General features: G+C 47.0%; 2 protein-coding genes and 1 long non-coding RNA gene across 9 annotated transcripts; 1 reads left to right on the top strand and 2 right to left on the bottom strand.

Moving 5' to 3' along the window:
* Positions 1-22,445: 22,445 nt before the first annotated feature.
* Positions 22,446-25,563, bottom strand: LOC308515686. Of its 6 annotated transcripts, XR_013995658.1 has the most exons (6): positions 25,393-25,519; positions 24,309-24,424; positions 24,042-24,134; positions 23,649-23,753; positions 23,346-23,517; positions 22,446-23,023 (listed from the first exon to the last, which is right to left on the bottom strand). It is a non-coding gene; the product is annotated as an uncharacterized lncRNA (long non-coding RNA). The 6 variants fall into 6 exon arrangements; XR_013995654.1 differs by lacking the exon at positions 24,042-24,134 and having other exon boundaries at positions 25,393-25,563; XR_013995655.1 differs by lacking the exons at positions 23,346-23,517; positions 24,042-24,134 and having other exon boundaries at positions 25,393-25,548.
* On the top strand, positions 25,125-30,669 carry LOC308515684 (tubulin beta-2B chain-like). The gene is made up of 4 exons (XM_081086215.1): positions 25,125-25,770; positions 27,182-27,290; positions 27,633-27,743; positions 29,421-30,669. Exons 1-4 carry the CDS (start codon positions 25,714-25,716, stop codon positions 30,479-30,481), a joined length of 1,338 nt encoding a protein of 445 aa, XP_080942341.1. The 5' UTR covers positions 25,125-25,713; the 3' UTR covers positions 30,482-30,669.
* Positions 30,670-31,068: 399 nt separating this feature from the next.
* Positions 31,069-70,460, bottom strand: BPHL (biphenyl hydrolase like). 2 transcript variants are annotated; one of them, XM_081086216.1, is made up of 7 exons: positions 70,276-70,460; positions 64,057-64,169; positions 61,984-62,150; positions 59,941-60,094; positions 42,340-42,471; positions 39,192-39,315; positions 31,069-31,369 (listed from the first exon to the last, which is right to left on the bottom strand). In XM_081086216.1, exons 1-7 carry the CDS (start codon positions 70,380-70,382, stop codon positions 31,282-31,284), a joined length of 885 nt encoding a protein of 294 aa, XP_080942342.1. In that variant the 5' UTR covers positions 70,383-70,460; the 3' UTR covers positions 31,069-31,281. The 2 variants fall into 2 exon arrangements, with proteins under 2 accessions (XP_080942342.1, XP_080942343.1); XM_081086217.1 differs by having other exon boundaries at positions 64,066-64,169; positions 70,276-70,458.
* Between the last annotated feature and the right edge of the window lie 443 nt (positions 70,461-70,903).

Raw genomic sequence — 70,903 nt, 5'->3', positions numbered from 1 at the left:
TCTCCAGACAGCACTCCCTTCTACTTCCTGCCACAGGACTGGCAGTCAGATAAAATGTTCTTTTGAATGAGAAAAACAATTAAGCATTGAAAATGTGAGAATAAGAAAGCGCAAGATAAAAACAGAACTCACCAGCCTGCTTTATAAAATGTATTTTTAACTGGTGGGTTTAATGGTAGCATTTTTGCCATCCTCCATACTTTCTGAACTATGCCACATTTGTAAGGAGGAAGACCGCAAAACATTAACCCTACCACTTAACTCTAGTTTTCAACTCTAGGCCATCATGAGGAAAGCTGTTTTGTGTTTGAAGCCCAGAATTAATCATTAACTCTTTAAAAAAAAATCACTTTAGAAAAAACTTACTTTAAAATATATTTTTTAAATTGATTTCAGAGAGGAAAGGAGAGGGAGAAAGAGATAGAAATATCAATGATGAATCATTGATCAGCTGCCTCCTGCACGCCCCCTACTGGAGATTGAGCCTGCCAGCTGGGCATGTGCCTTGACTGGAATGGTGATCTCCTCATTCAAAGGTCAATGCTCAACCACTGGACAAAAAAAACTTATATAAAAGTACAAATTAAGCCTGTCCAGTGTGGCTCAGTGGTTGAGTGTTGACCCATGAACCAAGAGGTCACCAGTTTGATTTGTGATCAGGGCACAAGTCCGGGTTTCGGGTTTGCTCCCCCATTGGAAGGGGGGGTGCAGGAAACAGCCGAGCGATGGTTCTCTCTCTCATCAATGTTTCTCTCTATCCTTCTCCCTTCCTCTCTCTCTAAAATCAATATAAACATGTTTTTAAAAATTCAATTTAAAGCCTATACTTGAAAGACCAGCACCATCAACCCTTGTGTACCCTTCCTCTGATTTCAACAGTTCTTTACTGTTTTGCCCATTTTGCTGTGTTTGCTTATATATATACTAGAGGCCCGGTGCACAAAAATTTGTGCACTCGGGGGGAGAGGGGGCCCCTCATCCCGGCCTGTGCCCTCTCGCAGTCTGGGACCCCTCGGGAGATAATGACCTGCTGGCTTAGGCCTGCTCCCGGGTGGCAGAGGGCAGGCCCAATGCCTAGGTGCAGCCCCTGGTCGGGCTCAGAGCAGGGCCGATTGGGGAGTTGGGGCACCGCCCCCTGTCATGCACAGAGCAGGGCAGATTGGGAGGTTGCAATGCCACCCTCAGTCACGCTCAGGGTAGGGCCGATTGGGGGGTTGGGGCACCGCCCCCTGTCACACTCAAGGCAGGGTCGATCAGGGGGTTGGGGAGCTCCCCCCTGTCACGCACAGAGCAGGGCCCATCAGGGGGTAGGGGAGCTCCCCCTGTCACCCACAGAGCAGGGCCCATCAGGGGGTTGGTGCACCGCCAGTGTCACACTCAGGGCAGGGCCAATAGGGAGGTTATGGCTCTACCCCATCACACACAGAGCAGGGCCTGTGGGGGGGGGGTGTTGGGGCGCCACCCTCTATCACCCACAGAGCAGAGCCGATCAGGGGGTTGGGGCACCGCCACTCTCACACTTAGGGGAGGGCCGATGGGGAGGTTATGGCTCTACCCCATCACACACAGAGCAGGGCCTGTGGGGTAGGGGGGGGGGAGGGGTTTGGGGTGCCACACCCTGTCACACACAGAGCCACAGGGTGATCAGGGTGTTGGGGAGCTCCCCCCTATCAGGCACAGAGCAGGGCCGATCAGGGGGTTGGGTACCTTCCCCTGTCACGAACAGAGCAGGGCCGATAGGGAGGTTGTGGCCCCGCTCCCTGTCACACACAGAGCCGCATGGAGATCAGGGGGTTTGGGCGCTGTCCCCTGTCATGCTGATCCCAGTGCCAGGAGGCCTCTTAGCTCCGGTGACCCCGGTGCTGGGAGGCATATTACCCTTTTACTATATAGGATAGAGGCCTGGTGCATGGGTGGGGGCTGGCTGGTTTCCCCTGAAGGGTATCCTGGATCAGGGTGGGGGACCCCACTGGGGTGCCTGGCCAGCCTGGATGAGGGGATGATGGCTGTTTGCAGCTGGTCACACACCCTTCAGGGTGGGGGTCCCCACTGGGGTGCCTGGTCAGTCTGGGTGAGGGGCTGAGGGCTGTTTTCAGGCTGGCGGGTGACTGAAGCTCCCAACTGCTCCTTTTTCTCTCTCTCTTTTTTTTTATTCTGGGCCAGCTTTAGCTCTGAGGCTTGGCTCCAGCTCTGAGGCCTCAGCTGCTGAAAACAGGTATCTGGTTTGTTTAGGTTCTATAATCGAAACTCTGTATCAACTCCAGCTCTGAGATCCCAACCGGCTGAAAGCTGGTTTCTGGGGTTTTGTTTAGCTTCTATATTTATTACAATGTTTCTTAAACTGCAAGCTCAGAGGCCGGCAAGGCAGGCGGGGAATGTTGGAGTCCTCCGTCACTGAAGCAAGCAAGCCTCATGTTCATTTTAAGCTGCCTGGCTGCCGGCCGCCATCTTGGCTGGCAGTTAATTTGCATATCGCCCTGATTAGCCAATGGGAAGGGTAGCGGTCATATGCCAATTACCATGTTTCTCTTTTATTAGATAGGACTAGAGGCCTGGTGCACAAAAATTAGTGCACTCAGGGGGGAGAGGGTTCCCTCAGCCCAGGCTGTGCCCTCTTGCAGTCAGGGACCCCTCGGGAGATAATGACCTGCTGGCTTAGGCCCGCTCCCGGGTGGCAGAGGGCAGACCCAATCCCTAGGTGCGGCCCCTGGTCGGGCTCAGAGCAGGGCTGATTGGGGAGTTACGCGACCCCCCCCCCCCCCGTCATGCACAGAGCAGGGCAGATCGGGAGGTTGCAATGCCACCCCTAGTCACGCTCAGGGTAGGGCCGATTGGGGGATTGGGGCACCGCCCCCTGTCACACTCAAGGCAGGGTCGATGGGGCGGTTGCGGCGCCACACCCTGTCACACACAGAGCAGGGCCCATCAGGGGGGTTGGGGCACTGCCCCCGGTCATGCACAGAGCAGGGCCAATTAGGGGGTTGGGGCGCTGCCCCCTGTCATGCACAGAGCAGGGCCCATCAGGGGGGTTGGGGCTCCGTACCTGTCAAGCACAGAGCAGGGCCCATCGGGGGTTGAGGAGCTCCCCCCGTCACTCACAGAGTAGGGCCGATAGGGGAGTTGGGGCCCCGTCCCCTGTCACATACAGAGCAGGGCGGATCAGGGGGTTGGGGCGCCGCCCTCTATCACCCACAGAGCAGGGCCGATCACGGGGTTGGGGCGCCGCCACTCTCACACTCAGGGCAGGGCCGACGGGGAGGTTATGGCTCTACCCCATCACACACAGAGCAGGGCCCGTGGTGTGTGTGTGTGTGGGGGGGGGGTTGGGGTGCCGCACCCTGTCACACACAGAGCCGCAGGGCGATCAGGGGGTTGGGGAGCTCCCCCCTATCAGGCACAGAGCAGGGCCGATCAGGGGGTTGGGGCGCCTTCCCCTGTCACGAACAGAGCAGGGCCGATAGGGAGGTTGTGGCCCCACCCCTGTCACACACAGAGCCGCAGGGCGACCAGGGGGTTTGGGCGCTGCCCCCTGTCATGCTGATCCCGGTGACGGGAGGCCTCGCTGCTCCGCTGACCCCAGTGCTGGGAGGCATATTACCCTTTTACTATATAGGATAGAGGCCTGGTTCATGGGTGGGGGCTGGCTGGTTTGCCCTGAAGGGTGTCCTGGATCAGGGTGGGGGTCCCCACTGGGGTGCCTGGCCAGCCTGTATGAGGGGATGATGGCTGTTTGCAGCTGGTCACACCTCCTTCAGGGTGGGGGTCCCCAATGGGGTGGCTGGCCAGCCTGGGTGAGGGGCTGAGGGCTGTTTTCAGGCTGTTGGGTGACTGAAGCTCCCAACCTGTCCTTTTTTTCTTTTTCTTTTATTCTGGGCCAGCTTTAGCTCTGAGGCTTGGCTCCAGCTCTGAGGTCTCAGCTGCTGAAAGCAGGTATCTGGTTTGTTCGGGTTCTATAACTATAACACTGTTGCGGTCCTGCTCACTCCAGCTCTGAGATCCCAGCTGGCTGAAAGCAGGGATCTGCGTTTGTTCTATAATTGAAACAATGTTGCCGTCCTGCTGGCTGAAGCCCGGCTGGCTGAAAGCAGGTTTCTGGGGTTTTGTTTAGCTTCTATATTTGTAACAATGTTTCTTAAACTGCAAGCTCAGAGGCCAGCAAGGCAGGCGGGGAACGTTGGCTACCTCTGTCACTGAAGCAAGCAAGCCTCCTGTTCGCTTCAAGCTGCCTGGCTGCCGGCCGCCATCTTGGTTGGCAGTTAATTTGCATATTGCCCTGATTAGCCAATGGGAAGGGTAGCGGAGGTATGGCTAATTACCATTTTTCTCTATTATTAGATAGGATACATTTTTGTTGAATTATTTGAAAGTAGATTATAGACATCACAACACTTCACCCCTAAAAGTTTCAGTATACACCTCCTAAGGACAAAGACATTCTCTTATAGAACTACAATGTCATTACTACACCCAAGAAATGTATCATTAATTTAATAGGATTACATAATAACCTGCTGCGGTATCTCAGGATTGTGTGGCCTTGGGATTGTGTGTCAAGTCAGCCCATCTCCCTGCTGGAACTAGCTGCCAGCTTAGCTGTCTGGGCATCGAGTCCTGTCCCCGCCCTGCCTGCTCCAGTTCATGACTAAAAGCCTGACTTGGGCACTGTCACTGTCCAGAGACTTCCAGGCACCTTCATCCACAGACCCCTGGATGCAGATGCCTTCCAGACCCCTATAATTGAGATTCTCCCCCCACCTTGTTCCCCATCCCTGTGGGCCAGCCCCGCAGCCAGGCCGATGACTCCTGACCTTGAGCTGTGGCCATGCTGTAGCTGCCCACTGTCATTTAAAACAGCAGCATGTCAATCGTACGTAATAGGACTGGCCATTGACATTTCCAATGTGTTCCTTGCACGTGATGCTACCATGAAAAATGGCTTTCAGCAGCCACACCCATGAGCTTGAATTTCATTAACATTTATATCAGAAGATAGGTTCTCATAAAAGCAATGTGCACTTCAGGTTTTGAGTAAGGGAAAATGCTTTGGTCAGGTGAAGATCACAATGTTGAAGGTGGCGAGGGAATGGACTGCTTCCACTCTCATTCCTCTTGTTCGTTTATTCTTTCAGCTCAAGCCTGCTCTTGCAGCAGGGCATGGAGAGCGAGTGGCCATCACAGGATGGACCCAATGAACAAAGACTCAGCACCAGGACAAATGGGCATGCGACACAGACATCTTCCAGCCTTGGTCCCTGCCCTGGTCACTCGCAGGCTAGGAATGGCAAGGACTCCGAAGAGCCCTTTGACCTGGGGAAGAGATCCTGGTGCTACCGCAGGGTACAGGCTCAGCTGAGTGGAGTGTTCACTGCTGTCTGCCAGTAACAGGAACTTGCTGCAAGGACAAAAAGCTGAGAGAAAAGGAAAAGGCAGGGGGTGAATAAAAATAGGAACAGGCTTGATGCTCTGACAGGCAAGATCCTCAATTAATCTGGTCCCTCAATGAGTAGAAATATCTCATTTGAAATAGAACTCTCCCCCGCACCCCCACAAGTTTTGGGGCTTTCTGTTTCCACCACATTAAGGCCCTGACAAAGGGCTGCAGCACCGTGGATGCAGGAAAAGAGGGGAAGAACAGACATTAAATGGCTCGCCCATTCCTCCCTTTTATGCAAACAGTGCTGGAGGCTGTGCGCTGGTTACCTAGGAAACAGCTTGGATGTGAAACTCCAGAAAATGTGCTATCAGGCAGCAGCCAATGTAATTGCTGATTTTTTTTGCTGGTATTGCATGATGCCAGGCCATTGTCTTAACTGCTCTGAACTGGTTTCCTCATGTGCAAGGACAGAACATCTACCAAGCAGGTGTGTGAGTGCGTGAGTGTGGGTATGTGAATGCATGTGGGTGTGGGTGTGTGTGGGTGTGTGTGGGTGTGTGTGCATGTGAGTGTAGGTGTGTGAGTGCATATGAATGTGGGTGTGTGAGTACATGAGTGTGGGTGTGTGTGCATATGAGTGTGGGTGTACATGTGAGTGTGGGTGTCTGTGCATGTGAGTGTGTGTGTGTGTGAGCGCATGTGAGAGTGTGTGTGTGTGTGTGTGTGTGTGTGTGTGTGTGTGAGTGTGGGTGTGTGAGCGCATGTGAGTGTGGGGGGTACATGTGAGTGTGGGTGTGCGTGAGCAAAGCACCTCAACTAGCTGCATTACACAGGAGTCGCTCAGTGTGCATTTCCTTCCATCTTTCTTACTTGCCTCACAAGCAGAAGGCATTAAAAGGCACCATTGAATAAATGCGATGTAGATCTGACATGGAAAGTTAGGGTAATGAATGAGAAGTTAATTCAATTGTTATAACTAAAATGATATTTAACATTTAATAAGAAAATTCATTATGTGGTGTTAGATGATAAATCTTTTGTAAATTGAAAAATTATTTAAAAATACAGATAGTTCTAATTTATCAGTTTTTTAAAACTGAAATGTTTTAGTTTAATATATTAGCTGCCCTCTGAATGACCACAGCTGCATAGCAGGGGCGTGAGGGCCTCAGAAACAGCACTCCCTGTTGCTCTGCTCAAGTTCAGACCAAGTGAGAAATGAGTGTGGGAGTTGGACAGATCAAGGGCAGAGAGGCAGCGTTATTACTGGTAAAATACCTGTTACTGCCTGTGCAGAAACAATGCGCCTTAGTTCCCCGGTGGAGCCGCTGTAAGACACAGGCCGCTCCAGCTCACGCTCTCAGCGTGCAGGCCGGTGTCAGAGCAGCAGAATCCGAGGTTGTCGACTACGTGTGCACTGAAGACTTCAAAGTTCAGGCTACATGTTTCCAGTTTAATTAAGGAAGTGAATTCTCCTCAGGACTATGAGGCTCTCATATCCCCAGGTGTTGAGTTTAGGCCACTATGGCCCTCAGCTGAGCCCCTCTTAGCCTTCCCTTCTGCTGAAGAGAGCTGCCTCCTCCAGAGCCATGAGCCCTTCCTCGGGGGTCACCTCATATACAAGAGCTAGTCCAGGCCCTGGCCAGGTAGCTCAGTTGGTTAGAGTGTTGTCCCAATACATCAAGGTTGTGGATTTGCTCCCTGGTCAGGGCGCATACAGGAATCAACAAAGGAATGCATAAATAAGTGGAACAACAAATCGATGTTTCTCTCTCCAAATCAAGAAATACAATTTTTTAAAATAAAGAGCTAGTCCATGGGGGGAAGGTAGAAAGGGTTAGCCTTCTTGCTTCAATTTGGAACATCTCTGAAGGGTCATCTGAGCTCCAGAGCACCCTTTGGGATGGGCTGAGCCCTTTATTGGGACTGCACAATTCACTCCTCACTTCCCCCAATCCTGCTTCCTTCATTCTCCAATGTGCTTCTTATACAAATTTCTCTCTGAGTCTGTTTCCTGAGGAATTGATCTGACAGTTTTCCAAGTAACTAAATCATGCACTTAGATTGTAAGAAGGTGATGGACTTTACCATATAGAATTATATCTGGAAACTTCCTTTTTTTCTGTCATTTAAGTGATATTTTTATATAATCACCATCCATGAAATTCGTGCATGGGTGCAGTCCCCAGGCCTGGGCAATTGAAGTGTAAGTGTCTGGCATGGAAGGGCAGGTCCTAGCTGACCTCTGGGCTCTGGGCAGCACCTGGGTCCCCAGTCCCCCGCAAAGCCCCCTCTGCCTGAGTCATTGGGCCCCTGCCTGGCTCCCTCAGCACCTGGGAGCTGGGCAGCAGCCCCACCCCCCACCGCTGCCGCTGGTCGCTGTCTGCTGGGTGATCAGGCCCTGCTTGCACCCACCTTGGCCTGGAGCTGCCCACTCACCTGCTCCACCATCCCATCACGGTCCTGCTTTTGTTGGAGCCCATTGGGGCCAGCAGCACCTCCACTGCCACCCACTGCCAGCGCTGCGTTGCCACGCCCACCATGTTCCACGCAGCCCCCTGGTGGTCAGCATATGTTATAGCAAGTTGTCGAACTCCCAGTTGAGGGGACAATTTGCATATTAGGCTTTTATTTATAGGATATTTCTCCAACCCCCCTCCTCCCTCCAGTTTTCTCTGTGGAGTACTTGGTCATCTAAGGTTTGACTTCCAGCTAGTCTTTTAATTTTCTTATCAAATTCTCTCCAATTTTCTATCCCTCTCTCTTCTTACTGTACTTTCTAGATTTGTTTATCTTTATCTTCCAGTGTTTCAATTAAGTTTTCATTTGTGCTCTTGTAAATTTTGATTTCTAAGAGCATTTTCTTACTTCTTTAAATTTTATATTTTTATAGTATTCTGTTCTTATTTCATGGATGCACTATCATCTCATATCTGAGGAATTCATGAGATTTTTTTGTTGTTGTTGTTAATCCTCACCTGAAGATATTTTTTCAATTGATTTTGAGAGAGAGAGAGAGAGAGAGAGAGAGAGAGAGAGAGAGAGGAGAGAGACATCAATTGGTTGCCTCCCCGACACGCTCTGACTGGGGCCATGATCGAACCTGCAACCAAGGTATGTGCCCTTGACCAGGAATGGAACCCAAGACTCTTTGGTGTGCAGGCTGATGCTCTAACAACTGAGAAAGACTGGCCAGGACAGATTCATGAAATTTTTAATAGACATTTTCGCCTCCTTTATATAATTTCCTCCATGTTTCTTTATTTTTTATTTATTGATTGATTTGAGAGGGGGTTAGTAGTAAAAGCATATGGGGGCAGTCCTGTAGACCACCTGAAAGAGCAATGCATTCCTCAGTTAACAGGTAACGGGCCATTACCACACACTGTACATTCATTAACGTCCTTCCTGGGGCCTGATGGTTACCTTCAGGCGGTATTCTGGCTTTCTGGGTAGCCAGCCAAGCCTAAGGCCACAGAGTTAAACAGTCACAGAAGGTGCGAGTCCAACATTTCCCAGACGCCTTCACTGCTGGGGTCATATTGCACCCCTGAGCTCCCCATACCTGACGTATCAGGATGACACTCTAACCAACTGAGCTACCCAGTGGGGCCATATTTCTTTTTTAAAAATTTTTGTTTGCTTGTTTGGGCCTCTGTCTTTCATGATAGAGGCTTTCTTCGGGTGGCTGGTAATCTTAGGTTTATGCTCCTTTTAAGAGAGACATGAAGCTGTTGGAATCTCTCAGCCCATGGGTGGAGCTTTCAGACTACAGGACTCATTGGGTAAAGTATGGGTGATCTGTCCAGTTGTTTGCTCAGAGACCATCAGAGACTGCACAGATTGAATGATAGCTGAATGTTTGCTCTGTGATGGTGAAATTTTATATGCCAACTTCGCTAAGCTGTGGAGGCCAGCTATTTGGTCAAACAATAGTCTCAGTGTTGCTGTGAAGGTATTTTGTAGACTCGACTCATATTAAAATCAGTTTACTTTAAAACAGATGACTGTTCATGATGAGCCTCGTCCAATCCGGTGAAGGCTGTAGGAGCAAACGCTGAGGTTCCGCAGAGAAGAATCCCTTCCAGGCGCCTGCCTGAGGTCCCGGCCCGCTGGCCTCTCCGCACACTCGACTCTGCTGGGTCTGTTTCCAGAGAACACTGACCGATACACGCTTCTTTGGAAGTGACTTTTCTATCAACAGGTGAATTCTATCCCTCTACCTCCTCAATCTGGGTTTAGTTACATGATTTGCTTTTGCCAATGGGGCATTAGCAAATGTGATACAAGCAAGGGTGGGAAAGGCATTTGTGAATGGGGGCTTGCCCTCTCCTGCCACTGGGGACCCCTTTGCCACCAAAGGAACAAGCGTTATTAACCTGATGGACGACGAAAGACACATGGTTGTCGCTCCAGTTGACACCAAGCCAACTGCCGGACGTAACAATGCAACTCACCAGACCAACAAGCCTGCTGACCACAGACACGTGAGTGAAGCTGCCCTAGAACATCAAGCCCCACATGAACTGGCCCATAACAAACACTACTCAGCCAGCCCTCAAATGTGTGATTGATAAGAAATGTCTCTGCTTGGCCAGTGTGGCTCTGCAGTTGAGCACTGACCCAGGAACCAGGAGGTCACTGGTTCAATTCCCAGTCAGGTCACATACCTGGGTTGCAGGTTCAATCTTCAGTAGGGGGTGTGCAGGAGGCAGCCAATCAATACTCTCATCAGCGTTTCTATTTCTCTATCCCTCTCTCTTTCCCCTCTCTAAAATTCAATAAAAACATATTTTTTAAAAAAGCAATGTTTTACCTCAATGCTCTAAATCTTGGGTTAATTTGTTAGGTTGCAAAAGATAGCAGATATAATCATTATTACTACATCTTTCTTCTTGAAATGGTCATATACCCCAGAATATTCCTGCTTCCTATGTCAGCATTCTGAGAGCTGAGTAGAAGCCTGGAGGTTTCAGCATTTAGCATGTAATATTTATGCAATCCTCTGAATACGCTAGGCCAAGTATGAAGCTGCAGAGGGAACCAAGTCTCCACATAGAAGACTGCCCTCAATTCTGAGACGTGCAAGTCTGAGGGGGTTCTCAAACCACCCTCACTTTCAATGGTTTTCAGAAGGATTCACAGAACTCACTGAGCTGTTACACTTATGGTTATAGTTTATCATGGTGAAAGAGTATAGATTAAAATCAGCCAGGGAAGGAAACACATGGGGAGGAGTCCTGAGGGGCCCAAATATAGAGGTTCCAGTCATCCTCTCTCTGCGGAGAAACAGGCCATGCTAACTCCTGGCATCAACGTGTGACAGCAAGCACAGAGGCCTGCCAACCAAGGAGGTTCACCGGAGCTGCTGGTGTCCAGAGAGTTACGGGGGTTAGACCTCATACTGCCTGCATAGCCAACCTGCAGACGCTAACGCCTCTGGAGGTTGAGCTGCTACCTTTAGTCTCTCATTCCTAGGAGATCTGAATTGGCACCATGTGACTCAGAGTCCCCATCACCAATCACAGTGATACATGGGCTGGTGAAGAAAGCCCCAGGCAAACAAAGACACTCCTATTAGGCAGGGCATCCCAGGGTCCTAAAGATCACCTCCCAGGAACCACTGCAAGGGCCAGACCTTTGGGAAATTAATTCTACACAACACAGGTCACCCCTGGCCTTTAGCCAAGACTCTGAAAGCAAATCATCTTCGTCTGGGCATCTCTATCTCACGTAGCATCTATTAGAGCAACAGGAAACAATAAGCGATTCATCCTATAACGTCATTACATATACGTATTTTCATACTTTTGTATGAAGTTGACTCTTCCCCACTCTTAATTTGCTGTTATTTGTATCATGATAAACTTACACATAACTATTAAGCCTAAAAATGAGCTGATGGTTAGGTAAGTCCAGTTCTTCCCCAGACCAGTCATTTTGTTACATCTTGAGGAGATTTTAACTCAATTTCTCAAAATATTTGATTGTCAATATCAATCTTAGAAGACTGTTTACGCAGGGTGGTTGAATCTAACCAGCAAGGCCAGTGGTACACTGCATCACAGTATGGTGACCTGAGAAGTGAGAGTCACAGGTGCTGCCACATCCCCAGAGCCCCGTGAACCACGAGCACTCCGTCCAGTCCATCGTCATGTCCTGGATGTTGTCTGAGTGACACTGCTCAGTTCTGCAGGTTTCCACTCACCCGGTCAGGTTCCAAAAACAAGAGTGGTCTCAGCAGCACGTGGCTCTGCCCTTCAGGCACCTGGTATAATTGGGCTAAGTCTTTCTTGAGGGACCAATATAGATATTTTACTGTCCTCATTGTATAAATCATGTATTCGTTCCTTTATCCTTCACTACCGTTCCTCTTTCTCCACATTTATCATTTTATCTTTATCAAACTTTTGCACTTTTTAGAAAGGATTTGGGTTTGGCCACTGCTGGTCTAGAAGTGCCTCCCCTCAGTCCACTTCCATTTACACAGTGTGGGGCTAACAGGTGCAGAACTAGTGGGCTGTTTTGACGACTAGGAAATACAGCTCCATTCACTTGTTAACCCCGATTTTGCCAGATGAGATAGAGGCACAACCTTTATCTTTATCCCATCAACACCCACTTTATTTATCCAACCAGAGGCCCGGGTGGGGTCCATCAGCCTGGCCAATGATCGAGGCCTATCGGGAGTCAGCTGGCCAGGGGGAGGTACCCTGGAGGGTTGGCCAGCCAGCTCCCCCCAATCGAGGCCGATGCGGGGGGCGGAGGGGGGGCGGCTGGGCAGGGGGAGGCACCATGGAAGGTTGGCCGGCCATGGGAGGTTGGCTGTGGGAGCACATTGACCACCAGGGGGTAGCTCCTGCATTGAGGATCTTCCCCCTGGTGGTCAGTGGGCGTCATAGTGACTGGTCGTTCCAGTCATTCGGTCATGATGGTTGCTTAGGCTTTCATATATATAGATAGTAACTGTTTAAAGATTTCTATCCTAGCGGATGGGTCTCTGCACTCTCCCCATTGTCTTTCCCCTCATTGTCTTGTAAATCTTAGTTTCCACTGGCTGCAGCCAACTATTCCCTTCGGTGGCAGCCCTGAGGTACCTCAGAACTGGTTCAGCCTCAAGATCCAGTCCAACACTCAACCTTTCATTTGAGTTATTACGGATAACAACAACAGGCTTGATACTAGCTTATTTCTTGTTACTTGGTTTTCGTATGCATCCAGTGAGCCAGCTTCTCAGGAGTTGGAGTTTTCATTTCTAAATTCCTTTGGTAACTGTTACCTCCAATAACTAATTATAGCACAGCTGTAGTTCCATACCACAGGTGACCTGTGGCTACCCCAAAATCAAAGGCCCATCAGCCTCCACCCTTTCATCCTTCCTTTCCTTGAACCATGTGTTTCAGTCAGGCTAGTGAACCCCACTTCTGACAGCAACTGTGAAGTATTTGGGCCAACTGCCAAGTTAGAGGGAGCAGCCTCCCAGATCATTCCTATTTCTGATAACAACTGCAAGGTCAGGGAGCCCTAACATCACCCTTGGATCTGATAATTCACTAGGAGGACTAACAGAACTTACTGAAAGATATTATACTCACAGCTTCCTCCCTCCCTCCCTTCCTTTCTCTTCCTTCCTTCCTTCCTTCCTTCCTTCCTTCCTTCCTTCCTTCCTGCCTTCCTTCCTGCCTTCCTTCCTGCCTTCCTTCCTGCCTTCCTGCCTTCCTGCCTTCCTGCCTTCCTGCCTTCCTTCCTTCCTTCCTTTATGGAGAAAGGATACAAATTCAAATCAGCCAAGAGCACATAGGGTGAAGTCCAGAGGAATACCAAACACACAATTTCTGTTGTCCTCCATGGAGTCAGGACATGCTACTTTACCTGGACAGATGTTTGACAATATGCATGGAGTGTTGCCAACCAGGGAAGCGCACCTGAGCTCAGTGTTTAGAGTTTTTACTGTGCTTTGGGCGCATGTTTGTGGATGTCCCAGCCCACCCATCTAAACTCCATCACCTCCCTCTCCACTGCAGTCTCCCTGGGCCCAGGGGTATACGCAGGTATGGCCTGCCCTTTGGGTTACTCAGAGATGGTGGGTTATACGTGCACTAGAAGTGGGCTTGGAGGGGTGCAACCTTTGGGTACATATGACCTTTTGGGTCTACGAATGTCGCCCCTGGAGAGGGGCACAGACAAAAAAGGGAAAAGCATGCCTGCAGTTGAAACAGATCCTGTTATTTAGCAAATCTCGTTAACCCTTATCAAATCTTTAACCAGACTGCCTTCCTTTATCGCCAAAACTATACTATCACCTCTGACTTCAGCTCACCAGGTCCTAGATGATCCAAAAGTTGCACAAAAGCACATTACATCTGCAAGGCGAGGTGCAGAATCCCAGACACAGAAAGAGGTTTGACTTCCATCCTTGCCAGGTTCTCAAAAAGCTTTTGAACAAGAAGCTGAGAGGCTGGAAGACTCTAAGGCTGGGCTGCTCAGCAGACCATGTGTGGACAATCTGTGTCCGGAGCTGCTGCTGGCAGGGCCACTCAGAAGGTTTGCCAGAATCCCCCATTTTCCATGCCCTGCTTCTGACAATGACCAGAAGGGTAGGCAATCTTACCACAACACCAGCATCATCACCACAGAACGACAGGAAGTACAGCAAATAGTCTGCATTGGACCTGATCCTGGCTGCCCCAGGGAACACCTGTGCAGTAGTCAGAAGGAACCGCTGTGTGTGCGTTCCCGTAAATGTCTATGCCAGCTCCAGAACTATTCACTGCAACCTGGAAACTCAGCAAATTGCCACTGTCATCCTAACCCTGCCACCTAAGTGTGCTCCGGCCCCACACCTCTGAGCCTTCTCAACTTGCTCCCTTTAAAACTCAAATTGTGGGTCGACTGCCTCGTTTAACTTTAATAATAATTCTTTTTCATCATATTCCTAAGTTTGCCTCTTGTGAAATCTCTGATCTCTAAGACCCTCTTCACCTGCCAGTCTAGGAACTTGCACAGCAGAAGGTAACAGCGAGTCCTCCAGGGCCAGCAGGAATGTGAAAGCCAGCCCACCCCTGACAACTGATTGGACCAAAGTCAACCTCACCATGGCTCTTCCGTTCCTAGCAGTGCTAACCACAGACTGCCTGTGTGAAACAGCAGGGGCGCTGACACGTGCTCACCCTGCCCCTTTCCACCCTCTACCCTGCTTCACCCAACTTTAGTCAGGCTTCCCCCACCCACAAACCAGGAATTTGGGGTTATTCCCAAGTTTAAGCAAGCGAACAGGTGAACACTATGCCCCTTAACAGTTTACACTGAGAATCTGTTGACAATAGATAAAAATATTCCTGTGGCAGCACCCCAATTTTGTGCCTGTTTCCTACTCTTGTTTCCTCCTCACCCACAAAGCTCCATGGTCCTGCTCAAACCAGAAAGATAAGCCTATTCTGTATGATTTTAGACGCTTGCTGGTATCTGAGATGAGAGCATTCTGCCTACTGCATTAGCCTTTGATTAAAGTTGCTCCTTACCAAAGTCTAGATATGTTTCTATTTGGCATCAGAGTCCCATAGATGAGGTATTAGATCATTTGCCCAATGTGAGCACTATCTAGACATGGTGACATATGCCAGTCTGGCTTCCTGGCTCCCAAGCATGGTGTATGGGTGTGGACAAGGACAGGTCTCTGTCAGAACCGCCACATTGCCCACCCAGCCTCCCTGCCCCCTTTTCCTGCTGCCAGTTCACAATGGAGGTTGTGCCCTCACTAGGGCCAGTTCCACTCACTACCCCGATCCTGCTTCCAGGCTCCTGCCTTCTCCCCTCAACCCCTTCTTGAGCTCAGTGGCCAGAGGCCAGTATGGATGCCAGGGCCATAAAACTGCACACTTGGGGGCTGGGTGGGGCTTGTGCCAGGAGACATTGATTCCCAATGCAGACACAGGGTGGGATCCAATTGGGTCTGGGTCTTGCCAAGACCCATCCATCAGCCTGGACACTGGGACCTCAGCCCTGCCTGGGGGTGCCAGCCTCCCCAGCACCCACAGCTCCTCCAGGTGACCTGCTGTGCCCACCCTCCTCCTCAGGCCCCTCCCAGCTCTTCAGTCTATCGCCATCACATGGCCCATGCTCTGCCGGTTTCCAAGCCCCTCAGCAGCCTCTGCTGGAGGGACAGGGGTGCTCAGCTACCTGGTCTGTCTGGGACTCCTTGACCATCTGACCACCATGGCCGCTGCTCCAAGGGCACCAGAGAAGAAAAGGGCCGTCCTTACTGATGTTTAGGAAGCCAGGCCATCATGTAATTTTTTTAAATTTAAATTTCCAGTTTTGGGAGGTCATCAGTGATGAGCATGGGATCGACCCCACTGGCAGTTACCATGGAGACAGCGAGCTGCAGCTGGAGAGAATCAATGTGTACTACAATGAAGCTGCTGGTGATTATCTGAATGTTTTTTGCTTTTCTTCCAACCTTGCTTTCCATACAGGGGCAGATGCAATGTGCTAGGAACATACAAATGACAGAGAAATGCTTCTTGCATTCATTTAAAATGTCAGCTGCTAAAAAACACACCACAGTGCCTTAAGACCCTGCATGTTTGCCATGGCCAAGCTTGCTCATTGGCTCCTTTATGAAGCAGCAAGGCTCCCCTGTCCTTGTCCTTTTGTGTCACCTGCTGGAATGAGCTGTAGTGACTCTGCTGTGAAAGGCTCAGAGAGCACCAGCTTGTCTGATTCCTTTGCCACCACAGGTCTAAGTCCAGCTCTTCCTCCCCGCAGGTAACAAGTACGTACCTCGGGCCATCCTGGTGGACCTGGAGCCGGGCACGATGGACTCCGTCAGGTCTGGACCATTCGGCCAGATCTTCAGGCCCGACAACTTCGTGTTTGGTATGTTGTCGTGATCAATGGGAACTGGCTCAGTTAATCTTCTTCTTCCTAAACACTCTGGAAATCAGAGTTTTTCGTGTTGTGTGCCAAGGTGGACGCTGTGTGTCCACAGAGCCCTGAGTCATGGCCTCATTTCACCCAGTCCACGGGCCGTGACTGTCCAGATGGCTCTAAGACAGCGGTTCTCAACCTGTGGGTCGCGACCCCTTTGGCGGTCCAACAACCCTTTCACAAGGGTCGCCTAAGACCATCCTGCATATCAGATATTTATTTTACGATTCACAACAGTAGCAACATTACAGTTATAAAGTAGCAACGAAAATAATTTTATGGTTGGGTCACGACATCAGGAACTGTATTTAAAGGGCCAGAAGGTTGAGAACCACTGCTCTAAAAGCACTGTTAGCCTGCAGGGGCTGTGGTAGATAGTCCCTGAACCACAGAGCAGCCTGTGAAGGGTAAGGAATGAAGGCGATGAACAAGCCAGTGGGAGTTACTAGGCTACTGGTAAATTCAGAAGGCCCGTCACAGTAGGTGGCCACTCCAAGAAGCAAAGGCACAGGAGTGAGCACCTGCTTAGAGCCCGTGTTCTCCTCTGATCTCATTGTGCCTTTGCTCTTGCCTGGTAATGGGGCCTAACTTAAGTGTATAAAGACTGAGACACACCTGTGCCAACTGGTCATGAGCACGTGTCCTTCCCCCAGATGGGGCCCTGACAGTGTCTGAGCTCACCCAGTAGATGTCATGTCCTTCTCAACAATCCAAACGCTGGCAGCAGCAGGCCTGGGAGGGTGAGATGGTTGCTAGCAGCTCCACAAAGACCCAGGACAGCTCCATCTGAGTCGCAGTGTGATGAGGCTGCTCAGACACCTATGGTCAGGCCTGCATTCCACATGGCTCTCCATCCAGAACAACTCAGCTATGGGCGAAAAAGGTGAAGGGATTCAGAAGTACAAAGTGATCCTTACAAAACAGTCACAGGGATGTAAAATAGAGCATAGGGAATATAGTCAATAATATTGTAATAACTAGGTATGGTGTCAGATGGGTCTAGGTTTAGCTGGGTGATCACTTCGTAAGATAAATAAATATCTAATCACTATGTCGTATACCCCAAACTAATATAATGTTGTATGTCAAGTATAATTGAAAAAAAATTTTAAAGAGAGAAAAAGGAAAACAAAGTATAACCCGACTAGTTCTGAATCCAGTGCCTCCCGAGATTATAGCTAATTCCAAATTCTGTTTCATTGGGGGGCGGGGAGGGGGGGCGCGAGCAGGAAGGGACTGGAATGTTTAGCTGGGCAGGTATCTACAAAGTACGGAAAGGACAGACAGCATCAGCTAAGGAGCCAAATCAGGGCCAATGTCTAAAAGGCACGTGTCAGCAGATGTGGAGGAACTTGCTAAAAAACGGAATTGTAGCCGACACTATTGGTAGCTGCGCATGTTCCTCTGACACTCTTTCTTTCCAGAATCCTGCCCTTTGAGAGGAGGGTCCATTCAAGGACAGGCGTCCTGACTCTCACGGCTCTTACAGGTGCACCAGCGCGGAGCTGTGCCCACAGCAGCCATCCTCTCTGAATGCAGCCTGCAGGCTTCTCCCGCCCCTCCCCCAACTCAGTTCCCCACTCCCCTCCTGCTGCTTCCTGGGATCAGCTCCCTAAAAACTCCCACTCAATCCTTGTCTCAGATCTGCTTTGGGAACCAACCTAAGACGCTCACCAAGGAGGAGATGGCATAGTAGGTTCCTATTGCTGTGTAACAAGTCACCACAAACTCAGTGGCTTCAAACATTGGAATTACCCCACGGTTTTCATGGTCAAGGGTATGGTGTGGGCCTCACAAGGCCGACCACCCCAAGCTGCTCCATTTGGGTGCAGGGCCCTCTTCCATGCTCCTCAGGCAGTTGCACAATCCAGTTCCCCGCAGTTGTGGGTCTGTAGCCCCTGCTTGCTTGTTGGCTGCTGGCCAGTGGCTGCCTGCTATTCCTTGCCACAGGCCTCTCCATGACATGTAGCTGCCCCTTTAAGGCCAGTGGGAGAGTATCTCCACTGCTTTGACCCCCAGATGTTCTCTTATGCCACCAGCTGGAGAAGAGTCCTGCTTTAAAGGGGAAGGCACACCAGATTTTCGCTATTTCAGGGTCAACTAATGTGGGACCTTAATTACTTCAGTGAAATATCTTCACAGCAGCTGGAAAAGGGTGTGTGTACCCCGGGGCTGGGTGAGCCTTGGGGCCATAATCATATTCTGCCCACCACCAACAGACCGCTTGGGAAGCGGAGAGAACAGGGTCTTAGGAAGATCTTGTTCCAACATCTGAACCTGTGTTCATAGAGTAGTGAATTTTCTACTTGCTAGTTGTATGGCCTTAGGCAAGTGACTTAATGCCTCTGAGAATTAGTTCTGTTTCCAGAAAATGGTGATAATCATACTTACATCAGAGGGTTATTGTGAGGGTTAAATAAAATAACCTATGTAAACTACTTGTCGTGATGGGCAGCCATTGCTGCTGCAGTGAGCATCTTATTAAGGACGGCCTTCAGGGTAGACTATGGGACTCTCGCCAGGACTCTGCAGGGGCGACCAAGATGGAGTACTTTTGGTATATCTTTTAATTTTAGTAGAATTTATGATTTTCAGGTCCCTTTTGACCACAGCAGTCTACCAGGGGTGGGCAAACTTTTTGACTCGAGGGCCACAATGGGTTCTTAAACTGGACCGGAGGGCCGGAACAAAAGCATGGATGGAGTGTTTGTGTGAACTAATATAAATTCAAAGTAAACATCATTACATAAAAGGGTACGGTCTTTTTTTTTTTTTTTTTTTTTTTTTTTTAGTTTCGTTCATTTCAAACGGGCCGTAGTTTGCCCATGGCTGGTCTAGGCTCTATGTGAATATTCTTAGAAGAGTCACTGTACTTATCAGAATCAGGCCTTAATTGGCTGGTATTAAAGTATTTCCTTGGTACAGACTTTCATAAGCTGGTGAAGCCCGTGAGCTCAAGTTGGGGGGAGAGTAGCAAGAGGTGGGGAAAAGAATCAAAAAGGAAGCTTAACCACCCTTACAATCTCCCCTAGGACTACTTCCAGTTCAGGGAGTTAAATCTGCAACTGCAGGTGGCGACAATGGGAACTTCTGTTTTAGGCTGGGCTGCTTCAGCCGTGGGAGATTTCCTGAGGCAGACCTACAGGGCAGAGGTCCTGTTCTAACTTACATCTCACCTGTGCTTCCTGGTTTCCTTGTCGTGCTTTCTCAGCACTTTCTTTTAGCTCAGATCTAAGACTGGACAGCAGGTTCTGATCCTGGCATTAACCTCTGGCCGGCCCCGACAGCTCATTGGTTGAAGCAGCTCCAGATCTTGCTGGGCCTGTCTTCCCTCACTCATCCCACACCCAGCCTATAGCCTCCCCACTATGGACCACCTGAGCTGCTGGCCTATTTTCAGCTTCCTTTCTCCAATGTCAAAATTAGCATGTCATCTAGATCCATATACTTCATTAATTACAAAATTATCCAACCTTAAAAGCCATCTGTGAATCACCACAGCACACAGTATTCTATGACTTAACAAAATTTGACTTTGAAACACCCAGTCCATAGAAATTTCTGGTTGTACATTGCTTCTCTATTCTGTAAGTCACCCAAAGGCCTACCTTTCCCCTTTTCCCCCAACAAACATACAGCAATCAAGCTGTCCTCGGCCAGTTGCCCCCTGCTGGCCACTGAGGGGAAATGACTGATCCAAGACCTCACTTCGATTTTTTCTCCAAGGCAACTACATACAACTGGCTCCTCTCTTTCCTCTTTCTTTCTTTTTTTTCTTTTTTTCTCTCTTTCCTCTTTCAGATGTTGCCTTTCCTACAATTTATCTCCATGTTCTTTAATCTCCTTCTTTCTTCTAGTTATCAAAAAATCTAATTATGCCCTAGCCAGTTTGGCTCAGTGGATAGAGCATCAGCCTGTGGACTGAAGGGTCCCAGGTTCCCGTCAAGGGCACATGCCCAGGTTGCAGGCTTGATCCCCAGTAGGGGGCGGGCAGGAGGCAGCCAATCAATGATTCCCTCTCATCATTGATGTTTCTATCTCTCTCCCTCTCCCTTCCTTTCTGAAATCAATAAAAATATATATATTTTTAAAAAATCTAATTATATTACTTCCTTGTATCCAGAAAATGATATTAATCGTGAGTAATGGATGAAGCTAATTTAAGAGCTTTTTAGGTCCAAGGTACTTGTTCTTGGAGGCACCACCCCATATCATACATAAATATTTACATTTCTATTCTGTAAAACGTTTACATTAATTATAATTTATATGTTATGATCTAAAACTTAAGTTGCATTGGATTAATTGATGTGATATGATGGTCTGTAGACCTGTAATTAAACATTTATTAATTTTACTATTGCAGTTTTCTTTTCATATTTTGGAGTTGTCACCACCCGCCCCTCCTCTCCCCCTATCTCAAACATCTCCTTTAGGTTTTTTGTTGTTGTTGTTAATCCTCACCTGAGGATATTTTTTCCATTGATTTTTAGAGAAAGCGGAAGAGATGGAGGGGGAAGGCTGAACCGCTGGGCCAGGACGACAGGAGCAGCTGCTCCACCCCTTCTCTCCCCCACTCCCCCCCCCCCCCGCCCCACCTCCACCTGCCTGCTGTGAGCCCCGCCCAGCACACTTTCAGTAGAAGACAGACTGACTGGGTTCTGCGCGCCTAGCTGGCAGCGTGCCGAGGAAAAGGCTGACGTCAACCGTGTTATTTGCCTTGAAAGTGAAAGAACAAACCTTGAGCTCTGGAGCCTCGGTGAGAATGACCAGCACCCTTTCTGCCTGCAGCTTGGCCCCGTGAAGTGTGGGTGGTGGCCCCACCCAAATGCTTTGGCAGCTTTCATTGCAGCGTGAAAGAGGCCTGTATTCAGGACATGGATGGGAGGGGATCAGGACTCTGGAAAGTGAAGGGAATAGGCTCCTCCAGATGCTAGTCCAGTCCTGTAACCAGCCTCGGGGGTCCTCGAGCTCAGAACCATCCTCATGGCAGGGACCCCTATTGACTTGCACACCCTTGGGGTTTGGGTGAGAGAAAGAGCATTGCGAGTTGTGCTGCTGGTTCGTTTCCTTGCTGTGGACAACCTCATGGACCAGGGGCCAGAATCACAACACCGAGGTGTGTACAAAATGTTATGGGCACAGAGGAGGGAGCATCACAGAGGAAATGACTTTAGAGCTGAGCCCTGCTTCAAGGGGAAGAGCTCCTGAAGTGGGGAGGGAGGGAAAGACTGGGGAAGGAGTGGGCAGAGGGAGAGCAGGAAGGAAGCAAGGAAACAGTAAAACCAATTGTAACAGCCAAAATTTATGTAACACCATGGCTCAGGTGCTTTCTTTCAAATATCCATTCCATCCTTGTAACAACTCCAGGAGGCAGTTACTATTGTTATTCCCTCGTTACAGACGTTACAGACGAGGCCATTGGAGCACAGAGAGGTTAAGTAACTTGCCTGGGTCACATAGCGAGTAAGTGGCATAGTCAAGATTTGCACCAACTCTGTCCAGGGCCTGAGGGAACATGCAGTGGGCTGAATGGGGGTGGGGGGGAGCAGGGTTTAGTCCAGTAATGTGAACAGCCTTGGCCAGTGAAACAGGGACAGTATGCCCTGAGAATCTGATATGGCACAGACACTACAGATTACAGGAAAATAGCAGCACTTCAGAGAAGATTACATATTTCTGAGAGTTTGTAAGATCATGTCTGATTTAAATCATGGCATAATAAAATATAGTATTTTTACATTCTTAATGTTGAAGGCAAAAATAATTGAACTTATATTGAAAAGGAACAAACAGCCGGCCTGTGTGGCTCAGTGGCTGAGTGGCGACCTATGAACCAGGAGGCCATGGTTTGATTCTGGTCAGGGCACAGGTCGGCCCAATTTCCTGCTATTCTCTGTATGTGCTGTATAGACTAGCATTGCGGTGGTATGGCCTGGTGGTTGGCCTGCCCACAGGCGGAAGGGAGCAGGAGCTCCCAGCCCTCGGATGAGCCAGCTTAGGGTAAGCAGGCATTATTTAAAAACCTGCTTGTGTGCTTCTGTTGGTGGTGAAACAGCACCAGAATGTCACCGGTGACTGGACCTGAGTTCAGAGATCTCAGTTCTTGAGTTCTGGCTAAGAAATAATTCAGATACAAGACTCAAATGGTAAGAGGAAGTTTATTTAGAAAGTTACAGAAGTAGGAAGTGAGCTAGCTGGGTGTGAGCTCAGGAAACAAATTACAGAGGCCAAGGAAGAGCCCTTGGAGCTTAGGAAAGAGAAAGGTAAAGGTGAAGCATGGGGAGAGGATGTGGGGGAAGTTGTGCGCCAGCGAGGGAGAGGGCCCTGGGCCATCCGTCTTGAGGGTATGTACCTGGCGGTCTCCGGGGAGGATCCCAATAGAATATTCGTCAGCTTTCCAGGTGTGTCCTTTCAGGGGTCATTAGTCAATGCAGCTGGTCCTGATCTCAGCTACTGCATCACTTGTCTTGTTTGGCTACTTTTCTGGGCCTGGAGCTGAAACACAGCTGAGGCCTAGGGGTTAATGCTGAAGGGAGGGGTCCAGCAAGGGTCTAATGGGAGCTGAGTGAGGCCACTCTTCGGCCCTTGTTGCCCTCTGAAGGGGACTACCACATGACTGACGACATGCCAGGGGAGGGAAGGTCAGGGGAGGGTCCGAACCTCATGACCAGCGATATGAAAGGCCGGGGGGTCCAAACCACACGACAGATGAGGCACCTGGAACACAGAGGTTATGTGATACACTAGGGGAGGAAAGGTTACCTTGGGGGCGAGGTCCTTGTTTTCCCAAATTTGCCTGTTGCTAGGCACCCAGAGCTTTCTGCCTTGGTGACCTTCCGTACCTGGCCCATCATCCTTGCTCTGCTCGGGTCTGTCTAACTGCCTCCCACAGTTCTCTGACATCAGGGGCAGGTGTTAGAGGAGGCATGGGCAAGCAAGTAAGAAGGTTGGGGCAGGAGAAGGCAGCCTCGGGAAGAACATTGGCTGCCAGTAACCCACAGAGGCCTTGCTGTAAGAAAGTCACTTACTGACTACTTACTTACTGACTGCATGTACACTAAAGGTCCAGTTCGCAGCCAGTCTCTCATCTTCACAACGTAATACAACCGATTTCCAAATTTCAGACCAGTAAGAGAGGCTCTGAGCGGTTAGGTGACTTGCTTAACAACCCAATCAGGATGCAGCCAAGTGGGCACACTCCACAGGGTGATCTACACTCCACAGGCAAAGAGATGCCCACCTGTTAGAGTCCTCACATCCCCAATGGCATCCCTTCCTGGTCTTATCATCTCTCTTCTTTGGCATAGCATGGTTGACACAACAAAGGCCAAGAGGCAATTACCTCCAGAAAGGCTTTGTGGAAGCGTGTAATCAGTGAAGTTACTGGAGCAGGCCATTCTCTGGAGAGGCTCTGGAAGACTCCAGCTGGCCGTGAAGAGCCCAGGACCTGTGAGTTGGTGATAAAGGTGGAGAGCAAGTGGAGGTTCAACCCTAGGAACCTGGGAACAGCACCTATGGGACGGGCTCTACTGGGGCCCCAGCCATGTGGGGAGGGGAGTCTAGGAAACCCCGCCCACTGTGAGAGGAGGCCCCAGGTGCCTGCCTGTGTGGTGGGGGCACCCTGAAAGACCAGCTTCCTAAAGCAGGGTGATAAAGCCACGATTTTGCCCACGCACCTCAGATATATGCTCACTAGTAACATGACAAATAGGCCTAGTATTTATGACTGCATCACCTTGGGTTTTATGGGGTATTTTTGCTCCAGAAACTCGACCCGCTTTCATATAGAGCTGCTCATTTCCTGCTCACAAAGCTGGCTTCAGGGCTCCTATAATTATCAACATTTTATAGTTGGAGAAACCGGCCCCAGAGAGGAAAAGCAGGATGTGCTGAGAAACAAAAGCAGTCCCAGGTCCCTGCTCACCTGGCCCACTGTTAAGATCACCTTCGAGAAGAATTAGGTTGGGCCATACCTCATCCTAACCAAACCTTGAACACTCACCGGGGCCTTCTCTTTGTAGAAGGAGTCTAGGTGCCTTCATTTACTGGCCTTGTGGCTACTCAGCTGTCAGCCCCTTCCTGAGCACTGACGTCGGGATAGTCTGCTCCAGAATAGTGCTGTTCAATAGGCATCCAATGTGAACCCCACAGGTCATTTAAAATGTTCTAGTAGCTACTGCTAGTCTAGAAGTTACTTAAAAAGTTAACAGAAACTAGTGAGATTAATTTCAAAATATATCCAAAATATTTTGATATGTAATTAATACACAAAATCAGTAATGGAACGTTTAACATTCTTTTAACTTATGGAATCCATGGGATCCTCTGGGTATTTCACACTGAAAGCACGTATCAGTTCAGACTATTCACGTTTCACGTGTTCTATATTCACCCGTGGCTGGTGGCGCCGGGCCTGGACTGCCCAGACCTGTAAGATTTTGCTGTGAGGATGAGGTGACACCGTGTATGTAAGGCACTGGTACTTTGGCTGAAGCGTGGCTATTCTATTCACATTCATCCCCTTCCCCCTCTCTCTGCCACACAGCCTCGCATAATTTTCCACAGGTAAGTGGCCTTTACAAGGACCCAAGACCCAAAGCAGACAAATCCGGCACCGCGTCCCTTTTCCTAGCCCCTCCCAAACCGACCATCTTCCTGACACGCTGAGGGGAGAGCAGCCCACCCGCCCTCCTTGTTTTCCTTGAAGCCAGCTGCCCGCCCATCGTTCTCACCGGGAACACCCACTCCTCCCCACTTGCAGGCCCCCTGAGTTCATAATCGCCGCAAATCCCCCTCTGCACCCCCTCCCCCCCAACCGGAATCGAAAGAGAACGAGGCTCAGGACGCAGGAAACCTCAGCGAGCCGCTGTCGACTCCACTGTAAATTCTGGGCTCCCCACTCCACAAGGGTGCTGGGTGCCTTTCGCCCTCCCCCGCCCGGGAGGCAAGGACCCTGTTTGGAGGCAGCCACTCCTCCGGGTCCCAGGACCCAGGTCTCCAACGCCTCTCAGGGACCGGGAGGGACGGGGTGGGGTGGGGTGGGGATTCGGCTTTCCTGAATAACCCAGTGCAGGGTATGGCCGCACCGGGGTCGGGAAGCGGACGGCTGGCTGGGTCGGAGGCCCTGGGGTGCCGGATCTGGGTTCCTTCCGTGGACCCGGTGGGCGCGACGACCAGCCGGACCTCGGCACCTCGCACCGCGCCCCGGCTCCCCCTCGCGGTGCCGCAGTCTCGGGCGCGCCGCCCCCCGCAGGTCCGCCCCCCATTACGTCAGCGCAGGACAGGCGGGTCCGTCGGCATAAAAGGTGGAGCCCAGGCGCACCCGCAGGTTTCAGGGCTCCAGTTCCCGTCCCGCCGCGCTCCCAGTCCCGAGGTCCAGCGCCTCCACCCGCTCCGCAGCCGGCACCATGCGCGAGATCGTGCACATCCAGGCGGGCCAGTGCGGCAACCAGATCGGCGCCAAGGTGGGCGCGTCCCCGAAGAGGGGGCCTGGCGGGGGCGGCGGACACCGTGGGTGGCAGCGGGTCCCGAGGGAGCGGACTGGGCCGGGGGTGGCAGCGGGCCCCGAGGGTGCGGGCCGGGGTGGCAGCGGGTCTCCGGAGTACCCGCCGGACCAGGGGCGCATTTTCGGGGCAGCCGCCCTCGGGCTCCGGAAGCTGCATCACCTGCTGCGATCAGCCGTGACGCAGCTGCAAGTGCCTTTAACCGAGGCCCTTTGAAATTTCCTCGGAACCGACCTTCAGCTGCGTGTAGTTGGCATTTCTCTGGGTGTATTAGTCTCTGAAATTTGGATAGAGGCCGCGGCCGTATCAATCCAGAGCCTCATGTGGAATTTAATTGGGATATTTTTGTCTATAGTTTGAATGAAAAAATTGCAGTGTCATTGAGGTGACAGATGTTATACAGACTACTTGTTGGGATACAGAGACGGAATGTTAGGTCATTTCCCCAATCCGAGCACCATCTGCATGGTAATATATGCCAGTCTGGCTTCCTGGCTCCCAGGCGGCAGGTGACGGTACTGGGGCTGCCTTACCCCAGTGGGCGAGGCCGGAGCAGCGTGGTGCGGGGGTGTGGGCGGCATCTGAGGGAGGACAGGTCTCTGTCGGAACCGCCGTGTTCCCACCCAGCCTCCCGGTGCCAGGGCCCTGCGCGCCGGCTGGTCTTCCCTGGTCGGTCGCACCCACGGGTCTGCCTGGTCCCCGGAGGGAGCCCAGACCAAGCACCAAGGGCCTCCGACCCAGTCAGCCATCTGCTCCCCAGTCCGCGGTGCCGCCCTTCCTGCTGCCAGTTCACAATGGAATCTGCGCCTTCACCAGCGATCAGCTCCACTCATGCCCCAGTCCTGTCTCCAGACTCCTCCCTTTCCCTCTCCACCCATCCCCCATGAGCTCAGTGGCCAGAGGCCAGTATGGATGCCAGGGCCATAAAACTGCACACTTGGGGGCTGGGTGGGGCTTGTGCCAGGAGACATTGATTCCCAATGCAGCCAGAGGGTGGGATCCAATTGGGTCTGGGTCTTGCTAAGACCCATCCATCAGCCTGGACGCTGGGACCTCAGCCCTGCCTGGGGGTGCCAGCCTCCCCAGCACCCACAGCTCCTCCAGGCGACCTGCTGTGCCCACCTCCTCCTCAGGCCCCTCCCAGCTCTTCAGTCTATCCCCATCACATGGCCCATGCTCTGCCGGTTTCCAAGCCCCTCAGCAGCCTCTGCTGGAGGGACAGGGGTGCTCAGCTACCTGGTCTGTCTGGGACTCCTTGACCATCTGACCACCATGGCCGCTGCCCCAAGGACATCAGAGAAGAAAAGGGCCGTCCTTACTGATGTTTAGGAGGCCAGGCCATCATGTAATTTTTTTAAATTTAAATTTCCAGTTTTGGGAGGTCATCAGTGATGAGCATGGGATCGACCCCACTGGCAGTTACCATGGAGACAGCGAGCTGCAGCTGGAGAGAATCAATGTGTACTACAATGAAGCTGCTGGTGATTATCTGAATGTTTTTTGCTTTTCTTCCAACCTTGCTTTCCATACAGGGGCAGATGCAATGTACTAGGAACATACAAATGACAGAAATGCTTCTTGCATTCATTTAAAGTGTCAGCTGCTAAAAAACACACCACAGTGCCTTAAGACCCTGCATGTTTGCCATGGCCAAGCTTGCTCATTGGCTCCTTTATCAAGCAGCAAGGCTCCCCTGTCCTTGTCCTTTTGTGTCACCTGCTGGAATGAGCTGTAGTGAACTCTGCTGTGAAAGGCTCAGAGAGCACCAGCTTGTCTGGTTCCTTTGCCACCGCAGGTCTAAGTCCAGCTCTTCCTCCCCGCAGGTAACAAGTACGTACCTCGGGCCATCCTGGTGGACCTGGAGCCGGGCACGATGGACTCCGTCAGGTCTGGACCATTCGGCCAGATCTTCAGGCCCGACAACTTCGTGTTTGGTGAGTTGTTGTGATCAATGGGAACTGGCTCAGTTAATCTTCTTCTTCCTAAACACTGGAAATCAGAGTTTTTCGTGTTGAGTGCCAAGGTGGACGCTGTGTGTCCACAGAGCCCTGAGTCGTGGCCTCATTCCACCCAGTCCACGGGCCGTGACTGACCAGACAGCTCTAAGAGCACTGTCAGCCTACAGGGGCTGTGGTAGGTAGTCCCTGAACCACAGAGCAGCCTGTGAAGGGTAAGGAATGAAGGCGATGAACAAGCTTCCAGCGGGAGTTACTAGGCTAATGGTAAATTCAGAGGGCCCGTCACAGTAGGTGGCCACTCCAAGAAGCAAAGGCACAGGAGTGAGCACCTGCTTAGAGCCCGTGTTCTCCTCTGATCTCATTGTGTCTTTGCTCTTGCCTGGTAATGGGGCCTAACTTAAGTGTTGTTGTTTTTATTTTTATTTTTATTTTTTTTGGGGGGGGGGAGTAAGAGAACATTTATTAGGTAAATTACAGAGGTATTAAAAGTAATTCCCAGAAGGAATTGGTTTAGTAAACAAGTTATTCAGGTAAAGGAAAGGTCCTTAGAGCTTGGAAGTGAGGAAGCTAATGGTAAAGTGCCTGGAGGCAGGAGGGGGAAGGAAAGAGAAAGACAGTGCAGGAGGCGTTCCCTTGAGGGACTGCACACTGGGTCCTTCATCTAAGGGTTTTAAGGGTGGGGATTTTAGGAGAAGTCCCAGGGGTAGATCTCAATAGAATATTCAGCAGCTTTCCAGGTGTGTCCTTTCAGGGTTGTGGTTTCCACTGACTGGTGGGCACCAGGGCAGGGAGTCATTATTCAGTGCAGCTGGTCCTGAGGTCAGCTGTGGCTGCATTGGTTACTTATCTGGTCCTGGAGCTTAAATACAACTGAGGCTCAGATGTTATTTTCAGGGAGGAAAAGTCAGGGTGTCCAAACCTCAAGACCAGAGTTATGCTAGAGGAAAAGTCACCCTGGGGGCCACGTCCCACCCTACAATTGTTTGTCCACTGTTAGATACCCGGGGCTTTAAGTATTTTGATTTTAAATATATTTTTATTGATTTCAGGGAGGAAAAGAGAGAGAGAAACATAAATGATGAGAGAGAATCATTGATTGGCTGCCTCTTGCATGCCCCACACTGGGGATCGAGCCCTAAACCTGGGCGTGTGCCCTGACCCAGAATTGAACCATGACCTTCTGGCTCATATGTTGATGCTCAACCACTGAACCACCTTAGTCTGGCAAAGTTTTTGTTTTTTTTAATCCTCATCTGAGGATAATGTTTTTATTGATTTGAGAGAGAAACATCAATGTGAGAGAGAAACACCAATCCATTGCATCCCATATGTGCCCCCAACAAGGGATTGAACCCAAAACCTAGGTGTGTGCCCTGACAGGGTATAAGGGACAAAGTTCCAACCAACTGAGCCTTAATTTAAGTTTTATATAATGTTGTCATTCTTAAATTCTCTGTCCTTAAGAAATAGTTTTGTTCAACTAATAACCTCGTTTGAACTAAACTCATTTTATTATGACCTCCAGTGTTTTTCAAGGTCACTGATATAGAGAAATTTCCGTAGATAAGAAAAGGCATCTAGTGCAGAGTCAAAATGGCAGAACTCTGAATTCCTTATGGTTCCCTGTCTAATACTCTCCTTTCCCTCTGGCAGGCCAGAGCGGGGCCGGGAACAACTGGGCAAAGGGCCACTACACGGAGGGCGCCGAACTGGTAGACTCAGTCCTGGACGTGGTGAGGAAGGAGTCAGAAAGCTGTGACTGTCTGCAGGGCTTCCAGCTGACCCACTCGCTGGGGGGTGGCACCGGGTCGGGGATGGGCACGCTGCTCATCAGCAAGATCCGGGAGGAGTACCCAGACCGCATCATGAACACCTTCAGCGTGATGCCCTCGCCCAAGGTGTCGGACACGGTGGTGGAGCCCTACAACGCCACGCTGTCCGTGCACCAGCTGGTGGAGAACACAGATGAGACCTACTGCATCGACAACGAGGCCCTGTACGACATCTGCTTCCGCACCCTGAAACTGACCACGCCCACGTACGGGGACCTCAACCACCTGGTGTCCGCCACCATGAGCGGGGTCACCACCTGCCTGCGCTTCCCCGGCCAGCTGAACGCGGACCTGCGCAAGCTGGCCGTGAACATGGTGCCCTTCCCCCGCCTGCACTTCTTCATGCCCGGCTTCGCGCCGCTGACCAGCCGGGGCAGCCAGCAGTACCGCGCCCTGACGGTGCCCGAGCTCACCCAGCAGATGTTCGACTCCAAGAACATGATGGCCGCGTGCGACCCGCGCCACGGCCGCTACCTGACGGTGGCCGCGATCTTCCGGGGCCGCATGTCCATGAAGGAGGTGGACGAGCAGATGCTCAACGTGCAGAACAAGAACAGCAGCTACTTCGTGGAGTGGATCCCCAACAACGTGAAGACGGCCGTGTGCGACATCCCGCCGCGGGGCCTCAAGATGTCGGCCACCTTCATCGGCAACAGCACGGCCATCCAGGAGCTGTTCAAGCGCATCTCGGAGCAGTTCACGGCCATGTTCCGGCGCAAGGCCTTCCTGCACTGGTACACGGGCGAGGGCATGGACGAGATGGAGTTCACCGAGGCCGAGAGCAACATGAACGACCTGGTGTCCGAGTACCAGCAGTACCAGGACGCCACGGCTGATGAGCAGGGCGAGTTCGAGGAGGAGGAGGTCGAGGAAGAGGCTTAAGAACTTGTCAGAGACACCGTGCCACGTCAGTGAATTTCTGTTGTCCTCAATGAAGCATGGTCTTTCTATTTGTATCTATGGTGCTCAGTTTTGCCTCTGTCAGAAATTCGCACTGTTGATATACTAATGTGGCACTCCTCTAAAAACTAAGGTATATACTATACTAATTAAAACGCATGTGTCCAAAATCTTGTGGTTTCTTTATTTTTATTTTTTTCACTACATTCTTGACTGTTTTTGGGTTTAGTAATTTTAACAAAATAGAATTTGTATTTAATGTTTTAAGTAATAGTTCTTTTAATAAACAGATAAAAAAATATTTTTCTATCTTCACCAGTTCAAAGTATTAAAGTAAAGGAATCCAGCAAAGGTAAGGGAGTGAGTGGGGATTTGAGGATAAAGCAGATTTTCTTCCCTTTGTTGGTGTTAGAGCGACCCAGGACCTTTGGCAAGGACTTTCTTCTATGTACTTCCTTTACACAAAGTGATAATAAAACTAAAAGGACTAGTGACCCCTTGCACCTCTCAGATAAAAAGTACAGCATGAGGTCAAGGTGCCCTAAAATAGCAGTCAGCAGCACTACAAATGCTCATCTAAGATTTATTCGCAAATAAAGTAAATCATGACAAGAATTTATTTTAAGACAATGGCAGAAATTCACAACCTAATGTGAAGAAGTAGTGGAAGGAGGAGCTGGAAGCTGGAGGGCAGGTGCAGGGAGGTATGCCACGGGGTGGACTGCAGAGGCAGCAGCAGCTGAAGCCCAGGCAGCCCAGCTCACAGATTCTCGGGGACACTTTCATTGTAAGAAGTCTTCTACTAACTTGTTGAATTCATTTGCAAAACGTAAGTGGAGGTTGTGTTTGCCTTCTGGCATCAGATGCAACCTAAAGATAAAAAGCCCATGTTTAATGGCACAGCATTTAAACCCTCACCAGCCCCAACATTACCTGAAAATCTATAGTAAAACCTGCTGCATTTTTTCCTGACTACTATTGGGGAGAAGATGTAAGGTACACAGTACACACTTTCCTGAGTATAGACTTAGAGTGAAAGCCTTCTGGATTGTTTGACTGCCCCTGAGGCTGACTCCCAGTAACAGAGCACACACGCTGTATTTGGAATTATATCCCATAACAGATGGTTTAACTGAACCTGACTGAGAGGGGCATAGGATTTGGTTATCTAAAAAAAAAAATTTACTAGCAATATGGTTGATTTTAACGAGGTTAGAAAGATGATAAAATACAGTGTCCAGGAGACGCTGAATGAGGACAGGTGAGCTGCTTGGGGCATCTATGTAGTGGGAAAACCCAAGTCAATTCAGCCACCCCCAGAGTCGTTCAAGGTTCCAAATCGCCTGGCCATTTTTGGAGAACTGAGTATCCCTAAACACAAGCCTCTGGACGGAGGGTGAGTATTGTTCCTTAGGGTTGTGAGGGTGGTGGCAGCCTGCATGGAACCCTGTTCTGCAGTTGTCACTGTCTTTTGTGGCAAACCTCCCTGTCCTAGTATGGCTCCTTCCTTTCAATAGGGTTGTGGTCAAATGTGGCTGGCTGGCAATTTCTTTAATAAAGGAAGCCTTCTCTGAGTTCTACGTTTTGTTTCTTGGCTATAAAAGCACAGAAATAAAAGTTTTAAACAAATGAAAGCTTCTAGGATATAAGCACACAATTGAGTTGTTCTGCCCACAATGACAATTGGGCATTAATAGGACTATACAGGACAAAACACCAGTTCCCAACTTGCCTAATTCTCTGGTCTGTCAGCACTTGAGGTCTGAGAGCTCTCGGGACTCAGTGATCACTGGGAGAACTTGTGAAAAGGTCCTGCGAAACAGAGCTGTCCTTGCAGCTCAGCCACATGGGGGTGGGGGTACCAAGATGATTAAGGCCATTTACTAGAAAGGAGGAAGGATACATTGTTGGCATCTTTCTGAGGCTCTTAGGAAAGTTAAGACCATTTACAGTAACTAGGACATTCCAAATTCAGTTATAATGCTGTTCAGTAAAGAAGGGCAAACTGCACCAACCCAAAGATAGGATCCCAGGTGCCCCATACAAGGAAGGGCTCGTAGGGATGCTCAAGGCCTCTGTTCTTAGGAGACGGAACCAGCTGCTAAGGATGCTGAAAGGTCACGAAGGACACGTCTAGGCTAAACTGCATCCTCTGATGTGTACTGAGTTGGATTCAGAAGCAAAGACCCCAATCTGCCCAACTTGCAAGTCCTCCTTTGCGGAGAGCCATGCTGGTTATCATGTGCTCTTCCCCATTTCTGTGACTCATTCACTCAGCACCCCTAATGAGGAAGGAGAGACACCAGCAGTGACTCCTCTGTTTCACCTCATTGCTGTCTGCATTCCTCCTATAGTAATCTCTAGGTCTCAGGGAAATAAAAACAAGTCTCCTCCATTAAGAATATGGGAGATCTGAGGCACCTACATTCAGAACTGCACTGAATTATGGATGGATAGACAGACAGATGAGGCTGTAAAAAAAACTGCTCTTCTTGAGACCTTCTGGGGGTCATTTCAAATTCTTTAATACGCCTCCTTTATAGGTCTGACACCAAGTCCCTGGACCTGCGGCCTCTGTATGCTTGTCTTTGGGAATAGCACCCTGCCAGGCAGTAGCTAGAGCTGTCCAGGCAACGCCGCAGCTCCACTGCCAGCCTCGGTTCTCACCCAAATAACAAAAGGATTCAGTCACATGCTCCATGGAGAGTGTTTCCAATGATCACATCCCTCAGGAAAGTCAGGAAATCCCCCCACCTCACACATGGTTCAGCTGGAGTTGAAGGACCCGAGATGGTACACAGGAGTTCCTCTTTGCCAGGACAGGTTCCTCGTTGCATTTGGCACTTTTAGAAAAAGATGCAATTCTAGATCTTTTGAGAAATTAAAATGTCTAACTTCATAGTATAAATCCAGTGGTCAATTTACTTCTGCCTGATACAGTCCTTCCAGGATCTCACTCTTTATATCCAGGTAGCAAGGAGAAAAGATGCTGCGCATCTACCATCCTTTCTTCAGTCCAACCTTTTACAGCTTTCAAATTAAGCTCTGAGAGCTACAGATCTGAACAAGACTGTAAATAATGTGCTGTAGCATTCTTTTCCACATTGATATGATAAAATTCTAAACTATTTATGAACCCACAGAGTTTCCAGTAAGTCTGAGTATTTTTGTTTTAATGGAAAACCGAAGTAGGCTCCTGTCCAACTGCCTCTGAACTGGGCTATCGGCTGTTCACGGCTTCAGAGTCAGACTGAAACATCAGCTCTTCTGCTTCTCAGGCCTTCAGAGTCAGACTGGGATCACGCCTCTTCTCTCCCGGGCCCCCACCTTCCTAACTCACTCCAGCTTGCTGACAGAAGATCTTGGACTTCTCGGCCTCCCCACTGTGTGAGCCAACTAACACACCCACACACCTAGACTAATATGGTGCTGAACATGGGACAGAGGACAACCTGCCTCTCACCTGCTATCGAGCTATTCCCTGGTGTCTCCAGGGGCCCCTGATCACCTGCACCCACACCAGCCTCCCACCCACAAAAGTGGCAGCCACTGTGTGCTGTAAAATGATCACTCGTTCCTCAAAAAATATTTTGAATGATAGATATCATCCTCATTTTACTTATAAGGAAACAGTCACAGAAATCCATGCACACTGCCTAAGTAAGTGACTGAGCCAGCACTCCCTCCCTCGCCCCATTCCTGCTCCTCACCAACACCGCTATGAGTGTTTCTCTGGATCCCAGATACCCAGTCTGCTCTCCTGGCTGGACTCCGTTCCCCACTGCTCCCCTTTGGCTGACACTGGCCCCAGGCGCCACTCTGCACACGTGGATGTCCCTCCTCATTCTTTCCCATCTGACCTGGCTCTCTGGCCTCAGCCCAGAACATGAAGTTGGAATCCATACCATGCTTTTTGGCCCTGAGTCACCAGTGACCACTGGCCATCCACAGAGGCTTGGCCCTATATGGCTCTGCTGCTCCCACATTCTCTTTCTTTCAACATGTACTAGACTGCATCCTCGGATAGGTGTTGACATGCTCAACAGGAGGAAAACGAAATTCACATGTTCACAGCTGTATGAAGGTATAAATAAGGAGCTGTATGGCCTCAGGCAGATGAGTAATTGGAGATAGAGGAGGAGGAGAAGACTGAAGGATGAGTACACTTGGCCAGGCAGTGAAGGGGTGAGGGCTAGAGCAGGACCAGGCAAACCGCTGGTCACCTGCAACTAGGTCTCAAATCCAGGTTTCAGATCCTGACCTCTGCTGGCCTCCAATTCCTGAGACCTGAGCACCTCCTCAGAAACAGACTAGTATGGACTGAACTGCTTCCTCCCAAAATTGTATGTTGAAGCCCCCAGTACAGTGTGACCTTATTTGGATATACGTCTTTAAAGAGGTAATTAAGTTAAAATGAGGTCATTAGGGCTCACACAGGGCTCACACTAATATGGCTGGTGTCCTTATAAGAAAAGGAGATCAGGACACAGACAGGCACAGAGGGAAGACCATGTGAGGACACAGGGAGAAGACGGCAGTCTACAAGCCATGCAGAGAGGCCTCAGAGGAAACCAACCCTACTGACACTTTGATCTCAGACTTTCAGCCTCCAGAACTGTGAGGAAATAAACTATTATCTAAGCCTCCCAGCCTCTGGCATTTGTTTTGGCAGCCCTGGCAGACTAATACACATAATGAGCAGACACAGTTCAACAAGCTGTGAAGTCATCACCTCTTCTGACAGGTCTGAGCCCCACTGCCTCCTGGGGCCCATCACCCCAACTCCAAAGAGTCTGATGCCAGCCTCTCCTCAATGCAAATACTTTGAAAACGAGCTGGGGCTGGCCTCATGGGTGATGCCTGTCTGGGAACAGGAGACGCCCAAGCAGAGGCTGACTAGCTAGACAGGTGGTGAGCGGAGTCAGTGCTTTCCTGTCTCGGAGGGAGGGCCGGACAAGCAGGGATGCACAGGGACTGGGGCAGGACAGGAGACCAAAGGGGCAGGTCTGCTCGCAACCACTATTGTGATCAGACGGGCTCCTATTTTATGTTTATATCTTGGACTTAAGCATAAGATTTGTTGGGAGAAAGGGTTCAATTGCCTAAAAACGAATGTTAAAACTGGTGAACTTGAATGATCTCTAAAGCCTCTTTGCTTCCAAGAGATTCTATCACTGTTCTCCCACAAAGAGAGCAAAGAGAGAGACATTAGCCTGAGCGAGACGCAGGCCTGCTGAACAACCCCACCCTTCATTAACCTCTTTCTGAAGAGAAAAAGGCATTGGTTTCATATTGATATTTATTGTTGGTAACATCTGAAGGACTGTGTCTTTAAGTACCTGACAAGGTAATAAAACACCAAGTTCCCTGGAGCTTGTTACACTCTGAGTTGCTACACCTGTTGTCAAGTGGCATGGTGTACAGGACCACAGTATGACTTCAGTGCTCAAGGAATCCACCTTCCTTTTATGGGGTTCAAAATAAACCACATCCATCCTAGGCAAATTCATGTCCAACATCAAGGGCTGTTTCAGCAGAGGAAGGGAGTAGGTGTAAACTGCAAGCTAGCTTTAGATAATCACCGCTAATAGCACTTTACCTTCAATGGGTTTGTTCCAAAGAATGTTGCTTTAAAAAAAATGATCTTCCATAAAACAGTCTGCTGAAACAACACCAGAACAGTAAGGGAATATTTTTCTCTCATATTGATGTATCCTGTTAGGACACGGGTCTGGAATAGAATTCCTACATTAAACTTCCTTGCAGACTGACCTTTATTGAACCTGGCTGTCCAAGGGAACACATGCATTTACTATGAGAGACAGCATACAAAAACCTGTCATTTCTGAAGGTAGAAAACAATTAACCAGAGCAGCAAGTATATAATCCAGGCATCTCACCATCATATTAAAATAAGAGAATGTTTATGAGAGGCAGCTGTGCTGTGGGGGGAAAGCACTATATTAGGAGGAAAACTATCTAGAATTTGTCTTTAATTGGCTATGCAACCTTAGACGATTACTTAGCATCTCAGCCTTGATATTCTTATTTGTAAAATGGGGACAATATTTCTTTTCCATAAGTTAGTTGTAAAGTATAATTAGAGTTTGTATATAAAATGCCTTTTAAAATATAAAATGCTATATAAATATAGACATTATACAGGCTTATGGTAATTATTTATTGTAGAATAAGAAGCACGCCCCCACATTTAAAAGTTCTCTGAGAGCCATCCCTGGGAACTGCTTTCAAGGCAGAAGCAGATGCAGTCCAGCAGGATGAGACTTTTCATCTAAAACTAATCTAATAGCTATGAGATGATAGAAATAGCAGTGGGGAAACGTTAGGGGCAAAAATAGAATATTGGGGACTAGCTATGATTATGGGAAATATTAATCATGCTCAATTAACCATGATTGCCTTGTGTTGGTTAAAGAAAGGACATTCTGACCTGGCTGGGAGTTGTATGCCCCTGGGACCTGGGAGTCAACCTTGGAACCATTCTCATTCAAGAACTGCCTATTATCGCCAAAACCGGTTTGGCTCAGTGGATAGAGCATCGGCCTGCAGACTGAAAGGTCCCAGGTTCGATGCCGGTCAAGGGCATGTACCTGCGTTGCGGGCACATCCCCAGTGGGAGTGTGCAGGAGGCAGCTGATCCATGTTTCTCTCTCATCGATGTTTCTAACTCTCTATCTCTCTCCCTACCTCTCTGTAAAAAATCAATAAAATATATATATAAAAGAACTACCTATTATCATGGAAAGATTAACAACCTTGTTGCCCAAATAATGGAGTCCCAGCCCAGCCTCCTACTTCCCCATGCAACCCTTGTCCTACCTATATAAGCAGCTGACTTATGGGGGGCTGCAGAGCAGATTTTTGAGGATGACCTGCTGCTCTCCCATACTGCCGGAATAAACAATCATATATGATTCAAAAGAAACAAAAAACAAAAACAAAAGAACTCCCAAACAAACAAAAAAAGTTCTCTTAGAAATTTGTTTGTTAAAATATAGCGTGGAATAGTGTGATAGGAAGCAGTAGAATGGTTTCTGAATTACTTTCCCTGCTGAACTGTGGGAGCTCCCAGGGCAGCGCTGGCCCACAGCAGGCATCAGAAGTTGGCTCATGGAGGGAAAGGAGAGAGGGAGAGAGGGAGAGAGGGAGAATGAGAGGAAGGAACAAAGTGGGAGGAAGGAAAGGACAAAAGGAGAGAGCGAATGAGCAGGGAAGGATTTTCTTAGGCTGCTAATAAAAGCCAGTTTCAAAAAATTCCAGAGTCCCAAAGGTGCCCTGAGTAATGACAGTACCATTGAAGTTGACATATAGTCTGTGAAGGTGGAGGCTCATTGGATGTTTATTTTCCACTATGTTTGCTTAAAAAAAAAAAAATAGGTCACTATCTTCTAGTCACACTTCATTTTCTCCTTCAGGATATGCATCCATTGCATGTAAGGGAAATATTGAGTTTATTCCACTTTGAACTTTCATCTTGACAGAGTGGGCTGTAGATTTTGGCTGGCAAAAGCTGGCTCCTGTGCCAGCCAAAATATTTAAAATATAAATTTATCTTTTTTTCAAATCAAATACATTTTTTTAAAATTTAATTTTCTCATCACCATTTATCCCCTCTATGCCCTCACCTACCCTCTTCTCCTCCTCAACCCACTGCCTCCCACAATCACCACACTGTCGTCCCTGTCCATGAGTTCTCTCTCTCTCTCTCTCTTTTTTTGCTCAATCCTCCCCCCTCATCTCCTACCCTCTATCAGAGCTGTCTGCCTACTCTCTATCCATGAGTCTGTCTCTATTTTGCTTGGTAGTTCAGTTTGTTCATTTCACATATAAGTGAAATCATATGATACTTGTCTTTCTCTGACTGGCTTATTTCAGTTAGCCTAACGGTCGCCAGGTAAAAATAAATAAATAAAAGATAAATTTCTATTCACTCCATACAAAAATGTAGGGAACTGAAGAACATAATTTTTGCTGACATAGCTTACAACGCTCCTGAATCCCAAAGCTGGTTGGCAGAAACCAGAATGCAAAGGACAAGCAACACCTATCTGCTGTCTAACCAAGTACGCCACCAGCATGGTTGGGCATATGTTGGTATTATTAATTCTGAATAACAGGTTTATGTCTGGTATGCACCTATTTAAGGCTGAAAAAACATGAACAGTTTACAACATAATTTTAAGTGGAAAAAAAGCAGCATCAGAGTTGAATATAGAATGTGATTATTTCGATGCGGGGGAAAAAAAAAGGAGAAACACAAAAAAGCTAATGTGAAATAATTGGGTGGCAAGCAAAAGGCGATTTGTTTCCTTCTGATTTTACTGATTTTCTTTATTGGGTAATGATAATGACACACTAGCCTGAAAATTCCCAAATTGTATAAAATTGCTTTAGTTCACAATGATTGCTCTAAACCTAACCTATCACCTGTGGTACAGAACTTGGTATGCTTCAGCATAGCTGCCTTCATAGCAACAAGACTTGTACCTGAGAGTCCCTTCCTGGCGATTACCGGTTGCCTACACCAGGGCTCCTGCTCCCCTGTTTCCCGGGTGCCCCGTAGACATTGGTACTGTTTATGGACATTGGTAACAAGGGTGGGGGGGAGCCTTCCTGTCTCTCGGTACTGCAGCCCTGAGGCACCGGATGCTCGCGCGGAGACTGGACTTACCGTGACCCTCTCACGTGCTGGTGGATGAAGTCAGCATGAAAACGCGGGACTAGGGGGTCCTTCTCACCATGCACGATTAAGGTGGGGCACTGAACCAGGGGCAGCAGGTGCCGACAGATATTACCTGAAACACAAACACACGAGCGTGGGCTTTAATGCGACCGCCCCACAAGCGTAGGTGAAGCGAGAGCTGGGCGTCAGGCCCGTCTTAGGACCCAGGGTCCCGTCTGTAAAATCAGTGGTTTAAATCAGATGCGGTCTGAGGTGCCTTCCAGCTCTAACATTCTTTGGGTTTCCTTTTCTGTTTCTCTGCTGGGTGTTTTGTTTTTTCTCTTCTTTTCTTTTAAAGCTCTAGTAGCGAACAGTTTTGCCTGATTTAAATGCATCATCCATGCAAAACAGTAAGAAAAACAAACAAACAAAAGCCCACAACTCTTTATATTACATAGAGGCAGTTCCCAGTTTGCAAAACCATGGTAGGTGCTTGGCGTCTGAGAAGCACCTGCTGTGATACAATGGCTTAGGTGGTCCTCGGGGTCCCAGTTAGCCCTCAAAGCCTATATACTTGACAGTGAACTTACAATTTACACAGCTTCTCTCATCCCTCCTGCCTTTGACATTCTGACTGACAGACTTTTGAGAGATGATAAGCTCCTCACTCCCACTTTTAACAACATTTCTGAGGCAAATATGGCACAGCCTGGGCTCCAGCCCCTGCCTTCCCCACTTCCCCCCCTGCAGTCTCAGTGGCTCCTCAGCCACTCTGAGCTTCAGCCTTCTCCTCTGGTCAAACTAGATTAACCCAGTTCCCTGGGTGGCCAAGAGGCCAGGAAGAGAAGCCAGAGCGCAGGTCTGGCACCAGCAGTGGCTCCACAAAGCCAGCACCTCCCTCTTCCCTTCCTCAGCCTGTGCCAAGCAGAAAGCTCTGCGGCTCCAAGAAGCCGGGGGGCAGCCCGGGGTGCTGTCTGGGCACCTGCCTCTCCCCTCCCCTCAGTCGGGGCGGACCAGGGAAATACTTCTCTAGGTCACTGACGCGTCCCTCGCCTGCCCCTGGGATGACACGCACCTGCCAACTGTACTCAGAGAATTAAAGTGCTATTACCGAGTGCTCATTGTCTGTTAGGAACTGTTCAATTTATTTAATACCCACAAAACACATGGTAGTTACGTCTTAACTCATTTAGTATGTAAATCAAGTACTTTTATTAAGCACCTCCTCTGTACTTGGGAGCGGACCAAAGCTGAACATATATAACTCATTCAATCCTCAAAACAACTGTATGAGGGAGTTATTAGTATCTCCAGTTCTCAGACAGGAAGCTGCAGCAAGATGATGTGCCGGCATCCATTCTAACAGCAAGCCAAGCGGCAAAACCAGAATTCACACTCAGGCCTGCCTAACTCCACATCTGTGCAATTAATCCCTATGCTAGTTGAGTGTCCATAAACTTGATTGTACAACGATGAAAAAGGGCTCTTGTCAAATTAGTACAGAAAGGGGATGAGTAGTTTATCAACAATCTTGCCATAACATAGTTGATATACAGTACTAGATGCTCCATCTTATGAGATTTTTTTCACTCCCTTTTTCTTTTTTAAAGATAGTTAGATTTTACTGTTTAGAGTTTTAGGTTTACAGCAAAACTGAGGGAAAAGGACAGAGATTCCCCACAACTCCCCTGCCTTCACACATGGCCTCCCCCATATCAACATCCCTGAGTGCTACATTTTTACAGTGAATGAGCCTCAATTGACATATCATTTTCGCCCAAAGTCCACAGTTTTCCTTAGGGCTCATGCGTGGTGTTGATCAAACGATGGGTGTGGACAAATGCATAATGACATGTCCAGTATGGTAGGACACAGAGCATTTGCACTGTCCCAGCATCCCTCTGGTGGCTGTTCAATAGGTGAAGAGGGGATCACATTGTTGTTTGGCCCAGCTTTTAATTGGATTGTTTTCTTATTGTTCACTTTTCAGAGTTCTTTGTATATTTTGGGTAAAGTTCTTTTGCACATGGGTCTTTTGCACATATTTCCTCCCAGTCTGTGGCTTGTCCTTCCATTTTTCTGACAGTACCTTTTGCAGAGCAGCAGTTTTTAATTTTAACATGTACAGGACATATTTTTGAACTGCTCATTTAATTCTGCTTCTACCTTTGAGAAATCCTACCTTTTCAATACTCTCTTCAAGAAAGCATAGAAGTCTGCATGTCACAGTCACCTTCTTTAGTGGAGAACTGTCTCAGACATTGTACAGCGTTTTTTTGTTTGCTATCAGAGCTAGGGGAAATGGATTTCAAGGACCTGCTTCTATGAGTGGATACTGCTTTCGAACAGGAGATACTGGCTGTTTTGAACTTAAGCCAAGAAATAACATTTCCAAATGTCCTTTTCATTATGAAAGTTTTGACAGATGACTCATTCTGGAAATTATTACTTAAGAGATCAAATTGGCCCTTCAGTCACAATGATTTTATACTGAATGAGCCCCAAGATTAGACCTTAGCTATTCTCTAATCTTTCAGCAATTAAAAAAAAGAAAAACGAGAGATTACAAATGTAAATATCTATACAAAACACTTTAATTCAGAATTTCACTTAAAGATGTCAAGTCCTACTGTAATTGGAAAACATTAATTTTTCAGATAAAGACAGGAAGATATCAATTAGGGCTAAAGTCATATAACTTAGTTCTGAAGATGGGAGAAGAACTGAACACTCTTCCTCATGCTAATTCTGCAGAGGCTGCCGGTCACGACTAAAAGTCCCTCCTTCCTTGTCCTGGGGTAACTCATCTAAATGGGTAAAGAGAAAAAAACGTGTATATGCTGCAGCGTGTTTGTTTTCCAATTCCTCATTCTGAAGTTAGAAATAAAGATTCTTGAAGGCTTCTGGATAATTATTTTGAGGAAGAAAGAACAGTCTGCTATTAAAGACCTTTATACTATAGACACTGTCTAGTTGAAATGGATTTAATACCTAAGAACTTGCATGTACACAGTCACTAGTACCCTCTGTTCCTACGTCAGTGTGTGAGGATCGTGGGCAAATGCATTCATCCTTGAGGGATTTGGGAACATCAGGGAGGAACTCAGGCCACCTCTATAATCAGCAAAGGAACCATTAAATCGTTCATGTAACCTACCATCCGGAAGATGTTTAAATTGTTTTATGCCATCCACCCACTTTTCACAGGTTTTTGCAAAGTAGTCATACCCATATAGGGTTTCTAGAGGCTTTTTTGCTTTCTCACTCCACTTAGAAACATCTCGGATACCTGAAAAATAGTAATGTGAACAAGGAAGGATAGGTTTAGTGTCATACTAAAGTTTATCTGTAAATATTCCAAGCACAGTCCAGCTCAGAGCCACTGTCTGTTCTCTGTTGCCAAGAACGCTTCCCCAGGTTCCTGTATGGCTCACTCCTCACTCCATCTAGGTCAGCGAGGCCTTCCCTTCCGACCACCCTCCCTCCACCTACTCCACTTAGCACTTACCACTTCTTTGCAGTTTTTCTGTGTCCATGGCTGAGTGTCTGTCTCCCAACTAGGATGTAAGCCCCAGTGTAAGGCACTCTGCTTTGTTTTGTCCCCCACTGTACCCCCAGGGCCTGGACCAGTGCTTGGTCAAAATAAGCAACAATAAATTCTTACCAAGTGAGTGAAATCAGATCTGCAGTTAATGCTTTCTGTTAAAGGTGTACAATTGAAAGATATTCCTCTAATTAGGGTCATCTGAGTAAGGGTGATGTTATTTACAAAAGAGGGTGTTTTTCTGAATTGTGTTTATGTACATTGAGAAATGCACATACATTTTTTATTCTAATTCCTGCTACTGAAGAAATATGGGTGTAAAAGGCTAAATACTAATTTCAAACTATACTGCAGATGATTCACTATTAGAAAAGGAAATAATAGTTAAAAACCACGTTTAAAATAAATAAACACATTTAATTACGTAGCCTAATCTTTTCCATAATTCTTTAAATACACTGAGATACAGATTCCAATCCTCCTGAGCATATTGCTCATCTAGAGCTTTTAATACACCACTCCTGCTACAAGATGCACCTTGAAGACAAGCCAACACTAATAATGAGAATTCACATTGAACAAGGTCTTAGCACTCAGGCCTGGCAGACGCCCAATATATACTCAGTGAATGGAAGTAATGAAATGGGGGAAACTGCTACTTACAGCTATAAAAGCCTTCTAAGGAGGGAAGGTCCTGTTCTAGAGCCTGTCTTTGTTCTGCTGATTGGTTTAAATCTGGAGGTAGAAATTCTCTGTGCAAAAGTGAAAAGACTCCAGAGACGGCTGTAGAGAGGAACCTAAAAACTAAGAGGTGGGAGGAGATTTGGGAAGAAGAAAAAGGAAAGTTGAAAGCGGGGAGGAGAGGGGGAAGTGGATGGAGAGAGGTGCTAGCAAGATCATGTGAAGATGGCCAGGCAAAAATTCCCTGTACAGAGAGAACCACGATGGCGGCATAGGTGAACACCTATACTTGCTGCCTCTCACAACCACATCAAAATAACAACTAAAAGGCAGAACAACTACCACCCAGAACCGTGGGAAAGCTGGCTGAGTGGAAGTTCCACAACTAGAGAGGTGAAGAAAGCACACTGAGACTGGTAAGAGGTGCGGAGCGTGGAAAGTGCTGGCACCTGCATGTGCTGCTCTTTTAACCAGGCGGGAGATACAAGCTTGCGCTTGCTCTGAGCTCCAGTTATGGTCGAGACTCTGGGGGACCCAGACACATACGAGGAGAAGCTGGACTGTCTGGCACTGGGACAGGAACGCGAGGACAGCTTTCTCTCAGGGGTGCTCACAGTGATCACTGTTCCTGTGCGGGGGCGTGGGACGCTGAGACCCAGGGACCTCTCAGGTGCAGGGCTGACTAGCAGCCATTACTGTTTGCTCCGCCCTGGTGATTCCCAGAGACCCCGCCCCACCCAGTTTACAACCCCACCCAAGCTGTGCATTGGCTTTTGCATATGAATGGCCCGTGCTCCCTGCAGCTGGGTCAGAGAGCCCCAGAGCTTCCAAAAGAAGACCCAAGGCTAGCAGCAGCAGCCTGCCTTGCTTCACAGCTGGACCTTGTCTGGGCATTTCCAAACCCCATAAAAAGAGGAGGAATCTGCAGATGTCTCTGTAGCTCCTGCTAGGCCCATGGTCGGCAAACTGTGGCTCTTTAGCCACATGCGGCTTTTTGGCCCCTTGAGTGTGGCTCTTTCTAAGCCTTAGGAGTACCCTAATTAAGTTAATAACAATGCACCTACCTATATAGTTTAAGTTTAAAAAATTTGGCTCTCAAAAGAAATTTCAATCATTGTACTGTTGATATTTGGCTCTGTTGACTAATAAGTTTGCCGACCACTGTGCTAGGCGGTCCCAGACAGTGGCTGACCTTGCACCTCCTTGGAGATCCAAGAGCCAGTGGTCAGAGTGAGACCATACCAGATTACAACTCTTCACATCCATAAGAGACACACTCAAGGGGCAGACTCAGTGAGCACCAAAGCCCCACTGAAGCAAGTCCTGCTCCATAAGGGTGTCTCCTGTGCAACAGATCTTCCAGTGTAGACACAGCTGGTCATCACAGTCAATTGGCCTGGAGGTCAATTCCTCCCAGTGATACCAACAGCAATCAAGGGTTAACTACAACAAGGCTGTGCAAACAGCCCACAAAGGGGTGTATCAAGAGCATCCACCTCAGGTGATTGGGGAGGCTGAGCCACTGGGCCCTATAGAACACCTACCACACAAGGCCACTCTATCAACTCAAGGAGACTTAGCAGCTACCCAGTACATAGAAACAAACACAGGGAAGCAGCCAAAATGCAGAGACAAAGAAACAAGTCACAAATGAAAGAAAAGGATGAAAGCAAAATACTGGATATAGAGTTCAAAACCACAGTTATAAGGTTACTCAAGAATCTTCTAGAAACCTCCGAGAAATTTAGTGAGACCCTCAAGGATATGAAAAAGCACCAATCAGAAATTAAGCATACACTGACTGAAATAAAGAATAATATACAGAGATCCAACAGCAGGCTAGAGGATCCCAAGAATCAAGGCAAAGATTTGAAATACGAAGAAGCAAAAAATACCCAACCTGAAAAGCAAAAAGAAAAAAGAATCCAAAAATATGAAGATAGTGTAAGGAGCCTCTGGGACAACTTCAAGCATACCAACATCTGAATTATGGGGGTGCCAGAAGAAGAGAGAGAGCAAGATATTGAAAACCTATTTGAAGAAATAATGACAGAAAACTTCCCCTACCTGGTGAAAGAAATAGACTTACAAGTCCAGGAAGCACAGAGAACCCCAAACAAGAGAAATCCAAAGAGGACCACACCAAGACACACCATAATTAAAATGCCAGGGCAAAAGACAAAGAGAGAATCTTAAAAGCAGCAAGAGAAACAGTTAGTTACTTACAAGGGAGTACCCATACGACTGCCAGCTGATTTCTCAACAGAAACTATGCAGGCCAGAAGGGAGTGGCAAGAAATATACAACGTGATGAATAGCAAGAACCTACAACCAAGATTACTTTACCCAGCAAAGCTATCATTCAGAATTGAAGGTCAGATAAAGAGCTTCACAGACAAGAAAAGGCTAAAGGAGTTCATCACCACCAAACCAGTATTACATGAAATGCTCAAGGGTATTCTCTAAGAAGAGGAAGAAGAAGAAAAGGGTAAAGATAAAAAATTAAGAACAACAAAGTGACAACAAATACATATCTATCAACAAGTGAACCTAACAATGAAATGAATAACAAACCTGATGAACAGAAGAAACTGGTGAATGTAATAGAATCAGGGGCATGGAAAGGAGCAGACTGACAATTCTCAGGGGGAAGGGGTTGTGGGGGTGCGGGAAAAGATTGGACAAAGAGCTTATACCTATGGACGAGGTCAGTGGGGGGGTGGGGGGAAGGCCTGGAGTGGGGTGGGAACCGGGTGGAGGGGAGCTAAGGGGGGGAAAAAAAGAGGAACATCTGTAATAATCTGAACAATAAAGAAAAAAAAATTCCCTGTACATGGGATCTACTCAGCCATAAAAAAGAAGGAAATCTTACCCTTTGCAATAGCATGGATGGACCTGGAAAGTATTATGCTAAGTGGAATAAGCTAGCTAAGAAAGACAAGTACCATATGATTTCACTCATATGTGGAATCTAATGAACAAAATAAACTAATAAAATAGGAACAGACTCATAGATACAGAGAACAGACTGTCAGCTGTCAGAGGAGTGGGGGGTTGCGGGGCTGGGTGAAAAAGGTGAAGGGATTAAGTAATAAAAAACAAAACAACTCATAGACACATACAACAGTATGGTAATTACCAGAAGAAAAGGGGGGTGGGGAAGGCTTTAAAAAGAAATTTAAAAAATATTCCCTGTAGATTTTTTTTTTTTTTTTTTTTGGCTATACAGCAGACCATATCCTCTGAAAGGTCCTCTTACAGTGAAACAACTAGATCTTTAAAATGTTCGTTTTTGCTGCATTGTTGGAGTTGTAGTAATTAATGAACTAGAGTATGAATGTATATGAGTATATATGTGTATGTGTAAGAGAAAGTGAACCCTGAAAATAGAACAAAGAGTGGTAAGACTACTCAAAAGGCTGCTTTTGGGGAAATGTGACTATTAGCTGGGGTTGGGAGGGTGGAGCTGAACCTGAGACTCCTGGGTTGGCTGAAATGAAACTGGCCCGCCTGGTCCGACCCTGTGGTTCCCAGGAGTAGCGAATGCACATGCTCTGTGGAGGAAGCATTCTCAATGACGCTCACTGGTCTTTCCTGTGGTTCCCAGAGTAAGAATAAGCAAATACTCACTCCTAATCAAGATCACAAAACAATCAGAATCTTTAAGAAGTTAAAGAATAAACTTAAAAGAGAAAGTTTAAAAATTATGCAGAACACCACACCAAGAGATAGGAAGATGAACAAGAGGTAGGGAAGATGAAAAGGTCTACAAAGTCCAACCAGTCCCAGAAAAGTAGGAGAGAAAGAGAATGCAGGCATGCAAGACTTGAAAGAAACAGGCAAGACTGTTTTTTAGAACTGATAAAAGAGGAGAGTCCACAGACAAAAATAAAATGTAATCCAAATCAGAGAAATAAAAAGAAGCCACACTTAGACACAGAATAGTAAATCAGCAACATATCAAAGAAAAAGAGAAAATCTGAAAAACAGGCAGAGATCAGACACATCACTCCACAGCAAGGAAATTAAACTGGCAAAACTTCCCAACAGCAATTAAAGAAAGCAGCAGACAGTAATGTTGGAGAAAATATTCTTCCACTTATATTTCTATTCTTAGCCAATCTTTAAAGAATGAGGGTGACATAAAAGATATTCTTAGGTAAAAACCGTGCGTACTGTTAACAGACCTATCCTTAAAGAACTTCTAAAGAATAACTTCAGGAAAGAGAGAAAGGATCTTGGAAGGAATGTCTGAGATGAAAGAAGGACAGGTGAGCAAAGAAACTAACAATTTGGTAAATGTAAAAACAAAAAAAACTCATCAAGTTAATGAGAAAATAAAACACTGTAACATTTCCTTACATTGAATTAAATAATTCTGCCCATAAAGAAAGCAAAAGACAAGCCACAAGCTGTACAACATTAACTACTAACACAATTACTAACCAGCAAGGGGATAGCAATCACATTATCAAAAAACAAAAAAACCCCACCCCTGCTGCAAACCAGTAACACTGAAATAATATTGGAAGTGATCTAGTCTGTTGTTACAACTAATAAAGTATACCTGTTGAACATATTGTGTTATATGTGTAATTATTACATGACAAAAACTTAAAAATCAAGAAAAAGAAATGACATGGCCCTAGCCGGTCTCTCAGTGGTTAGAGTGTCGGCCTGTGGACTGAAGGGTCCCAGGTTCAATTCTGGTCAAGGGCACATACCTCGGTACAGGCTTGATCCCTGACCCTGGTTGGGGCTTATATGGGAGGCAACCAATCGATGCGTCTCTCTTACATCGATGTTTCTCTGTCTCTCCCCCTCCCTTCCACTCCCCTCCCCCCCCCCCCAAAAAGACATGAATAAGTATAGTACAGAAGAAAAAACCCAGTGGTGCATAAACACATAAAAATATTCTCACCCCTATTGCAAATTTAGGGCCCCCAATAAGATACCATTTTACACACATTTGACTGGCTGGAATTAAGAAGTATGATGATTCTCACTAGAGGATATTTTTCCATTGATTTTTAGAGAAAGTGGAAGGGAGAGGGAGAGACAGAGAAAGAGAAACATCAATGTGAGAGAGACACATCAATTGGTTGCCTCTGGGATAGAGCCTGCAACTGAGGTACATGCTCTTGACTGGAATCGAACCAGGGACCCTTCAGTCTGTGGGGCAACGCTCTATCCACTGCGCAAAACTGGCCAGGGCTGATGATTCCAAGCTTTGATGAGGATCTAAGTTAAGGTACCTCATGTGTTGCTGGTGGAAGTGTAAATTTATGTAGTTGCAGAACAATCTGTCACTGGCAATGGGGTACATTTGTATTCCACAACACTCAGCAATTTCCTACACCCTAGGCAGGGGTGGGCAAACTTTTTGACTCGAGGGCCACAATGGGTTCTTAAACTGGACCGGAGGGCCGGAACAAAAGCATGGATGGAGTGTTTGTGTGAACTAATATAAATTCAAAGTAAACATCATTACATAAAAGGGTACGGTCTTTTTTTTTTTTTTTTTTTTAGTTTTATTCATTTCAAACGGGCCGGATCCAGCCCGCAGGCTGTAGTTTGCCCACGGCTGCCCTAGAGAGACACTGTGGCTCACATGCCCCACAGGACAAATACAAGAATGTTCGTAACAACACTGGAAACAGACCAATTGTCCACTGATAAAAGAAAGGGAATGTAGAACGCAGCATGCTTGCTCAGTGGAATATGATACAACAACACCATGAATGAATTCTAGAAATATAATGCTCCCTGAAGTATCACAAAAGATGAGCTACAGTGTGAAATCACTCAGTATAGTTCAAAAACAAAACATATAATAAAACATACATTATAGCATATAATAAAATATAAATATATGTTTATGACATATATCTAATATTATTATACATTCCTATAACATTAATATATAATATTAATATATTGTATATAATATTTTAAACATATATTTTATAAATGTATATACATTTTTACAAAATAAAGTAAGTCCCCCAAGGTGGGAAGGCCAAGACCTTTTACGAACTAAATTGGCTAAGCTCAAAATGAAGATATTTTTCGTATTAAAATGTAAATCCCTCCCATGACATTTAGGACCCTCTAATCCAGCCGTCCTCAAACTGCGGCCCGCCGAAAACATTTATCCGGCCCGCCGGGTGTTTTTGCTGCCGCAGTGTGCATAGGAATTTGTTCATAGTTTTTTTTAAACTATAGTCCGGCCCTCCAATGGTCTGAGGGACAGTGAACTGGCCCCCTGTTTAAAAAGTTTGAGGAGCTCTGCCTAATCCCATGGTTGTTCACAAGTTCCTGACTGAAGAGCAGAGATGCTATCTCATTCAAGTTTGTATCTGTTGTGACTAACACACAGCAGATGTCCAATAATGTTTACTGGATTAATGAGCTCCAATGTAGCTCCAATAATGTTTACTGGATTAACGAGGTGCTGAAGGAAAGGATGGGTTCTGGGGTAGGGAAGAGAAAAGTAGGAGATAGACCTAGAAAGACAGAGGTCCCTGGGTCACTGCAACACTGTGACAGCAGGTGATCCTTCAAATGACTTAACTTAGTAAAGCCAGGCATCTGGAGCAAGAGGTACCTACGGGAATGTGAAATCTGGGATAAGACCTTGCCCTCCCACAGGAAATATTACCTAAACCTCAAGGGCAGGGAAATCCAGCTGAAGCTGGGCAAGCCAGTTGTTCACAACAAGTGCTGTGGTTAAAACACAGGCTTAGAAGTCACACTGCCTACTTCTGAATCCCAGCTCTTGCACTCACTGGCTCTGCGACCCTGAGCAAATAAGTTCCTTAACTTCTCTGTGATATAGTTTCCCTACCTAAGAAATGAAAATTATAATAACATTATGGGATAAAAGCAAATAAGTTAGAGATTAAATGTGCTAACAACAGTGCTTGGCCTATAACAAGCACTCAAAAATAGTTCATGTATTTATATATTTACTTCTGTAATTTTTTAAAAGAGGAAGCCAGTTTTACACCAAAGTATAATTTCCACCAAAAATAAGTAGTAATTACGTTTCATAGTTAAGTTCCTAAAGTAACCATTTGAATCACTGGTTGTTAATCCAAAACAACTAATTTATATCCAAAAAGAAACTGATATATTTCTTTCTGAGCATATAATGTGTGATAAGCACTGGATACTTAATGAAGAAAACACTCATTCATCATTAATTAGTGAGTTAATCCAGTAAACATTATTGGAAGTCTGCTGTGTGTTAGTCACAACAGATACAAACTTGAACAAGATAGCATCTCTGCTCTTCAGTCAGGAACTTGCGAACAACCATGGGATTAGAGGGTCCTAAGTGTCATGGGAGAGGGTGGGGGAGGACAGAAGAGGGTCATTGAGCTCAAATGGGCAGTGGGAAGGGAGTGGCAGGGTGGGGCTGCCTAGAGCAGCCGTGGGCAAACTACGGCCCGAGGGCCGGATCCGGCCCGTTTGAAATGAATAGAACTAAAAAAAAAAAAAAAAAAAAGACCGTACCCTTTTATGTAATGATGTTTACTTTGAATTTATATTAGTTCACACAAACACTCCATCCATGCTTTTGTTCCGGCCCTCCGGTCCAGTTTAAGAACCCATTGTGGCCCTCGAGTCAAAAAGTTTGCCCACCCCTGACCTAGAGGATACACTGCTATATTCAATTCAGTGAGAGCAGAAGTCAGCATGCAAATATGGGCGCAGGAATAGCATGTGCAGCAGCAGAGGCAGAGAACCATGCCACCTACTGCCAGAACTTCAGGACTCCTCGGGTGCTGAAGGAAATGATGGGTGTGTGGGGGTGGGGAAGAGAAAAATAGTGGGAGAAGGACCTACAAAGACAGAGGGTGCTGGGTCACTCAAACTCTGTGAGCAAACCTGAGAAATTTGAACGTTCTTATCAAGAAAGCCATGGGAGACCTGAAAGGATTTTTAAGTAAGATATCATGAGATTTACATCCTACCAGATTCCTATCAGAGCAGTGTGGAAAGAAGATTGAAAGGAGGTAAAAATGGGGACTGGTTAGAAAGGTGTTGAATCAATCCAAGTGGAGACTGACTCAGGGTCTGGACCTGGAGCCTGGCAGGAGGGATGGAAGGGAGGATGGATTGCAGACAGAGCAAAGGAAGAATGCAGGAAGATGCAGAGGGCTAGATGACTATGTTGCAGAGGGTAAACGCTTCGCCTCAGAGTCAGACATGAAGTGCCATCTCCCAGCTGTGCCACTGTTGCAGGTTTTTTCATTTCTTTGATCATTTAAAAAACAGGCTGAGTAATAGCTAATTTACAGGACATTGTACATGGGGTAAAAATGTTAGTTCACAGCAGGCATTCAATAAATATTTTTAATTACTACTTATTTCTAAACTAGAGGCCCGGTGCACAAAAATTGGTGCACTCGGGGGGGAGGGGGGGTCCCTCAGCCCAGCCTGTGCCCTCTCGCAGTCTGGGACCCCTCGGGAGATAACGACCTGCTGGCTTAGGCCTGCTCCCGGGTGGCAGAGGGCAGGCCCAATCCCTAGGTGCAGCCCCTGGTCAGGCTCAGAGCAGGGCCGATTAGGGAGTTGGGGCGCCTTCCCCTGTCATGCACAGAGCAAGGCAGATTGGGAGGCTGCAATGCCACCCTCAGTCACGCTCAGGGTAGGGCCAATTGGGGGGTTGGGCACCACCCCCTGTCACACTCAAGGCAGGGTCGATGGGGAGGTTACAGCACCACCCCGTCATGCACAGAGCTGGGCCAATCAGGGGGTTGGGGCGCTGCCCCTGTCACACACAGAGCAGGGCCCATCAGGGGGGTTGGGGCTCCGTACCCTGTCACGCACAGAGCAGGGTCAATCAGGGGGTTGGGGAGCTCCCCCCTGTCATGCATAGAGCAGGGCCGATCAGGGGGTTGAGGAGCTCCCCCCCCCCCCCCCGTCACTCACAGAGTAGGGCCAATAGGGGATTTAGGGCACCGCCCCCTGTCACACTCAGGGCAGGGCGGATCAGGGGGTTGGGGCGCCGCCCTCTATCACCCACAGAGCAGGGCCAATCAGGGGGTTGGGGCGCTGCCACTGTCACACTCAGGGCAGGGCCGATGGGGAGGTTATGGCTCTACCCCATCACACACAGAGCAGGGCCCGTGGGGGGGGGGGGGGCGCCGCCCTCTATCACCCACAGAGCAGGGCCAATCAGGGGGTTGGGGCGCCGCCACTGTCACATTCAGGGCAGGGCCGATGGGGAGGTTATGGCTCTACTCCGTCACACACAGAGCAGGGCCCATGGGGGGCGGGGGGCGCCTCACCCTGTCACACACAGAACAGGGCCGATCAGGGGGTTGAGGCACCGCACCCTGTCACACACAGAGCCGCAGGGCGATCAGGGGGTTTGGGCGCTGCCCCCTGTCACGCTGATCCCGGTGCTGGGAGGCCTCTCGGCTCCGCTGATCCCGGTGTTGGGAGGCATATTACCCTTTTAATATATAGGGTAGAGGCCTGGTGCATGGGTGGGGGCTGGCTGGTTTGCCCTGAAGGGTGTCCTGGATCAGGGTGGGGGTCCCCACTGGGGTGCCTGACCAGCCTAGGTGAGGGGATGATGGCTATTTGCAGCTGGTCACACACCCTTCAGGGTGGGGGTCCCCACTGGGGTGCCTGGCCAGTCTGGGTGAGGGGCTGAGGGCTGTTTTCAGGCTGTCGGGTGATGGAAGCTCCCAACCGCTCCTTTTTTTCTTTCTTTTTTTTTATTCTGGGCCAGCTTTAGCTCTGAGGCTCCAGCTCTTAGGCCTCCGCTCCTGAAAGCAGGTATCTGGTTTGTTTCGGTTCTATAATCGAAACTCTGTATCAACTCCAGCTCTGAGATCCCGGGCTCACTGAAAGCAGGTTTCTGGGGTTTTGTTTAGCTTCTACATTCGTTACAATGTTTCGTAAACTGCAGGCTCAGAGGCTGGCAAGGCAGGCGGGGAACGTTGGAGTTCTCCGTCACTGAAGCAAGCAAGTCTCATGTTAGTTTCAAGCTGCCTGGCTGCCGGCCGCCATCTTGGCTTGCAGTTAATTTGCATATCTCGCTGATTAGCCAATGGGAAGGGTAGCGGTTGTACGTCAATTACCATGTTTCTCTTTTATTAGATAGGATATTCCATTTGGAATCATTTGTCAAGATAAAAAAATTAGCAAGTAAAACAGGTTTGTGGAGGAAAGACAGTTCAATTTTAGACATACTGAATAGTATCAGATACATGTGGGACAACCAGATATGAAAATTGACTAAAAAATTGACTACCTTGGATTTGGGAGTTCAGTGAAGCCAAGAGACTGACTGAAGCTCCTAGGTGTAAGAGTGAGAAGAGGAGCGGGGTGCCAGGATGGCATTTGGGAGACCCTAATGTTCAGGGCTCAGCAGAGGAGAGTGGGCAAGTGTCAAAGCCAGAGAAAACCAGAGATAGGAGGGAGAAGTTGAGAGAACCCGGTGGCAAGAACTTCAAGACAGATATAATGTGTATAGTTTTAAATGCTGCAGAATGATCAAGGAACCTGTGGGCAGTAGGTGTCCTATGGGTGTGGTAGCACAAAGGCACTGTTTTCTCTGAACTGGTGGGCAGGAAGCCATCTTCACACAAGTTAAGGAGAAACTGGGCAGACATTATAACACGTGTGCCATTAGAGTTCCAGAAGAAGAGAAAGATGTTGACAAAGAAAAAATATCAGATAGAATAATGACTACAAATTTCCCAAATTTGGTGCTCCAAAATACACAAAGCAAGAAATGAAAAAAGAAGAAAGAGACAAATTCACAATTATATCTGGAGACTGCAACATTTATCTCTCCATTACTGACAGGACAAGTAGAGAAAAATTAGAAAAGATATAGAAGGGCTGAACAACACTATCAGCCAACTTCACCTAATTGACATTTATAGAACACTTCACCCAACAGCAGCATAGCACATATTATTTTCAAATGCACATAGAATATTTACCAGATAGACTATATTCTGGGACATAAAACAAATGTAAAAGAATTGAAATCATACAACGTATTTTTTTCTGAACATTAAGTTCAGAAAATCTTTGAAAAAAAACCAAGGAAATTGATAATCTTCCAGTTAATCTGGGTCAGGATAAAAAGAGAGATGATACAAATTACCAGTTTCAGAGAATAAAGAGGGGCTATCACTATAGCCCTTACAAACTTTTAAAAAGTAATAAGGGAATACTACAAAGAACACTAAAAGAATCCACTGGCTTTGACAACAAGGAGATTATACTTACCTCAGTGAGAACAGTTTCAGTATGGGCCAAATGGGAGATGGGCCAGAAGAGACTGAAGAAGGAATGCGAAGAGAATGTGTAGAAGCAGAGTGCAGACAACTTTTTCCATAAGATTGTGGGAAAGGACAAGGAATGGTGAGGTAGTGACTATAGGTAAGAAGGGCAATCTTTTGGAGGAGGAACCATGCCCACCTTTATAGGCTGAGAGGAAAGGTCCAGGGAGAGAAGTCAATAATACAGGAGAGGGAGGGAGAACCAAAGGCACCATGTTCTAGAGGCAGCAGGAGGGAAAGGACTAGCAACAGAGTGGAATGGCTTTACACAAGAGCCACTCTCCTTGGAACCAGGGGGCAATACACTAGGACAGGCAGGAGTTCCGACTGGGATTGGAAACAAAATCAGACTTATCGTTTAAGAATTTCATAGTTCTTTATCCAACAGAAAGACTGTCAAGAGCTAAGGTTCTACAGCCGTAGCCAGTTTGGCTCAGTGGATAGGGTGTTGGCCTGAAGGGTTCTGGGTTCGATTCCGGTCAAGGATTTCAGGCTCAATCCCTGGCCCAGGTCAGGGCACCTACAGGAGGCAACCAATCGATGTCTCTCTCTCTCTCTCTGTCATTCCCTCTCCCTTCTACTCTCTCTAAAGATCAATGGAAAAATATCCTTGGGTGATGATTAACAACAACAAAAGAGAACTAAGATTCTCTAATAAAACATTGCCATTAAAGAGCTTACTTAAGTCATGTGAATTACAGAACAGCTGAAAAAGACTAGACTTGCAATATTCTAGCACATGGGTCTGCAAGCTAATTCTGTAAAGGACCAGAGAGTAAATATTTTAGGCTTTGTAGGCCAAGAGGCAAAACCAAACATATGTAGATAAAAGAGAGAAACTGCTGATCTTCCTGGCCCTGTCTGGGGTAGGCCATCTGGAAACCTACAGAAACACATTCAGGACAAAAAGCTCCTGGCCTGAAGAGAAGGGTCTTGGTGCACCAGGCCAGCATGTGGTGGGGGGAGGGTAGCCCACGTCAATTTCACTTTGTGCTCCAGGGACCCCCAGATACTGATGCACCCTTCTCTCCTCCTCAGGGCCAGGCGGTCTCAATTTGGGCAGCTTGCTGGCTAAGCAACTCCTGAATTGCCAACTGACATTCCATGACTGGGTGCCTTGTTATAACAACAGTCGCCAAGGTGTACATGGCCACCAATCCAGGTCCTGGTAGCTATACTGGAAGTGGAGGAGGAAATGGGGATGAAGGGGAACACCCCATATTCGTCTTTAAGACTCACTGCAATAGCCTCCCCATTGGTGCCCAAGTCTTACAAAAACAGATGGTGAACTGGAAATGTTCTCATGTCTCTACAGACATCAAAGATAAGCCTGTGGGGCAATCCCACCTCCAAGCAACGCAGCTGTACTGTCTTAAAACATGTCAATAGAGAGGAATGGGGGTGTGAAAAACCCCTTGTCCTCTCCCTGTGAAATTTCAACAAGTTAACCAACTATAATTCAACAAATACATCCTTGCTCAACACAGATGCATGCCTGAGAGACCCATGCATTAAAACATCTAAAGGTGGGCAACCAGGAATAAACAGGGAGACAAGAAGAGGGAAAGCACAGATGACCCGAAGACGCAGCCAGCAACTGGGAGCTCACACCCAGCCAGGAGGAACAGAGAGCTGTGGGGAAGGGAGGGTAGACCTGCAGGGTGAGAGGCAAGAGAGAGAACAGATATCAGAGCATTGGGTTCTGCTGTGTGACTCTCCACTGTCTGGTTGGCAGTGGTGTTTCAGACAAAGAAATGGAATCACAGAGCCCTGCTGCTGCTTGGAATCCCAAAACTCACTTCCCATTGCCCTTGGAATTGTGTCAAAGAGCATATTATCTGTAAACCAAGAGCTATTGCAGTAGAACCACTGTTTCCCTCTGTGACTGATCTCCAGGAGGGTTGCTTAGAGTGGGACTCCATGGAGGTCATCAAGTTTGTATCTGTTGTACTAACACACAGCCTTGCTGGAGCTCCTTTGTAGGTATCAAATTACTTTTCTCTTGTTGCCTTTAAGATTCTCTCTTTGTCTTTAATTTTTGGCATTTAAATTATGATGTGTCTGGGCATGGGCCTATGTGGGTTCTTGCTTGGGACTTTTTGTGCTTCTTGTACTTGTGTGACTTTTTCCTTCATCATGTTAGGGAAATTTTCTGCCTTTATTCAAACACATTCTCTATTCCTTGCTCACTTTCTTGTCCTTCTGGGACACCTATTATGCGAATACTAGAGACCCAGTGCATAAAAATTCATACACTGGAGACAGGGGTCCCTCAGACTGGCCTTCCCCTTCTCATAGTCTGGGAGACCTCAGGGGGGGGAGGTAACCCAGTGATCAGGGGAAGGCAATGCCCCCATCACACCTCTGCTGCTGCCACTGCCAGCAGCACAAGCCTCGGCTGGCCCTAGGCAGCTGGGCAGCCGCCATCCGAGGCTTTCCTGTGCCTTGGGCAGGCCCTGGGCAGCTGGGGGGCTGAGGGTGAGTCCGGCTGCACCATGCACCTGCCACCCCTCCCCCCCCTTCCCCCAGCTTGGCTGAAAGGACTGTGGGACTCCGGTAGCAGGTGCAAGGAGCGGCCAGACCCACCTAAGGGCGGTCTGGCTGCACCACATTCCTGCCCCCCATCACCCCAGTGGGGCTGAAAGGACTGGGGAACTCCAGCAGTGCTGAGGGGACTGGGCACTGCCATCCTGTGGCTATGGGCGCCGCCAGTTTTGTGAAAGAGTGATGGTCAATTTGCACATTCCCTCTTTATTAGATAGGATTGTTACATTTCATGTTGTCCCACAGCTCCCTTAAAGTGCCCTCCTGTTTTTAAATTGTTTTTTTCTTTTTGGTTCTTTGATTGAGTGATTTTTTTCTACCCTGTCTTCGAATTCAATGATCCGACCTTCGGCTTCCTCTAATCTGCTATGTATTCCTTCCACTGTGTTCTTTATTAGAGCTATGCCATTCTTCATAGTTACTATATATTTTCTCATGCTGTTGAGCATCTTTGCCATCTTTATTCTGAATTCTATGTCTGATAAATTTCTTATCTCCATTTCAGTTACCTCTTCTTCTGGAAAATTCTCTTGTTCTTTGATTTGTGGATTGTTGTTTTTTGTCTCCCCATTTTGCCTGCCTATTTGGGTTTGTGACTATGTATTAACTAGATCTGCTATGCTTCCCAATATCTAGTGCAGGACAGTGTCAAATGCTTTTTCTGACTAATTACATCAGGCAAAGACTCAAAGCCTCCAGAGACCTGCCTCTGCTTGAAGACTGATTGTATTCAGTCTTGAGTAGCCTCAGGCAATTGTCCACAGGATGGGCAAGAGGTTTTCCAACAATGTGGGGCAATTGCTTCTGCCTCTGAATGTAATTTTTAAAAGAAATAGAACAAGAAATCATCAGACTTGTGTGGAACCACAAAAGACCCCAAATAGCCAAGGCAATCTTGATAAAAAAGAATGAAGCTTGAGGTATCATGCTACCAGACTTCAAATTATACAACAGAACTATAATAATCAAAACAGCATGATATTGGCAGAGAAACAGACACACAGATCAATGAAACAGAATAGAGAGCTCAGCTATAAAACCACATGTATACAGATAGATAGTTTTTGACAAAGGAGCCAGAAACACACAATGCAGTAAAGATGATCTCTTTAATAAATGGTTGGAAAACTGGAAACCACAGGCAAAAGAATGAAATTGGATTATAGTTTGTCCCCATGTACAAAAATTAATTCAAAATGGATCAAAGACATAAATATAAGATCTGAAACAATAAGTTATATCGAAGAAAATACAGGTATCAAACTTATGGACTTTGGTCATAGAGAGCATTTTATGAACTTAACTCTAAAGGCAAGGGAAATAAAAGCAGCAAGACACTGACAACAAAACAAAGAAAGAGGCAGCCAACCAGATGGGAGATGATATTTGAAAATAGTTACTCTGACAAAGTTTTAATTTTCTTTAAAATATATAAAGAACTCATAAAACTCAACACCAAACAAACAACCCAATCAAAAAATAGGAAGAGGACCTAACAATACACCTCTCCCAAGAAGACAAATGAGCAACCAAAAGATATATGAAGAGGTTCAACCTCACTAGCAATTAGGGAAATACAAATCAAAACCACAATGAGATACCACCTTATACCAGTTAGAATGGCCATTATCAACAAGACAAGCAATAACAAGTGTTGGAGAGGTTGTGGAAAAAAGGGAACCCTCATCCATTGCTGGTGGGAATGTAGACTGGTACAACCACTATGGAAAGCAGTCAGGCAATTCCTCAAAAATTTGAGAATAGAGCTACCATATGATCCAACAGTCTCTCTCTTGGGTATATCCCCGAAAACCTTGAAATCGTGTATTCACAAAGATATATGCATCCCTGTATTCACTGCCACATTATTCATGGTGACCAAGCCATGGAAACAACCAAAATGCCCTCTAACAGGGGACTGGACAAAGAAGATGTGGTACATATACACAATGGAATACTACTTGGCTATAAGAAAAGATGAAATTGCGGCATTTGCAACAACATGGATGGACCCTGAGAATATTATGCTAAGTGAAATAAGTCAGTCAGAAAAAGCTAAGAACCATATGATTTCAGTAATATGTGGGATATAAAACTGAAATTCATGAAAAAAAACAGCAGTGTGGTGGTTACCAGAGGCAAGAGGGATGAGGGAGAAGGGGGTCCTAATATATGATGCCAGGAGAAGATCTGACTTGGGGTGGTGAGTACATGGTGCAATGTACTGATCTTATAATATAGAAATCCACACCTGAAACCTATATGTTGACCAATGTCACCCCAATACATTTAATAAAATATTAAAAAATAAAATAAAAAATGTGAATAGTGCAGACATTCTTTATCAAAAATCAGGTTTAATATTTGATTACAATATTTCCTTTGCACTCACATTATTTTAAATGAGGTTATGAATAAGTTCACTACAAGTAGGAAAAAATGTAAATAGTAGTTTTGCCCTTTTCTGAATCATAAATGTGCCACTTCTGGAAAGAGAAAGCTTTAAATCAAAGACTGGCTAAATTGCATTACTTTTCTGAGAAATTATTATTCCTACCTTAGAAATGAGAACTAGAAGAGGATGAGATATGGCTTGCCAGGACATATCAAAATAAGAATTGAAGGGAAGAGGGGAGAGGAGGATGCTACTTATCATGACATCTGTGGAACCTACCCTGATAAATCATCTCATCTTCCTCAGTCACATAGGCGTTGGCCCCCCAGATCACTATCTTATGGATGTAAGATGGGTATTTTGCAGCTGCAATGAGGGCCGTTATACCACCATCACTCCACCCCAGCAAAGAGATCTTCTTAAACTTCAGCGTCTGCAGTAAACACAACAAAAAGCACAGCACAGATTATTGCTTCTCTCTGTCAAAAGAACCCAATAATCCATAATTAACAGAATTAATATAGCTGTGGGTTTGAAATATCAATTGGTAATTGATGAAAAAATCCTTCAGTCTACCACTTGATGACATAAATGCTTTCTCTCAGTTAGTTTGGTATAAAGATAATTGTCATAAGTATTGTTTTGAATTTTGAAGGAACTACTTCTGTTTGGATAAAATCTCAAGGAACTGGGAACAATGGAGATCAGCTGAACTTGGACATGACCAATAACATACACACTTGAGCAAAGACTTTGAGAACAGCTGTGCAGATTAGAAAGGGACATTGGATGAAATGAAGTCATTGCATCTGGTAAAGCCCCTAATTGCAACATTGTGAAGAAGTGGCTGGAGGAAGTTTGGAAGAGTATGGTATCATGGGGAGGTTATGTTAGTCCCAGAGTGAAACAACGGGGCACTGAAAATGTGTTTCACAGGGAAAATGAACAGAGATGCTGTCTGACAGAAATGCTGTCTAGAACAAAGATGCTGTCTAGAAGTAAAACTTGAATTGGGAAAATTAAGTTAAGGAGTTAACAAATACCAGTCCAAGATAGTTCCAGATAAACTGGGATAACTACTATGGATAACAACTTGGCACTATCTTGTGAAATGAACACATGCATTTTCTGTACCCAGCCAGCCATCTCCTAAATGGATGTGGAACTCTTACGCATATGTACCAGGAAATAGGTCTAGGATATCCACAGCAGCATTGTTATAATAGAAAACAAATAAACAAACAAGCAAACAAACAAACCAGAACTAAAATGACAACGGACAACAGAATGATCTCTGTACTGCTGTTTATAATCACCAAAGAGAAGGGCAAGTTAAAAATGAAGTTATTTATCTACCATTAGAAAAGATGTGAATAAGAATAGTACACCCATACAATGAAACACTATGCACCTATTATAATACTGATGTACCTCAGCTGGAGTGGCTCAGTTGGTTGAGCGTGGTCCCGAGTACCAAAAGGTTGCCGGTTCAATTCCTAGTCAGGATACATACCTGAGTTGTGGGTTTGATTGCCAGTCGGGAAGCATACGAAAGCAACCTGTCAATGTTTCTCTTTCACATCGATGTTTCTTTCTCTCTCCCCCTTCCCCGCCAGCATGTCCTCAGGTGAGGATTTTTTTTTTTTAAATGCAGAAAGAAAATGCAGATGTAAACTTATATTTATTGACGTGGAAGTATCTCCTTGACAAATTGGAGAAACAGTAGGTACAGTAAAATGCCATCAATATAAGACAGTGTATTTATATATGTAACTAGAGGCCCGGTGCACCGATTCATGCACCAGTGGGATCCCTTGGCCTGGCCTGCACCCTCTTGCAATCCGGGACCCCTCAGGGGATGTCTGAGAGCCAGTTTCAGCCTAATCACCACAGGCCAGGCTGAGGGATATGCATATAAGATCTTTGGTTTATCTCTTCCCACTTCCCCCACCTCCCCTCTTCCCTCTGAGATTCATCAGTCTGTTCCATGTTTCCATGCCTGTGGTTTCCGCTCCTGTGTGAGCGTCTGCTTCCTGGTGGCCAGTGCACATCATAGCTACTGGCTGGTCAGCCGGTTGATTAGGCTTTTATATATGTAGATAAGATTAGCCAAAAAGGCAGAGCCTCAAAGGCTTAGTAGTGGTTGCTGTACATATTTGGATTGTGGGATATTTCTACTTTCTTCTTTATACCTATTTGAATGTTTAAAATTTTTCTATAGGAACCACACAGTATTAACCTTATAGAAATCAAAAACAAAAACAAAATAAATGACAGGTCCAGCCATTCTCTCTCCCTTAGGCTCTTCCCTAAGAGACCCACCTTCATCAAATCAACAGCATCTTTTGCATCCCTTTCAAAAAAGTCCCCTGGGAAATCTCGATCTGGGGGTCTGGAATGTCCATATCCTCGAGGATCCCAAGCGACTACTGTGAAGAGCTTCTTATTTAGGTTTTTAATCTGAGGTCCAAAATCAGTCTCTCCACTTCCTAAAAATAGCCACTTGGTTAATTCAGATGAATGCTTTTACTGTTTCAAACACATTATTGTAAAAAAATAAATAATTACAATCTTAAATCAAAGTAACTAATTTATACTCAAAGTTAGACATCAGAATATAATCAGCCAAGGAGCCTTACTTGCAATGAGAATCCATTTACTGGGAGGCTGACTTCCTTTCCCTACGGAGCTCAGAGCTGCCTCTTATCTCCTCCTGGTGGCTACTTTGAGAAAGACAGAGGCCCTGATTCTTTGGTCCTGTGTTATTATTGAAGTCCTGCACTTTTGATACCTTTTCAGCTTAATCTTCCTTTAAAAAATAAATCATGAAACTGCACAGAAATAGACTTACTGATATGATATGCTTCTGGGTTATTTTTTCTTTTCTTTTTTTAAAAATGACTATTACAAGTGAGAGAGATTATAATATCTGTAGACAAATTTATGAGATTTGATCCAAGTTATTTTAAAGTAGAATTCTAAAATCCCAGATGTTGCTTTACTGAGCAAATGTGAATAGCTCTGTAGATATTTTTGGGTTATAACTAGAAATCAGAAATTAAACACAGAAATGATGGGGAAGGGCGGGGTGTGGAAGAAACAACTCAATTTAGTTTATTTCATTAAAAAATTACAAAACAGCCTGGCTGCCTGTGGAGAGGGAACTGGGTGCTGGGGACAGGGGATTTGGAGATAAAAATCTCACTATTTGTCTGATTTTTGAATCAGGTTAATGTTTTACATAAACAAAGTTTTTATAACTGGATAATGATTGCAATACTGAAATAATGAAAATCTAAGCTGATAAATTATTTATTGCTTTTACAGATTGCTTTGGCTTGACATCAGCCATTGGAGTAAATGTCCTTCTTCATTACAGTAGCTTAAGGAAAAACATATACTAAATGCTATCTAGACAAGGATGCCCCATAGCTACAGTACCACATTCAGCTCAAGTTCAGTCAGGTGGAACCATCAACTGAAATACTTTAGGACAGTGGTCGGCAAATTGCGGCTCGGCAAACTGCAGCTCGTGAGCCACATGCAGCTCTTTGGCCCCTTGAGTGTGGATCTTCCACAAAATACTGACTTCTGAACATGGGCCACGAAGTTTCAATCGCACAGTACGTGCACGCCTGCACGTGGTATTTTGTGGAAGATCCACACTCAAGGGGCCAAAGAGCCGCATGTAGCTCGCGAGCCACAGTTTGCCAACCACAGCTTTAGGAGAAAGAAGCAAATTATAAAAAAATAAGCATAAATTGGGATTATTTAACTAAACAAACAACCCAATATTAAGACACTTAAAACTAAATTTTAGATGTCCTGAGATCACTAGAAAATCTCCCCCTGAACTTGCTACACTGAAACCACTTATCTGTAAAATGAGATTGAGATTCAGCTGGCTTTACAATAGTCCATTCATATTGATCTAATTTTGATTTTCAAAACGTCTGTAAGCTCTGTTTTGTTCTTAGCTCTTATTGTAACTGAACACATAGTCAACCACAAAGGGCCATCAATCCATCTTTCAGCACGGAAAGTCTCCCAAATGGAAAACCCAGAACTCCAGGCAATCTGGGATGGCTGGTCACTCGCTCATCTGCTTTCTTTGTCTAGCCCTTCTTCCCATATCCCTTTCCTTGACCCTGCCATCCTCCCAAAGTGTAGGCAACCAAGTACACAGTGTACTTGCATGGGAAAAAAACAGGTATATAAAGGAATAAAAAAATACATAATAACAGAAAGTTATCTTTCTAAATCACCTAACATTTATTGTAGCAAATATTACTTAAAGCATTTCTGCAAAGCACTAAAATTAGTAATCAGCATTTGGCCACTACTCTTGGGAAAGCCTCGTGGATCACACTGCATGCTAGAGCAGTCCATGAAAACCTTGCAGACCCAACATTCCAGGAAGCAGCAGGACGGCATGCTCGCCCTCTCCGGTCCGCTGGTAATGCAGGTGGACACCGTTCACAGCCACTTTGGTGGAGGTTACTGAGGTGCTAGAATAGAAAAACCCCATCCCGAAAGGAAGAGTATTAGTTGGCAGAGCCAATGAACTGTGACAAAACTGCCCTTTCATACACGAGTCAGCTCCAGTGCCCTTTCCAGGCTTCTGAGTGCTGTGATTTGTGCTTCTGTTTTCCACACATGAAAAACGACATGAGTTTGTATCTTCCTCACTAGACCGCAGATCTGGGCTGGGTCTTCATGTTTGAAAATCCAGCTTGGGGCTCACCCTACAAAAGTACTGAGAGGCTTGCTCAAATCCGTGACCAGACAGGCCCATGGGCACAAGTCCGGGGAGCGGGAAGCCAGTAGTGCCAACGTGCGGGCTGATGGGGGAGCTCCACACTGGAACATGATGAGCATCTGCGCAGCACAGACCACCATCTGAACCTTAGTGGGTCCGGAGGAGCGACCTGGACCTGCAGCTGCCCTGGCAGCATTCCCAAGGATGAGCCTGACCTCCAGGGCCCACAGGGAAGGCCTGGATCTCAAGGCTGTCCTTAGGCATACGACTTCTCACATTCTTTAGCCAACTACAGAAGGGTTCTAGTTAAGAATGCTTGTCTGCACTGATATGGCCAAACTAGTTTTTAAGATGTTGAAATACTTCTGTGTTGACAGTTAAATAGCTGGGTCCATAAGCTCTCATCTCAAGAGCCCTCCCCCTGCCGCCGACCCTCCTTGGCCCAAGACCTCCCATGATGCAGCATCTCACTGCACATGCTGGGCGCGGAGAGGGTCTCGGGCCAGGGCTACTGCCAGGGTCTGCTCTGACTGTACGGCGTGTGCCGTACCCGGTGTTCTGTTCTGATTCCTCTCCTCTGCTGTTCGTCCAGAAGTTCTGGGACACCTATGCCGAGATATAGGCCCCCGCATCAGGTTCTAGCAGCCTCCCTCAATTTCCCATAGGCTGGGTGACTTGAGGAAGGGACATTATGGCATGCCAGGACAGATGCTGGAACAAATGTGCTGAACACAGGTACATCAAGTCTTCAACAACACATAATTTCTGGAAAAATATGATTGGTAATAAGGCCTGACATGACTATGAGCTCATTATCTACAGAAATATTATGGGAGAGCAATAATAAGGCACTAAGCAGTGGCTGTATCATACCAACATTGCCAAGTTACTTATTATTGATGTCCTATTCCTCTAATTTATTGTTATTGTCAAGATGACTCTAGGATCAAGATAAAAGCAAATAATGTTGTACTAATATTTATTTCAAATGTTTGTTTACTGACACATTTGCTTTGCTCACAGTCTATTAGGAGAAAAGATGAAGACACAGAGATTCACCAGCAAACCCTCAGGGAGGGGTAGGTCATGACTGAGGGAAGAACTTGAGGTACACAGTTGGAGCAAAGGTTTATGCATTTCCTGTGTTCACCACCCAGGAATGCGGAAGCTCCCCAGACAAGATGACTGGCATTTGCACAGCTCATGACAGTGATAATGGTACCTTTCTTACTCTTGTGCCCTAAAAATTTTTAAGGGGTTCCCTTCCTTGCTTGTAGAAGTAATTTTGTACACTGAGGATGTTATGCACCATCAGAGGACCCCCCTCCCCCACCCAACTCTGTCAATGTCCAAGCTGGTGCGTTTTCATGACTGGGTGCTGCTGTCTGCCTCTCTCCAGGAACCCAGGAGCCAGCCCTAGGGCACTGTCTCAAACAGGCTTCCCTTCCCTTCAGTGCTCACCTCTGTTATTAAAAAACCCTCTACTTTCCCTCTGCACTTTGCTCTATGTTTTGATTCCCCATTCCAAATTTCTTTTCTTTATTATTACCCTATCCCATATTCTTTTGGTTGTCTAGTAATACAGAAATAAAATCAGATAGTCTAAAATGGGGCATGATGGCACTTGATGTCAGAATACTAGGGCAGAGGCAGCTTTAAAGGAGAGAGAGCCTGGCCAGTGTGGCTCAGTGGTTGAGCATCAACCTATGAACCAGGAGGTCATGGTTTGATGCCCAGTCAAGGACACATGCCCAGGTTGCAGGCTCCATCCCCAGAAGGGGACATGCAGGAGGCAGTCAATCAATGATTCTCTTTCATCATTGATGTTTCTATCTCTCTCTCCCTTCCTCTCTGAAATAAAAAATATATTTTAAAGAAGAGGCAGAGAGATTTCATTAGAGATATTTGAAAAAGAGGAAGAAAGTAGCATTTGAAATGAACTTCCAAGAATAGAGTGGGAGGGTGATTCTAACAGAGGAAATGGTGTGATAGAAGGCACAGGAGGAAGGACACATGTGGGGACAGGGCAGTGGTCAGCCTGGCAGGAGTGTGGGGGAAAAAGGGAGCATACTTTAAGGGTGAGCAGTGACAGGTGTGCAGTTCAGGGGAAAGAAATGGCCTAGTGCACTGTCCTCAACACATACCAATCTCCAGTCTCAGGAAACAGGACAGAGGACTGCTTATATACAAAAGTAAACTAAATGAAAATCAATTTCAAACATAGGCAAAAAAGTTTTATTTTAAAAAATAATAGTTATTGAGTGATTAATTTTCAAATAAAAATTTAAATGGGTACAGCCTTTTTCCTCCAGCTTATGAAGGGGTCCTTAGATGGCAGGCAGGCCTCAGATAAACACTGACACTGCGAAGAGTCACCTGCAGGGAGCAGGCCTGGAAGGGCGCTGACATGTGCGTATTACTTGAACTACATTCAAAGTACCAACTTTCCCAACTCTCAGCTACGAAAAAGATAGAAAAGTTCAGAAAATTTAAAGAACAAAAGTAAATCCCTTTCCTCGGGCAGTTCATTTGTTGTTTCCACTACTTTCTCCCTCCTAATAATTGCTTCTCTAACCAAGGTGTTCTTAAGCAGGTGTGTTCTCTAGAATTTCCTGTGAAGAGGAAAAATATACCTGCCCAGGACAATCCTGGGAGACCACCAGTCAGTAACTGGGGTAGGACCCTGGCATGTGCTCTGTAAAATGCCTACACCCTATTATACTATTCATTCATTCATCCATTCATTCATTCATTCATATATTTCCTGAACACCTACTCTGGCCACTCCGTGTGGCTTGGAGTGGCAGGGAAGACAGATAATGCATCCTGCAACCAGCAGGCACTATGAAGTTCGCCAAGTATTATGACAGAAGAGTAGCGGGGATGCAGGAGACGCTGGGGTTGAAGGTGGCAGGCATCAAGTTCCCCATGCCCTCACTATCATCTACATGGCTGCCCACTCAGCTCCTTTCTGAGTGTTTCCAGCCTCCCACTGTATCAGTGGGGCTCAAACTTAGATTTGAATCATGTGGCAAAACTTTAAGCGCCCAATACATTTTAATTATTATAACTGCATTTTTAAATTTTTTTTTTTTCTTTTCTGGCAAATTTAAATCTCTGGATGCCCAGACTACACTAAATCAACATCTCTGGGGTGGGATGCAGGCATTTGTATTTTTTTAAATCTCCAAGAGATTCTAATAGGTAATCCAGGTAAAGAACTACTATACTGAGTTAATTTCTTGGAGGAGAAAAAAAAGTCCTGTCTCCCTTTTAAAAGCAGCCTGTAGAAAGGCATGCTCATCTACAAGAGCCTATGTCTTCCTTGTATTTGTCCTTGACTCCTTTTTTTCTGGGAGGCTGGACAATTTTGTGAAAGGGAAGGTCAGGAGCAATGCAATGGCAACCAGTTCCTGATTGAGGGGCTGAGCCACTCCCCTCAAAGGGGAAGAGTCTACTGTGGGGGGAGGTCAGAATGTAAGAGTTTGGGGCGAATAACTAAACTAACACTAACATTTAGTGTCACTATTAAACTAAATCATGGACTGCTCAGAGCTTATCTTATCTCCTTCATTTTGTGATGAAAGGCACATTAATTACAAGTAACCACACTTTACCACTGAGGAAGCTGGTGGTTAGAGGGTTAGGCAATTGCCTGGTCAGCTTGCTGGGAAGCTGCAAAGTCAAGATGAGCACCTGACTGCCTGATACCAGAGCCTGTGGCACTTTTTACACTCTGCTCAGAAATAAAAACGGGGACTATTAATAGGATACATCCTCTCTTTGAAAGTCCTACATAGTCTCTGTATCTTGTATGTTGAGCAATTTCTTTTGTATATTTTTTCCCCAAAGTAACCATTGGCTACAATAAAGCTACCTTGCAGAGCATGGATTTACATGAATTTTGATGACACACTTTTACATCTTTTATACCCTGCTTTGTTATTTAGACATTCATATATGTATCATTGCTGACTTTACCCACTAATTACTTAATTTTTACCTCCAAGGCCTTTAACATTCACTGTCTCAAATTCTATGCACAATTCTGCAAGGCATGCAGCTCAGAGAGGTTAAGTAACCTGCTCAGGTTAATGTAGCCAGAAGTGGCAATGTAGCCATTTGAACACCAAAGGCCATGCTTCTTCTGTCACCTCATGGCTGAAGAGGGTCCCCAATAGGGCTCCAGCACCAGGGCCACTCACCCTGACTGCCTGACAGAAGGTGGTGGCAGGTGCCAGGGGGAGGAAGCTCTCTGGGTCTCCCAAAGAACATTCCAAGGTTCAACTCCAAAATTTTTTTTGGTCAGGCAGTTAGTTAGATTCTGTAAATTATTAATATTGCAATTGTATGTAACATAACTTCCAGATTAGAAATAAGAGGAGTCAGCATTCCAAATAACAGACTTACAAACAAGTTTTCAGAACACAACTCAATTGTAGTCGGGCACTAGCTGTGAGAGGGTGCTTTTATTTACTTAATCTGGGCTGCAGCCTTGTTTCAGGATTGACCAATGCCACTGCTTATTTTCCCTGATTGTGTCACATCAATTTGCAACCACAGCTATAAAATGGCAGTTCAAATTCCAGAGAAACCTGTTTTTGACATGTATTAGGGAGAATGATTTGAAGGCTAATGAATCAGTCTCCTGCAACCATTAAATAACCTACCTCACTTTGATATTGTTAAAATCAGCAATTTTATTTAAATCCTGTTCTGCAAAAAGGAAAATGGATAAATCGCCATTTTACAGTGGTGGTTTGCAACTGTGGCCATTGACATATATTTCCATTTGCATCAAAACAACCTTGAAATTGTTCTAAAAGACCTATAATAAAAAAAGAACCTAAACCAAATATGAAACTCCTACTCAATCACAATATAAAAATGTAAAGCTGGTCACATTTTCTTCCTTTCTCCTTTCAAATTAAGAAGTCAAATTCGAAGTTTCCACCTTAGATAAAGTGAAGTTCCCAATAATCTCTCTAGCATTTGACTTGTCCTCCTAATCACGAATGGAACTTGCCCATCAAATTAACTGCGCCCACCTGGTGTGCTCAGTGGTGAGCACGGACCAGAGGTCACGGTTCCATGCCCCAGTGGGGGGCAGGCAGGAGGCAGCCCATCAATGATTCTCTCCCATCACTGATATTTCTCTTTCCCCCTCTCCTCCCGTCTTCTCTGAAATCAATAAAAATATATTTTAAAAAATATTTTAAACCAGTTAACTGCATACATGCATTGTGTGTGTGTGTGTGTGTGTGTGTGTGTGTGTAGGGAGGTAGGTCTGCAGGGAATTCTTGCTGCTCTATTCACACTGTCCGCCTAGTATCTCTTAGGACCCAAGGCACCCATTTTTAAGACAGCGGGTAAGAGATTAATCGGCTTTGTTGTTGTTGGTGGTTTATCTTAAAATGTGTGCGTGTGTGTGTGTGTCTGTGTGTGTTTGGGAGCGGCTGCGGGGCGGAGAAAGGCAGGCTCTCGGGGCTCCGCAGACCCCCAGCGCCGGTGGGAGCCAGGCGGGCTCGGGGTCGGCTCTGAGCGCTCGGAGTCGCAGGCGCCCTCAGGCCGGCTTCCGATCAACCCAACAGGAGATTATTGCCCTGAAGGTCTTACGAGACTGGACAGAGCAACCGACTACGAGCACGGGGTTCGAGGCTGTCACCTGCCGCGCGAGCCTGGGACTGATCCTCACGCTTCCTCCCGGCCCTTCGGGGCTCCGCGACCCGCCTCGCTCGCCGCCCTCCGCCGGCTCCAGGGCCCGGAGCAGAGGCCGAGCCGCGCGCCTCTCCCGCCCACCCACCCCCGGGGCGCGAACACGTCGCGGGAGCTCGCGCAGGTGAGGGGGCCATTACCCGAACGCGGCGACGGGCCGGGCCAGGGGGACGCGGGGCCCCGACTTCAGAGCCGAGAGGAGGAGCCGCAGGCGCAACGTCCCCCGGCCGCCTAGCGCCGCCGCCATGGTCCCAGGTCGCGCCGGTGCCAGGAGAGCGCATGCGCGACCCAGGCTCCTGGGCCTCAGCCCCTCCCCCCCCTCCTACCCCCCACCCCCAGCCGCCTAGCGCCGGGGGAAGCTGGAGAGAAAGCTGGGTGCTCGCTGATCCGTGACCGAACCGGCACTCGCGGTCCTGCGGGCACCCGGGCGCGGATCGTCTTCACTTGGGATGCCAGCTCCAGCTCCGGAGGCCACGACCCCGTTGGGTCTGCCCGCCCCGCGCTCGGCCGGGTAACCTGGCGGTGCCCGTGGGCGAGCAGCCCCTGTCCCGCTCACCTAGAGGCGAGGAGCGGGTAGGCGAGGAGTTTGGCTGTCAAGGCGGGTGAAGTGTATTTGCTTCTAGAAATGTGATTAAAACATCTTTGTTCTTCATACCACCTCCCATCATTCGAATAGCTATTATTTTAAAACAACACAGAAATTAACGTGTTGGAGGATGTGGAGAAACCCTGTGCACTGTTGGGAATATACAGTGGGGCCCTGACTTA

Source organism: Myotis nattereri (genome assembly GCF_964212035.1).
Source record: "Myotis nattereri genome assembly, chromosome: 3".
Lineage (NCBI taxonomy): Eukaryota > Metazoa > Chordata > Mammalia > Chiroptera > Vespertilionidae > Myotis > Myotis nattereri.
This window is presented reverse-complemented; position numbering and strand designations above follow the sequence as displayed.

Excerpts from the sequence above, each read along its gene's own strand:
- LOC308515684 (XM_081086215.1), top strand. The coding sequence starts at position 25,714 with ATGCGCGAGATCGTGCACATCCAGGCGGGCCAGTGCGGCAACCAGATC. Across the intron at positions 25,771-27,181 it reads GCAACCAGATCGGCGCCAAG|TTTTGGGAGGTCATCAGTGA; the intron begins GTGGGCGCGTCC and ends TTAAATTTCCAG. Across the intron at positions 27,744-29,420 it reads GCCCGACAACTTCGTGTTTG|GCCAGAGCGGGGCCGGGAAC; the intron begins GTGAGTTGTTGT and ends TCCCTCTGGCAG.
- BPHL (XM_081086216.1), bottom strand. The coding sequence starts at position 70,382 with ATGGCGGCGGCGCTAGGCGGCCGGGGGACGTTGCGCCTGCGGCTCCTC. Across the intron at positions 64,170-70,275 it reads CGGCCCGTCGCCGCGTTCGG|CACCTCAGTAACCTCCACCA; the intron begins GTAATGGCCCCC and ends TTTCTATTCTAG. Across the intron at positions 31,370-39,191 it reads CAGCACGTGAGAGGGTCACG|GTTGCATCTGATGCCAGAAG; the intron begins GTAAGTCCAGTC and ends TTTTATCTTTAG.